This window comes from Haliotis asinina, chromosome 2, assembly GCF_037392515.1.
Source record: "Haliotis asinina isolate JCU_RB_2024 chromosome 2, JCU_Hal_asi_v2, whole genome shotgun sequence".
Classification (NCBI taxonomy): Eukaryota; Metazoa; Mollusca; class Gastropoda; order Lepetellida; family Haliotidae; genus Haliotis; species Haliotis asinina.
The window spans coordinates 62,374,287-62,435,234 of record NC_090281.1 but is presented as its reverse complement, the minus strand read 5'-3'; the positions used below and the strand labels follow the sequence as shown (position 1 = coordinate 62,435,234).

Genomic DNA, 60,948 nt, shown 5'->3' with positions numbered 1-60,948 from the left:
AACAGTGATGACCGTCATTGCGATGCGTAAGTTTCTGTTCAAGATGTTTCGCCATACCGTTTTGTCGAAATAGAGAATGACTGAAAAGCAAGTAGTTTTTCTGACAATTCTCGACACCTGGATGTTTACAGTCAACAGTAATGACCGTCACTGGGACCGACATTTGAAGTGCTGAAATATAATTTAAATTTTAACTGCTGTTCTCCACATTATGTAACATGGTATGAAAAACTAAAACAAAGATAAACATATATTTACCAAATTACAAATAATGACAAATAAAATAAACAAAGTAACAACATCGATATACAATGAACAATAAGGCTACAGGTACTAGGTCCTCTAACCGCGCACCTGTGGACCTCACCTCTGGGTCCGCCAATGATTTCATAATAATGTTTATCGCTAACGATACTTTGTCCGTAGTGTGAAATTACGGCTGGATATATTGCATATACGTTTTGTTGCTTGAGTATTAATAGGTGGTTTTACAAACACATCTCTAAAAGGCAGTGAAAAGTTGTACATTCTTAGTGCAAGGGACGACACGCAACCACAAACTAGTGTTAGAATCTGTACTAGTGAAAGGGTAAGCACAAATATAACCCATGACACTTATCCCAGTATTATTTCTCATACACTTTGAAGTAGGTTTCCTACAGTATAAACATACTGTGTTCTAAATGTGTGCAAATGTAGACGATTAGAATGATACAAAGCTTCCTGCTTTTATTGGTTATATGTTAGTGCGTCTGGTGGCTCAGGTATTAAGGAGACCCGTGAAGGTCCCCGGGTAGAATATGCCTTCATCAACCCACACTTACTATAAAAGGCGACTATGGTTGTCGTAAGGGGCGACTAACGAGATCGTGTGATCAGACTCACTGACCTGGTTGACAAATGTCATCGGTTCCCCCTTGTACAGATAGATGCTTATCACTGGATTGTCTGGTCCAGACTCGATTATTTGCACACCGCCGCCATATAGCTGGAACGTTGCTGAGTGAGGCGTAAAACTAAACTCACTCACTCACTCACTCACTCAACTATTAAGGCTGGAGTGGGGAAGCAGTTAAGTTCTTCAGAAGTTCAGGAAGTACGAGACGCATGTACACTTGTCATGGGCGATTTACATCCACTGTGATCAAGACGGATGTAAATGTGATATGAATTGGTCACATTTCTCCACTTTCTTTTCTAATATGTATAAAGGGTGTCATATAATGTGTCATTCCTTGTAGAAACTGTCAGAGGTTGACGTAAACGTTGCTTGACTCCAGCTGCCGCTTGACGGACTCTAGACAGAATGAAACATCAGCCTGAAATCATAGAAGGTTACATCTATGGAAGGTAATAAGGAGGCTAGTGACACTCTCTTCGTCACCATTTTCCTATCTGATTCATAGTGAATGTATCAGTAAGAATCAGTTCGTAACTGGACAGGACGTGTGAAAGGAAGTATTCCAGAACGTTTACCAAGTCATTACTCCGGATAGTCCTGGGGATCTATAAGGCTAAACAGCCCGAGTCGGATTTTTTTAAATGGCACTGGTTCAACTGCCTCCGCTCCCTTTCTGCCCCTATCAGTGAATGTATTTAATTGCCTGTTCCACATATCTTTGATTGACAACTACTGCTCAGTAAGATGTCTTCCTTTTGAAGTCGTTAACCGTTTTCACCTCGATGTTGTACTCGAAGTCTATGTTGTACAACATGCTGTCACAATGACCAACTTACTAGTAACAATACCATCAGTGATAATGTGACTTGGGTTATAGACATTCTCCTCCGATTTAATACAGTACGATTTAATACGTTAAATACATATAATGGCGTAATGACAATTTACGTAATCAACATGCATAAACTATGCTAATGTTAGATTTTTACGTTAACGTTTAACTCGTTGAATCAGACATAACACATCTTTTGAATATATTGAAAATATCACTGCATCAAGGACAAGTAAGATAGTGAAGGACAATTACTTTTAACGAAAACCGCACACATTCTGTATCTACATATCTTAACGAGTGAACGTTCTAGACAGCCATGCACTGTTTGTACCGGGGCATTAGCTACCTCAGTAAAAGGCGGACCTCCAAAACGTGTGTATAGCTGTCGCATGTTGTTAATGACGTCCACTCTACCATCGTCCTGCAGTCTGCTAGAAATATTCACCAGGAGCACCAGAAGACGACAGTCTGTCAAAGAACTGGGACAAGAAAAAAATGGGTGAATCAGTATGCTTTTAGTGCTGCTTATTTCAACTAAACAGCTGTGAGAATTTTGACGACCAATCATGATGACATTACGTCATCCAAGTGTAAGAACAGCGTCTTAACGTTCACGTGTATATTTAAACCAATGATTTTACACACAATTGTGCAATAATGGCATACACGCATAGATAAGGTGGGGAAATTCAACCGTATAAATCTTTATTGATAGGTGTAATTATAAAAGAGATAATATTTTGTTTTATTTAATGGGAGATTGCAGCAGATGTACTTACTCAGAGATAATAGTGCAGGAACTTCGTTGTGGATCACTTGTCCATGTAAGGAAACTATCAATCATCAGGCTGATGTTCGGGACCCGTACACTTCCTGCGATGTGATAGTGCTGTACGCAGATGCTACTGTCACAGTCCTGGAATAATGAACATCAGGACTTGTTCAGTGTAAAACCTGAGCATTCACTTATGAAAGTTCCTTAGCTAAACGTACTAACTAATAATCCATTATTAAATCAAGTAACTCACACAAAAACAGAATATCTTTTGACTGACTTACCAGTAAATTGATGTCAATTGTATTCATCAGAATGTCACTGGACAAGGTTGTTGACCTGCCCATGCTCACTGCAAATCTCTTCGTGGTAATGGGATCATCAGCTGACGGTAGATATCTCTAAGAAGGGATAAACATGGCGAGCTATTGAAACTTTCGGCCATGCATTTGATTTGGTACCTGGTGTATTTTCGGACTGTGTTTAGTTTTAAATTATCCCAAGGACGGTTATACAAGACAACGTGAAACGCTTTTCCGTTGCCATGTGACACGGTTTTCAAGTCCTCGACATACCCGTGCAGTGTGTTTCGTCAAAATGTTTAACTGCTGCTCAAAACCGCGATATAAAAGTGACATTATTCAGTGACGTTAATTCAACCCTATCACTCGGTTGCTCACTGATAGTATTTTAAATGTTTCAGAGAGTAAAACCAACCAGATCACCGACAGCAAAGGTTATCAGACTGTACGAATCACTGTTGTAAACCTGATTCCACAGTTCCTCTCTGTCCGGATGTGACGTCATTATGAAGAATCCATTGCTCTTTGTGTAAGACTGTAGGTATAGAACACGAAAACTATTAATATGGTTAAATGAGTATTATTTTCAATACATTTCTTTGTGTATGTGTACAGAATTCAACAGTAGGGGTATGTAAACTGACACACGAAAATATAAACAAAAACGCATGATACAGATGTACATTTAAAGAGAATCTTCCCACTCACGTGAACGCTTCTGGGTCCGAAGCTCTCTGAGTTTTCTGAAACTGAACAAACAAATTTTAAATAACTCCACTTCAAAGAACTGACGATTAACATGAAGTAAAATATCCCAGTTTGTGGCTCATTGGATCATTATGCATTTACCTACGTGCCACAGATCAGAGTAAATATATACGGGCCGATACAAAGTGACATCGAGGTATAACACTACGGAAAACAGGGTAAGGTTTACATGAGTCCATATGGTTCTGCCGATTTAAACCCTTTTAAGAAAATACATAATCCATTTGGTTTCTGCAGAGATTGTTATGACTAATGGCTGATTAATGAGCCAATAAGGAAGCCAATATGCATCTTAAGGGATCATTGTTCTGACGTGTACTCACCTGGCTGTACATTCCTCAACGCCTGGGAAAATATACAATCAACATTTCAACATCACTCAGTAAGGAAACAGGTAATGAGCGGAACATGGCTTTTCTTTACCAACTGATACATATTTACTTACGGTTACTCGTGAAAGCACCCATTTAGTTGGGTGACTTGATGAGATGAATTTATACTTTGAAAACAACTTCTTCAAAATCCAAAATGTTTGAACGGTTAAGACCAACAGCTCGTCACGCCGAAAATACAGGTTACATTCCACACAAGGGCTCGGTGACTGTGGAAAATGTTGCACGCCGTGATATTCTGAAATATTGCTAAAAGCGATGTGAAGTCTCACATTCTCCAAATATGTAGAGTAATGGCGATAGTACTTGAGGTTTCCTGCTCACAACATGCATCGGTCTCCCTTTGTCATTGGCTAAAATGTTGCCGAGGTGACATTCAATTTTAGCTCACTCACTCCCTTTCCATATCTGTTAACATCTATATACACACCGCCAGATGTTCTCGCACAGTCCTGTTCCCAAAGGTTATATCAGACACGTAGTCCAGGTCCACCTGCCTTATGACGTCAACGTTCACTGACGTGTCACCGTCTGTCACCGCCTTCGCCACCGCCTGGTACACGAACATATACTGCTCCTACACACACACATAAAGACAAACAGGCATGAAACTACAATATTTATCAACAGTTTTAGTACTGTCGAATGTATTTGCACAATGATCTGTACCTTTGTCTGTATCATGTTCTTCCTCTGTCCTCTCATGTTGGAGACGAAGCTGACGACGTCCACAACGCCCTCTGCTTTTGCCTGCTCCACGAGGCTGTCGATGGTGATGTACGTCCCTGTCCTTCCAATACCAGCACTGAAGGGAGACGTAAGTATAGCCTTTCATGAAATATTTAAGTTTATTACCCACGAGGGAGGACATATCGGGTTCACATTATCCACATGATGCCCTCGGGCAAAATATCACTTTGTCATGGTAGAATGAGGTCATGAACAATGCCATGACCTCGCGTTTCTTCTGTGAAGTTTGCGTTCTACATGCGGCGACGATGGGTAGCCAGCCCATGGTTGAAAGTAGATTTTGGTTTATTTTCCTGAATTTAGCGACTTCGGTAATACACAGAATATCATATTCGTGCATATAACATACCATGTTTACGACACTCGTGCCTAAATATCGAGTGCTAAATACAACATTTAAGCCCTCGTGTTGGAAACATAGTATGATATGGGTTCTCCTATAACATCCTTTGTTTAATATCTGTTTCATTTTGACAATATGAAAGCAATGTAATTGAAGTTTTGTATCACACTTTAACTGAGACAACATGATGAGAGACTGAAATATAATGACTATGATATAGCTGAAAAGTTGGTCTTGTACAACTTTTAACGATGCACTGAGCCATCCATAAGGTGGCTGTCTAAAGATAACTGTCCATATCGTCGCCTTTCATTCAGGTAAAGGTTTCTGATATTCCAAAAGATGGAAAAGTGATAATATGCCTGCAGTGGACTATGATCGGCTGAGTCTGTTGTCCAGATATGCCCTTGACCCTCCACATGAAGTCCAGCAGGGCAGCAGTGTCCGGTACACCATGGTCTGGCCAGCTGGTGAAGTGGAGGTGGTTGACATCCCGCATGTTCCTTTCCTGGTCATAACAAATATATTCATGACACACGATTGAACGAGTGTTCATTACCACAGCATAACTGAACAAAACCCACTGGTAGGTAGGTAGGTATGCAGGTAAGTAGGTAGGTAGGTAGCTATAGGTAGGTAGGTTTGCAGGTAGGTATGCAGGTAGGTAGGTAGGTAGGTGGATACTTACATACGTATGTGTGAGATAACACGGTATAATACCTTTGCATTCTCCACACACAGGTTTGTTAATGTGAAGTTCGATAGCCGTGTTGCCGATACCATTGTAACCATAACATCGCCATACTTCTTTGTGCCTTTCTCAGGCCAGTATCGAAGACACTTCATCTGAAATAGAGATGAAAAATATGCAACAGTTCCATCCATCGTTGGTTTAGCAATTATGCTACGAATACCAGTGCATACAGACCCCATCTTTTCAATTACACTTTTTCACCATTGCAGTGTCCAAATATAGTTACCTTGCCCGCTTCAACGAGACCGGTTACCATGACAACAGTATTGCATTCCCTCTCCCAGATCATTCTCCAGAAGTCTACCACCACTTGATTGTTGTACGGGCCTGGAGAATACATTAGAGTTCAGAAGATAATCATCACATTGAAGGTATTTATTGAAATAGTTAGCAACTGAAAAATCGGTACCTAATATACGTTTGAAAAAACAGATTTGATATAAATCGCCACTTGTCCTTTATAACAACGCGTTTTTTTCTATTTGTTTGTTTGGGGTTTTTTTGTTTGTTTGTTTGCTTGTTTGTTTAACATCGCACTCGACATTAGTTCAGGTCATTCAACTGTTCATCAACAGTTCAGTTCATTTCAGTGTTAGTGTATTACATTGACATGACATTACATTGACAGTGCGCTGCACTGAAAGTGATGTATATTGACAGTGCTGTATACCGTGCACTGACATCACTGTGCATCGACAGAAATGCATTGATAGTGGTAATACGCTGACAAAGCAGTTCATTGACACCGTCGTCTTTGACAATTCCATAGACTGACAGTGCCCTATATTGACCGCGCACTAAATTTACAGTGCGGTACACTAATAGCGTAGTTTAGAGTGCTCTATTTTGCAAGTGCTCATCTTTGCAGGTTTGCGTCTCTTAACAAGTTACCTTGTGCTGCTATATAGCGCTTGTCCTTCTTGTAACCCTGAATGAAAAAATATGGCCATTATTGGTTAAGCACATCACTATTTCTGAAAGTTTCGCTGCAACACTTCAACTGAATTTGGTTCCAAAAGTGTACTAATACCGTGCCAAATGAGAGACCCGTGAAGGTCCGGGGTAGAATAGGCCTTCAGCAAACAAATGCCTGCCATAAACGGCGACTATGCCTGTTGCAAGGGGCGACTAAGGGAATCGGGTGGTCAGACTTGCTGACACGTGTCATCGGTTCCCACTTGTACAGATAGATGCTGATTGTCTAGTCCAGACTTGAATTATTTACATACCGCCACCACATACCTGGTATATTGCTCAGTGCGGCGTACAACCAAACGCAATTGCCAAAATGAAATATGTAATACACTTGGAACGCTTTTGCAACCGGTTCATAAACAAAACTCAAGAGGTACGTTATCTTCAGTTCCAGACTACTTCAAAATCAATACTAAACAGGTTTAAACCAGTGATAGTGATTCTCTCGCTCTAGGACTACACGTTGACTGATATTCTTCAAAGGCATTTAGAAGATGGTGAGGTAATACAAGACACGTCAGGTGGATAATGACGAAGGGGCAAGAATTAGCCTTGAAACGTCGTGTTAAAAGAATTAAAGAAGTTGTCATCCATAATAGTGTCTTGTATTACACGTTGACTTATCAAAATTCTCGGACACCCATGTCAGGTATGGAACATGGTCCAGAAAATTAAAGTTAAAGGTACTAAATCTAGTGCCCATCATCTTAAACATGGAGATCAATTACTTTCAAATAAATCAGATATTGCAATTAACTGGGTGAAAGCCTCGCTAAACTCTCTTCCTCTTCTAATTATGTACCCAAATTCCAACAGTATCAAAAGCAACAAGAAAAGAAAACTATCAATTTCAATTCAGATAACGGGGAAGGTTATAATGAAACATTTTCTATTCATGAACTCCATACTGCTCTTGATCAAGTTCATGACACTGCTACAGGAGCTGATAACATACATTATCAACTCCTGAAGCACTTACCAGAATCCTGTTTAGCGGCGTTCTTATATATTTTTCATGATATTTGGACTTCCGGGAAATTCCCTTCTTCATGGCGTAATGCTATAGTAGTACCAATACCTAAACCTGGACGTGATCATACGGACCATCCAATTATCGTCCTATTTCATTAGCTAGCTGTGTTTGCAAGACCATGGAACGCATGATAAATAATCGACTTCTTTGGTACTTGGAAACAAATAACCCCATAACACATATACAGTGTGGTTTCCGTAAATACAGAAGTACTGTCGATCACCTAGTGCGACTGGAATCATTTGTTAAAAACGCACTGATTAATAAACAACATGCTGTGTCTATCATTTTGATCTCGAAAAAACATATGACACAGCCTGGAAATATGGCATTTTAAGAGATTTACATGACTTGGGCTTGCGAGGTCGTTTGCCTGAATTCATAGCCAACTTTATAAATAACGGACAATTTCAATTCCGCGTGGGTTCTACCCACGCCTGATCATTACAATCAGGATCAGGGTCTTCCACAAGGCAGTATTTTGTCTGTCACACTTTTAGTATAAAGATAAACAGTTTATCAAATGTTTTAAACGATTCAATTGATGGATCGTTATTTGTGGATGGTTTTAGTATTTCTTCTCATGTTAAAAATATTGCAGTTGTGTTTAAACAAGAATGAGAATAACAATAAATGGTGTCTTCAAAACGGCTTTAAATTCTCTAAATCGAAAACTAACTGCATACATTTTTGTCGTAAATACAAACCACATAAAGGCCCTGAACTATCTCTAGATGGCACGCCAATTAAAGTTGTGAAGGAAGCTGAGTTCTTGGGTCTAATCTTTGATTCACACGTTTTTATTGCATATTAAATCCCTTAAAACTAAATGCCTGAAAGCACTTGACTTGTTGAAAGTGGTTTCAAATTCTAAATGGGGAGTCATCAAGCTACCCTTCTCCATCTATATCGATCACTCGTGAGTTCTAAACTTGATTAGCTTTACAGTATGTAACAAAACTATAGTCCAACCCTGCATATAAATGTGTTTTCAATGCTCTGTATGAGGCACAATAAGAAATCTTCTCTTGTTCCGCCGCTTGGTTTAAGAATTAAACCTCTTATTTATGCTGCCAGCATTGAGTTAGATAATATTGACCCTTCTGGTCTTCTTTCTTCTCCTCATTGGCAATTGGTTATGACCACAGTGGACCCAACATTGACCGCATTTGAAAAATCAGAAACTAATGAATTACGATATAAACAAGAATATAATCAGTTAAACATACCTATAGCAATTATAAATCCTTATTTACAGATCGGTCCAAGGACGGTTTCGCAGTGGCTTGTGCCACTGTCATTGGATCCAGAACAATATCTTCTAGATTACCGGATAACAGCTCTATTTTCCCTGCTGACGCTAACGCCATATTAACGGCTCTTAAATATATTCACACCCTAAACATAAACAGTATATAATCTCGATTTCTTGCCTTCAGGCCATTAAAAATATTTCTTGTAAACATCCACTTTTAATTGAAATTATTGAATTGTATGATAGTCTTGGTACTGGCCAATACGACATCGTCTACTGTTGGTTACCCAGTCACGTAGGCATTTCAGGTGACACAATGCCCGATCTTGCTGCTAAGGCAGTTCTTAACAAATCTGTGACACCGCTTCTTATTCCTTATTCTGACTACAAATCTAACATTAGAGCTTCCACTCGCGATCTGATGCATAAGAAGTGGGACACCCAAGTAGGTATAAATTAACTCCATGAAATAATACCCTACACTGGTTATACGTACTTGAGCTGTCAGTCCAGATTTGAAGAGGTTATTTTACGACGATGTCGTATTGGCCATACACGATATACTCATGCATACGTATTGAAAGGTGATGATCCTCCGTTTTGTATCCCTTGTGATGAAATAATCACAGTCAAGCATATCCTGTTTGACAGTGTGGAGTATTCCACAAGGAAAATTCACAAGGCATCAGTATTTTAATTCACGAACTATGAAGGATCTTTTTAATAACGTAAGTTCTCATTTAATCATTGCATTTTTAAAAGAATTAGATTTATTACCTGAATTGCAAATAGATAAATATTTTATTATTGGAAGTTTAAATTCTTAACTGTGCTTGTTAGTGGCTGTATCCTCAAGGGCTGTTGAAGTACTGTAAAACTATTGTCCTCCTGAGAGGGTATGTAAGTCCACAAACATTCAAAGTAAATTCTAAATTTCCAGGTTTTATAACAAGTGTCTTTTTATTGTATGGCTAGATTTCCCAAATTGCTGACGGCTGAGGGGATGAAGTAAATCCAGCTGGGGTCCATACAGGTAGCAAAAGTACTGTAAGTCCCCATGGCCCATAGTATGGTGATCTACCTTCAGTTGTTAGAAATCTATAGCACATTTTTATATTGTATTGTCCTCTATAGATAAATTGTTTTAGGTATGGTTACTAGTTTTACATTCTTTTCTGTGATATTCTAGTTGTTTTACTGTCCTTTGTTGACAGGTTTTTATAATACACATATATTCCATTTCAGTGTTATGTTCCCGTCACGATATGGCTGAAATATTGCCGATGTGACGTTAAATATTAACTCACTCACACGTTGACTGTTTCACTCCTTTTCAGTGATGAATGACATATACGGTACGTTTCCCAACTGAATATCAGTGATGTTTCGTTTCATTCAACTCACATCGATGTAGCTGGCGTTGATATAATCTCCCCCGCCATCGCCATCCTGGAGCAGAACGCGGTTGTAGTCATCTGTGGAAGCAGAGTATAGACCATAAGCATATATTTCATATCAAATCACAGTCTAGGTAAGAGTAGTTAAAAAGCAGCTACAAACTCGTTTCGTGATTCAGCTTACATGGGTAATATCCTTTAAATCGGTTCTTCCCATTGTTCTTTGGCATTTGTGATTCCTCATAAGGATGAATGAAGCCATCCGGTAGACCCTGTAAAAGAAGAATTAACTGAAATTCTCCATTTTGATGTTTCATTTTATGGTGAATTTGCATTTGACGTTAATAATCAAAAATAACCTTAAATTCATATTCAGCCAGTTCAGGTGTTTCTTCAAATTCTCGAGTTCTTGCTTGTAATGAAGACACCGGGAATACACGACCGACGTCAGTCTCATCTAGGTTGTAGTAGTTTCTGTCAGTGATTTCCGCTGCTTCCTCTCGTTGCGTTGTTGCCTCATAGTTCTCCTCTTCTTCCTCGTTTTCCATCTCCTCTTTCTTCTCCTCCTCTTCCGGCTCCATATTCTTCCTCTCCTCCTCGTGTGGGACATCAGGTTGAGCCTGTGTTAGTCTCTTTTTTGAAGCTGTTGCAGATTGCTTCTCTTTATCATGTCCAAAATTCATGTAGACATTCCCTGCATTGTTTTCAAAAAGAGATGTTACATAGTAATTAGGTCCATAAGTTTGGTTTATGAACTTAGGAGCACAGTCTGAACCTGTTTTTGATAGTTAAGGAGAAGTTTTTCATTTTTGGAACCCGAACTGCCCAAACCACGGCTATAGTCATCTGACATACCTTCATCTTGAGAGCTTTGTTCAATCTTCGAGACCAGTTCATCATTGCCATGCTTACTTTTCGAGAGTTTCCTTCGTCTGTGCAATGGAAATGGTTTTCTAGTATTCTCCATAGATTTTCATACATAATGAGCAAAGTCTTTATTCGGCTTAATTAAATGACGGTGTATCATCCATGTGTTATAACTGATACTAACCTGATGAAGACGACGATGAGAACCAGCGCGAGGCCAACAAGCACAACGCCCACCACTCCAGCATATGTTGGTAGAGAGGCAAGGGGATCAGATGACACGGCCTCTTGAAACACTTCTGATTTCATTTCACAAATGAAAGAATTTTCAGCAAATACGTATCGATTCCATAAAAAACACTTTACAATGCATGTTAAAACACCGACAAAAGGACACATACAGGAAATAGGGTAGATGCAGAAAGCAAGCTTGGAAATTCTACTTTTACTGCTATTGAGGACCGTTCGATACGCTGAATGAAGTGACATTTTGTAACCGCTTAATTATGAAATATATAAAAAGTTACATCAATAACTGAAAATGCATGACTATGATGTTATATACATGTATTCCCCAGCAGTAAGACCACTTAGCCCTCTAAAGTACTTAAGTCGGTTAGGCTATTATGTTATTCATTTATAAATCGTGAATAAATATTATGTATTGTCAATGGGCAATACAAAGAACACAGCTGACAGAGTCGTGTTGCCTAAATTCACAGATAAAGAAATTTAATATACACACGTGCGTTCGTTCACATAACGGATGGTATGTTTCCAACCAATGGCCTTAGTTCAGTTCCCTGTCCGAAAGACCCTCACAGAATGAAAGCGTATACCTATACAGTCTGATTATCAACTGTGACGTTTCTCTGACGACCTTGCAGGTTTGCATTGGAGATTTAAGTGCTCTTTCATAATTTTAGGTGAGTGCGTGAGTTATTAGATTTTACGGCGCTTTAGCAATATTCCAGGAATATCACGTCAGCAGACACCAGAGTCGGGCTTCACACATTGTATCCATGTGGCCTATCGAACCCGGACCTTCGGTGTGACGAGCAAACACTTTAACCACTGGGCTATCCCCGTTGCACATAGCAATGAGTTTCGAAACTAGTACGCTATTTATATAAAACTAATATATCAATTTAAATCTTCAACACTGTGCTTACATTTCACTCCTCCGTTTAAATTTTAGTCTGGGTTTCTGACCATAACCTGAAGATGGTTCAACACCCAACCGACCACACACGTATTCTTTCACATGTGGCTACAAGCGGTTATTATTGTGTGTGTGTGTGTGTGTGTGTGTGTGTGTGTGTGTGTGTGTGTGTGTGTGTGTGTGTGTGTTACGATGGTAATATGTATTGTAAACCTGGTCACTATGTAAAGTGTTATGTCACCAGTCACCAGTAAACCAACCACCACAAACACTGCAATTTTACCAGCACCGTTACCTGTGCAGTCAATCCCTGTCCAGCGTGTCACACCCAATGTCACAACCCCCTGTTGAGTTACAGGATGAGTTCCCCATACAGTGTCTGGAGGCGCAAGTCTCTCTACAGTTTGGACCATATCGATCATGTTCGCAACATGCAACACATGTCATAGCATCATTATGTAGAATTGGTACCAATGATGCATTTCAAAGCAATGAAAACTAATTAAGGACTCACCCTCCATACAATCTATACCCTTCCACCCTGCTTTACATCCGGGCACACAGGATCCCGTCACATGATCACATGATGAGTTTCCAGCACAGTTCCTGTCAGTACATTGTTTGCTACAGTTTTGTCCATAGGTCCGTCTGGAACACACTGAAAAGTTACAGCCAATACTAGGCACATGTAAAACCTTCCCTGATATCAGCAATAGGCTTGTTACTGCGCCTGTTACGTGTCTATATGGCCGAACTAGTTAGTATGTACAAGTCATGTACTGCTTTCATAATACCTACGAACAGATTCTGTTGCCAGTGAAATGCATAAGAATGTAATTTAGGAAAAAACACAATCCTGGTAGTAATAAAACGTGCCTTTGAACTTTCGGTTGGGTTCAATGACGAGTCAATGTTACATCTCCTCGAGATTGAATTGAGAGTGCCATAAATTGCATGAAATTTTCAAATGTCAACATGGAGATATGTTACACATTAACCCTCACTATAATGCATCTATGTGACGTAGCAACGCAATGGTATAGTTCGGTATAATCGACTTGCTATTGCGTACCTCCTTTACAGTCCACTTCTGTCCATCCAGGGAGACACCCTGTATCACATGAGCCAGAATGCCGGTCACATGACGATGTATTCGCTGCACAGTTCCTGTTGCTACACGTCTCGTTACAGTTGGCACCGTAATGGTCTTGATCACACTCTGTAAATGAAGGCCATCGTTTTGGTTTACGATTTCAGTATGGGTTCAAAGGATTTGCAGCTTGAATCAGCTTGAATATGGGGCAATGGAATAATCTTAATAATTAAAGTAGATTTGTGACATCGTTGCATTCTCTGCTCGCTCCATTACTTTTCAGGAATGGAGCAGTGTGTACCAGGTTCAAATTAAAGACTCCATTTTGTCATTTAATTTTAATAACAGAAATATTCCCAATACGTGGAATGTAATTTAAGTCGGGTAATATCCTCGTAACTCTCCATTTCTTAAAAATAATGTGCCTTGTTCGCACAGAGGTCTCGGCTCCATTATATTTAAAGAATGGAACGTTACTCGAACATTATCCTCTACTTCATGACACAGAAATACAACAAAATACTATACAATAAAAATGTATATAAAATGGCTAAGTTCGAAGTCCTCCTTTGCAGCGACTACTCACTGTTAGCAGTGTACATGGGTTCTCAGTAACCTGTGTATTTAGCAATGGAGACTTTCATGATGTACTTTCAGAGTATCACCTATATGTGTGTGCCTACCCTTCACACAGTCTGTGCCCATCCATCCTGCTCTACATCCGGAGACGCAAGATCCTGTCACATGATTACATGACGAGTTCCCTGAACAGTTCCTGTCAGTACATCGCTTGCTGCAGTTTTGTCCATAGGTTCCATGAGGACATTCTGTTAAAACATACCCGATACTGGGTCAATATAAAGACTGAGTACAATATAAACCTGTGTTACCGTATCGTGAAAGCGGCATTAACATATTGGCCGGTGGTGAAATACCCTTGTTAGCGATCACACACAGAAGGTCCATAGTAAAAGTAATCACACAGACAGAATGTATATATATATGTAAAGTAGTCCTTATGATGATATAGCACGTCACAGAAGGGACACAGTCAGACAATATTTCACAATGGCATAGTTACCATAGTTACCATGTACAACAAAAAGGATTTTAGCCGGTCCAGCGTTTGATATACCAGTATCTATATGACGAAGCATATCTTGATTCAGCGACTTATGAATACGGTATACCCTGTGTACAGTCTACTGCAGTCCATCCAGCAAGACATCCGGTGTCACATGACCCAGTATGCCGGTTACATGACGATATATTAGCAGCACACTTCCTGTGGCCACACTTTTCGCCACAGTTAACTCCATAATGGTCTGTGTCACACTCTGGAAACGAAAGATTCTATTCATACACGTATATATGCAGAACCATTCCTAGCATATCATCATGGATATATGAAACAGATATAACTATTTCAGAAGTTTGTCACCAAAAGTTTCTTTTGCATGTTAACGCTGTTTATGCTGGATCCTCACCTATTGAACAGTTTTGTCCCCGCCATCCTGGCCTACAATCGCCAGCACAAATACCACTGACTCCATCACAGGGTGCATCAGAACAATGGCAGAAATGGTTGCAGTCCGTGCCAAAGGATCCTTGACTGCAAACTTAAAGTAAAATTATTATTCCGCTTCTTCGTGGACCATGTCCATGAAAAATTCACGTTACTTTCAATATCGTCAGTTAAATATTGTTTTTGCTCGAGCTGACCATTATCGTGTTTGTGTATGATGTCTAACTATTATTAACTATTTGGCAGTCCTTCCAGATAAAATGTAATGTACATTGCGGCTGCAAGATCTGGATAGAAAATTAGTTTGTGGGAAATATTTGCACAATAAACCTCATTGTTTTCTCTGTGAAAACACCTTTTCACCTCTGTGTGGCGTACGTGTTGCAGGCCTGTGAAATGTAGAAAGCGGTCGATTCCCGTTATAAGACTTCATAGAACTATATGTCTTGCCAGCAGCTGGTTATGTACTTACTGTACCATGGATATAGTTATTGGATCATATACTATACTGAGTCCAAAAAGAAATTTCACATTCTTTCTTCGGGGCACTATCAAAGAACAAGAGATGGTAAGAAGGTAAGATTGTTCATTCCTGAGATCTGTGCGATGTACTCGATACACTAACAGTGCCACAATCAGTTCCATTAGGCTACACTGTCGTTCAAACACATGGGTATACAGAATGTCAAGTCACAATATCGACGTCGAGAATTGAGATTGTCAGCCCACACCGATTTCGAATGGTCTGTGAGGACAGTGGACCTCTAAACATCTCAGCCCTGGTTCGTGTAGCCGGCAGAAATCTGTCACGTAGGTGACGCAGGACGATTTGACGGTCTACTGCTCGTGACATCAAACGTGGACGACCGAATCTTGGGCGATCAGAAGTGGTGCCAGTCTGTTGTAGACGACACCGCAAGCCATACACAGTACGACGGCTGCATCCCATGGCTCTTGCGACGTCAATAACTGATCTTCTCGCTTGCAACATGCCAACGGTACGTTCACGTTGCACATTTGACAATCGTGTCATTTAAAGTACCGTTAGAACTGTGGTTTAAAATTGTTTTCTCAATTCTTGAGGCCAATCACGTGATCGACTGCACGTGCAAAACTTGATTTGGCACTAACGTCATTTGCACGACGAATGGATGGGTTTGAGTGGGTTTTGCTAATGTTTTTCTAGCATCGAACGATAGGATCCCATTTCGGATGCATAGATTTATCAACAGAGAAAATTATTCATTATTTTTAAAATTGCATTTTGTGAAGTTTCTTTTTTGACTCAGTATATTTACAGAGCCTTGAAAGGCTACATCTTAGTGTCATAACAATAAATTCGACAGGTTATTGTAGCTGAAAGATTTTACAATGTATCCGCCTAGCGGGGAAACTGAGGTCAACCCAAAACTGGGAGCTGCGGTTTAATAGGCTCCACTGCGGTGAAATGAAATGACCATAGTCGACAATTGCGTACAAATGTTGCAAGCATAATTTCCCAGAGTAAGCAACATGCAATTACAATATATACTTAAACCTGTTACATTATAAGTTTTAAATGTCCTTGTTAGGAACAGACGTGGATTAGACTAAAACGGTGTCAAATTTTGTTGGTACGGGAGTGGGTTTGTTGTGTGGGGAGGGGGTTTGTTGTGTGGGTTGTTACAAAGAGATTTCTTTTGGACTAGGGATTTCGGTCGTTCTCTTCTCTTCCGGTTTCGTATTCTTGGAGAAGCGTTAGTCGTGTCATGAACCTATTAATATTTGTATTAAGCATGTAATGTCTACTGTCAAAAGGAAGGTCCGAGAATACTTTATATTTCTGGGTAACGTGAGGAATATTTCTGAATGGTAAATACTGTGGAATTAGTCCAAAACCTTTCATGTCGAACCGACGACATCGATGAAAGGATAACAAGCATGAGTGTTGCAACTGTGTACATGTATAGTCATAATTATGTAAAAAGAGCAAAGAAAAGCACTGCACGAGGATCAACAACAAAACCTTTGTTATGTCTACAACAGTTGTTTCTGGATATTGCTATCAAACGTAAATGGCAAACAATTGCCATCTGGGGATAATTAACGAATCATAGATGTGTCATAGATGTGGTGAAAGCATTTGTAAAGGTGAATAAAGACAAATCAGCCCATACCATATACCTCCACCTCGCAGAGATTTAGAAGCTTCTGGCTGTTTGTGATGGTGAAGTATTGTCCCTTTCCATCACAGATCACATCGTACACGTCGTTCCCTTCTGTAATATTTGTGGGGAATGTGTAGCAAGGTGTCGAGCTGATGGAGTTACTCAGAGAGATAACAGCGGATTCGATTAAGCGAGCATCTGAAATAGTTATCGATGTACGTTTGTAGAAACTGGAGCGGAATCACCTGGCAGATCATCATTCGTTTAGACACATTTAGGATACCTTTTCACTAGGGCTGACTATTGAGTGACTATTGACACATCAGGTGTTCCTAACGAAGCTGCCTTAATGGCAATCTGCTTCGCCGCCTACATTGGACATGACAACGAAAGAGATGCAACACGACGTGTCATTAGTCTCCAGCAGACTGGGATGCCCAGATCCTGGTGGGCTCAACACCTTCGCCTGCATTTAATCTGTGCAAATTTCTGTAAACAGTGATCTGATGAAGCCCTGTTAAGCTACTGAGTTGCTTAACAGATGTGACACTATATTCATATAAAACGCGAAGTCTACTTTTGAGTTCAGCTTGTGACATCGCGTCTGATTGTTGTCGTCTGCTAGATAACAGGTCACATGACCAACCAGTGAAGGAAAATAACTCCATCCGCTTACAGATGCAGACGTAAAATACCACCATATGTGAGTGTGGGTCCAGGCACCACAAACCACGTTGGAGAATAGTACAGCTGGCTGAATAACATTGCTGGCCAGCCTCATCCTAATCTGTACAATCTTTTGTCTATTTTGCAGAATGGACAGGCCTATGTAGAGGCAAGAATTATTCAGCTGAATGTAAATGGTGTTATGAGACCAAGGAAGAAGAAGTACAGGCAACTTGATGACAGACTTGAGATGTTCGAGACAGAATTTCTTAAGCGGCAGATGGTGTTTGATGTCGTATGTTGAATGACGTTGAAAGGAGTCCGAACTGACAAAAATACATAGATATATGACATTCTTATGAATGCCTTCTTTGTTTGTGGTGATTTTGAAATAATACATTATGCACATTGTGACTTTTTGTCTTTATTAACCTTATATTCTTCTGCGAGGGTTAACGGCGACCCGAAGTCTGATACAAACTGTAGCTTAGTTGGCTATAGAAATGTCAGTTAACTGCATCGTTACACTCGACCAGAGATCCAGTGAACCATTTTTAGCCACCTGGGAACAAACCTATAAACAATTATCACCAAAGAAAGTTGGTATGCGAGAGAAAACTGCCCCATTACTACCAACTACTATCGCCTCGTAAACGGCCTCGCTATGCCCGAGAGTTACGACGTGAGATTTAGACATGGCTTTAAGGCCCTTATAGCCGTCATGGTAAAGAAAAACTGTGTTTCTAAACAATGAGGAAAACCCGAACTGTTACGGAAGATGATAATACCCGTAAAATCGTTGAGCATCCCGTAAAGAATTAAAAACAAAGTTACAAAACATTTTAAACATAGGAGTTAGGTGATATATATATATATATATATATATATATATATATATATATATATATATATATATATATATATATATATATATATATATATATATATATTGGTGGTGTATATATATATATATATATATATATATATATATATATATATATATATATATATATATATATATATATATATATATATATATATATATATATATATATATATACCACCAATACACCAATAAAACATACAAGTGCATACAAGTGGACTTTAATACACCATAGACGAAACTGATACTATCCGGGGGCTTATACCATGGAGATGAAACTCCCCGAAAAGCCCCTGAACGTAAGCCTCGGGTCGTTAGGTAACCAGTCTTGCCAAAATGGGGGCAGCGTAGTATTTACGTTTGAGTAGAATTTTTAAAAAGGACAGCAGATGTTAACACACATGTTCTCGCGATACGTTTGCGTTCTTTAACATGTTTTGGGAGGGAAGGCCGCGGTATATGGCCGCCACTGTGCAAATATTTACTGCCTCACGTTTAAATGCTCATACTGTGGGTGGTGCGTTTGCCTAGGTGGAAAGAGCATGGTAGCAACACATAGTGAAATAAAAATAGGTATATCCCAATTATTTTCAAGATTCAACCCAATATTCTATAGCTTCCGTAAGCTTGACGTCGTAAATGACCAAATTCATCCACAGCGATGGCAGAATCTGTTCTCTTTTCTGACTACTGCCCCTGATCACAATGAAAACAAATGAAAATAACAACCAGAATATTGTTAGCATGTGTATGCATACTACTTACATTTCACTGTCATGCATAACGTTGCCAGAAAAAACGAAAGGTTCCTTCCAAACGTACCTTCCTGCGTACTCGTGTCGTTCAGCACGCCATTTTGAGAAAATCACTTCTCAATGATTTCATGTGCACGTCAACATGGTTATACATATTTAACATTTGAAGTTATGAATGAAGTTATGAATGAAAATACACACGATTACTTCAGTCTTGTATCATGCATTTTGAATTGTAATGCTTCTTTCGTATTTTTACATCCGTGTTTTCGCGTGATTAATGTCAGTATATGTGCATCTTTTGGTCTTGGATCAACACTTGAGACGATTCTAAATCAACTGGCACCAATTACGTCAGAATCAAACGGCGTTAACTCTGGCAAGTTTAGACCAGGCATCATGATGGCATAATATTGTGAGGGTCATATTTTCATTGTAAGAAAAGAAATGAGCATGTATTTTCAAACATAAATATTAAGAAATTAAGAAAAACATTTTGGTTCCCATAAAGAAAAAACGTGATTTTTTGGTGTGCACATCCCCTTCAAATGATAGAGTTAGTTGGTAGTAATATCAGTCAATGTGTTGATGACAGAATGGAGTAGCTACTTAGTTATTAAATCATATTTTGTATACTTCACTTAATTAACAATTTGCTAATGTGAATATGATATGTTGATAAGGATACGTACACCTATTACGGTTGTATATCCTGACGTCGTGTATCCTGTATTGCTGTCCCAGGTCCACTGTCCACGTACTTGGAACACTTCCTGAGTGGTAACAGGAGTTGTGAAGCATTTCCTGGTCCCGGTTCCCATCTACAGCTTTGTCTGCTGACCAGGCAGTACTATAGATACCAGAAGATGTGGTGGCACGTTCCTTGTAGGCAATGTTTTCTGTTTGAAAAGAAAAAATTCTAATTTTCACAAAAAGTACCTAACTATCAATAATGATAAATGTAATCTCACACCAATATATATATAGTCATTTCAATTATATCCGTAATGTCTTTAAATGTAATTGCAATATTCATTTTCTCACAACTTAGTGCACCTGACATATTTTCAATATGAGCAAAACTATTAACAACATGGTGATTGTTTGGATCTTATCTGTGGAGGCCAATACGGCTTTCCACATGTCGTCCATAACAACCTCACACTTCCAAATATGTTGCTGTCTTAATATATGCCCATTATAACCGTTGAATCACTGCATCACCAGGAACACAGTGATGTGACGACTGCGTTCTGTTGGCATCCGGGCGTATAGGCAATTTGGTGGAATGTGAAGAAACTGTAAATATCAACTGTGTACTTGTAAGGTACAAACAACACAGTTTTTCACAACACAGTTTTCAATTTATTTGGATATCCGTTTAGATAAATGTCCAAATTTCGAAACATAATACCTTTTTGACACGTTCTCCCATGTCCTCCGACCCAGCCTTCATCACAGCCACCGCCACAAACTCCAGTTGTCTGGTTACAGGAGTGTCCACAGTGGCAGCTGTAGCTACACGAATCTCCAAACTTCCCTTCTGGACAGGAGCCTGACAGTTTATATTAAAATCACAATCAATTTGACGAATTATTTTCCAGCTGCTCTTTTTCGTAGGTAGGTTTGTCCACCAAGGACTAATTACCTAATACAACAAAACAGCAACACACAGTGTCTCGAAATCGTTTTCGTACAGCTAAGACGCCAAGGACATTTGTGTTTCTGAACTGCTTTCAAAGATGACAGTACCAAAAAGTAACTTTAATGGCATGCCAAGAGGTAGTCTTTTTCTCAAAATACACGATGGAAGATTAAAAGTATGTATGGCGGAGGTGTGTCCTGTCCTAACGTCGGTGTTAACATGAACATCAACCACTAGTGAGTCCTAATACGTTTACCAAGATCCAGTCCTCTGATCCATAGCGAGGAATTGCGCCAGCAACGGAGAGCACCATTGTAGGATTAGACGTCCTTTTCACATCCAGGCGACAGGCAGGAACGTTTTGGGTGGTGCCGATTCCGACAAAACTGTAACTTGAGCGCATGGTGTGCAGTTCATTTGTCTAAGTATAAGTCGGTATCTTCCACACGTTACCAACGACGTCGTAAGGAGAATAAAAAGCGTAGTGCCACAATTTGATTGCAATTCTCTTCTCAGTCGTCCAATACTCATGGGTGACAACGCTAGAACTCACTGCCCTCGAGCCATCATGGCATAAATCAAGCATAAAGCAGAACAACGCCGTCGAAATGTTGCATGGCCTGCAAGAAGCCAGATATGAGCCTGTGGTCCTATTTTGTTTGGTTCTTGTGGTTTTGTTATGTTTCTCATGTTTTTTTCTTTTGTTTTTTCGGTGTTTCTGTACTTACATTATAAAGTGGATCATCCTTGATTTGTACTCATTTATGTATCAAACTTAAACAGTACTTTGCAGCCTGCTCGATGTTGTCTCTGGTAGATATTTTGTGCAATTTGGATGTAGCCACACTGAGCTTTCATCTGAAAATTGATCATTATTCATTGGGTTTCTGTGCACCTAAAGCAGTTTGAAGGTCTTATTTATTGGTGAAACTATTTCTTCCTGCTCAATGCTCAATTCCATCTCCAATCTCAATATATCGCCGTAATTTTCTCTGTGATCATCTAGTTCCTTGATTGCATAATTCAGACATGATCTTTCCAACAATCTCTCGGTGGTCACGTTTGCCATTTGGGAGATTATTTACGAAGAGAGACAACTCTGGCACACTTCACAACTATGATTTGCGTAGTTGTCCTCCTCGAATTAAGGGTGGTATAACACGTTACAATTGGATTCTGCAAACTCATTTGTGCAGAAAGCTCCGCTGTGTTCAGTGTCTAACAAATGATTTTTAAAACCGTTGTTTTCATGGGTATTTTCTGAGGATGAGTTTATGAAATGGCCTTTTATTTGGAACAATAAAAATTCATATGGCCCATAGGTATGCCTGGAACGAGAATACCTTTCCTTGCCTAAACCTCCAGCTTTTCGGAGCTGCAACTATATAGAGCTGTGGCTATATGTAATATCACACATAATTCAACATCTTAGAGAGATTGATATATTTCGGCCAGGGGCAAAGACAGCTGACCAACGTGTTTAATGGGCATATTGTAGAAGTTGGTGAGTCACAGATGAAACATACAGTTTTATGGAATACAACTTCTTCTTTATTACGTTGAGGGACGTTTCAATGGAATTGGACGGAATTGTGTAAATAAAACAGTTTTAGACTTCGTGCTAGCTTCAGACACCAACTCTGATGCTGTAGGTATTTTACAGGCCTTCGATGACGTATTACGTAACAGCTTGTTTATACACAATACACAACTATTTACTGTGTATGCAAATCTTTTCTCGTCACTATATTGATGAACTATTGCCCAGGTTAAGTAGAATTTTAACTCACTCACTCACTCAAATCCATGAAGCGATTTTTCATTTAACAGACATTTAAACAAATACGTTCAATCGAGTCAGGATTTCTGTATTTAGACCTTATTGTTACGAACAGCCACAAAATGTGTTTAGTGTTTTCTTGAGCAGCAAAGCTGAAATGTTTTCGAATATTTTTCATCCTTATTCGTAGAAGTACCATTTTTTCAAGAAAAATATCGAACTGAAAGAGACCACTAATTCTTTATCGTTACAACCGTACATTCTTAAACGCAAAAAACACTTTCTGCACATATGTCAGTTCGCTTTGAATAACTATGAACGTTGTTTATCGTACAAATCATCCTTTGAAAATAAATTAGGTTTTGGAATGTGTCACACATACGATGACATTCAACCAAACTTGTTACCAACAACCTTATTATCATATTTAATAACGGTTTGCCGGAACCTACACGTTCAAAACATGTACTAACATGTTATATTTTCATTTCATGACCAGATTCTGCCAAGGTATCTCCTCGATATCTATGCCATAAGAATTAGGTACTGGCCATCATGTACGACAAAACCCTTTCCACATTCATGATAATCATCCGCCAAAGCAGAGTGGATTGAACAACCGTGGCTATATAACAAGTATTACTTCTTTCAGCAGTATAACAGCTGCACGATGTTGTTTGTAAACAAATCGTGGTCCACGCGATTCGATGCCAGAGCATGTTTTTTTTCATGAATCGCTATGAAATAGGGAAGATACCTGGTGTTCGCTAAAGCGTGACCGTATCCTGCCTCACCGATGGCAACCGTCATAAGCATATGCTACGTTTAGGCAATTGTTCACCTGAAATATTTCGTATTTCGGAACGTATGGTACAAGTCAGATAACAGACCTTTTTATCGCCGAAACGCCTTGAATTGGGCGTAGAAAGGAATGTGAACGCAAAAATATGTCAATGGATCACTGAAAATTAATGTTTACAAATTCTTTATCCACACTATAGGCATTCTGCAAACCAGGATATTTTAATTCCTGATACCCGTTTACACGTAAACACGGCGTTCACAGCACAGTCACCACAGGGGCTTTTATTTAAAAAGAAGAACCATTTTTTGCAAAAAAAAAAAGAAGAAACGTACGAAAAGGCATATCAAACGCTCATTAAAGGAATATTGATTTTTTCATTTTGATTAATGTCGTTTTATCAGCGATGGTTGGGGAAGGATAGTAATGGCACTGTTACGGCATAAATTGTAATAGATACAAATTGTAATAACCCTTGACGTAAATTGTAATATAATATTAACTAAATTGTAATACGCAAATTGTAATACAAATTGACGTAAATTGTTATAATTTTAGTTACCGTAAAATGTAATAAATATTTACGTAAATTGTAATAAATTGTGATACAATTTACTTTTTTATTACAATTTACGCCTCAACAAGGCTCTTCTGAAGATAAGATGGCGAATGAAACTGGTTCATCATGTTTAGAAATCGTCTTCATGCTTGAATATAGAGTGAATATGACTTCGATATTAATAGTCTTTAATAATAATAGACTTTAATATAGTCTTTTTACCACCTTAATAATGGCGTCCTTTAAGATTGATGGTGATCTTGGATGGCATATGTTGTCATTTGTACTACTAGGACAATAGGATCCGTTGACGTTTTTGTCAATTCGTTCATTACTATTATGCAATTATTATCGATTTTTTATCACAATTTTTCAAAGTTTGAATTTGTTTCCGAGTAAATACTACATTTACTTGAATTTTGATCATGACAGGTACTGAAGATTCAAGATCCAAGATTCAAGAATGAAGATCCTTTATTCGGTATCAAAGGCCTGCAACCCAGAGACCGTGTATACATACATATAAAGCGTATGTCTAGTCACGTCACAATGTATATCATTAACATTTGTAATGGTTCGGTTTCCCATCACCAGAAATAAATGAAACATTGGTAAAATTGTCAGTTGACTCCCTTAGCTGTCCACGTACAGCTGTCTGTTTTAGAATAATAGTGTTACTGACAGGTATTATATAGGTATGTAACAGTTAATTTTGTAAGGCAAGGTGAAGTTTGACATCCGTAACCAATTTTGAACAATTTAGTTCAACACAGCGTCGTTCATATTATTCGTATTACGTCACATAGCGTTGATGTAACTGTTATTACGTCATTGATGTATTTTATAAAGCGCAAACCTCCAGGCTCTCTGTAATGCATATAAAGCTTGCAATACACACTGACTTTCTATCGTCTGTCCTTACCACGCTTTCAATTCTGTTGAAGTCTGTTGTAACCCATAACAGTACCCCTCATTATTTCCACATATCAAAACTGCAATCGAGAGTGCTTGGGTAATTTTCATTAAATAGTTCCTAACCCAGTTGACCTAAACTGGTTGTGAATATCAATGGAGGAAGAAAATAGGAACAATCCTTAAATGTGTTCACTTAAATAGTGACAGTGAAGTTGTATGAAAATATGCACAACCCAAGACAAACAGAAAGATTACATCAGTACATAGGCAGTGGAGTAAACTCACCCTGTGTATACAGCATCCAACACTCTGTCACCACCGTCCACAGAAGCAGTGTCCTCACACCCGCCATGTTGGACAACAAGGAAGTCATACACACCAGGACTACGTCGCATAAAGCTTCCATCTAAATGGGTGCGATCATGGCGTGTATTATGTTTTGTCACCCTCACACCCTCAAGTCAGTTCATCGCCATGCATAAATTGTTACGTCTACCAAGGGACGTATTTTGCGAGTTATCAAAGGAGCTCCAGGGACGCCATTTGATCTAACTAAAAATGTATATCTTTTTCTTTATGTACACGGTGATGGTATTTCTCTTAGACCCCGCCTTAAAGCAATAGGGAATGTTATGTCCATTGTTCTTGGAAGAGTTTCATTAGCATAACTGATTAACTGACCAAGGGAAATATTTTTTTTAAAAAAGACATAAAATTGTCCTTATTTTGATAAGCTTCATCATGCCTAATACATTACACGCATATTCAATAAGTGTGCCCTCATGGTGTAAACCGTTTTATCACAGACCATATAATAATATATGGTCTCTTGTATAATCATGCACTCTAATACTAAGTGTACTTTAACCGCTGTTAGGAAAAGAACTGCTGCTTTCAGTACGTGCATAATAAAATCCATCACAATATTGACGTCTGACGTTTCTATACTGATTTATAAGTTTAAGTCATTTCTGTTTGCATTTTGCATTCATACATTTCTTTATTTTCAGGTCAGTCTCACGAGTAAGCGGAGAGCTAGCGTTATGAACGTACGCTGTTTGAATAGAACATACAACATGAGTTGTAAGCCGGATCTTCACGGGTATAGTGTATCTGTCCTACTCCAATATGTGTTTTGTCCTATATCACGTTCGACGTCTCCAAAACACTTGAATAAAGGAATCCTTTCTGCATACTCTTTTCATACAATATTATGTGAACCTGAAATGGACAAGCCTATTTTCAACCTGTTAATTCTACATTCAGCAGCATTAAAAATAAACCCTTAAAGTTCATACTTACGTCAATGTATTGACATTAGTTGAGTTAATAAACTAGTATCATGTAGCTGTGTATCACACACCGTCGTCCAGGAAGTTGTAGGAATATCCCTTCTACCTTAGTGGTCATACTGGCTTGACATCAGCTTAGGGAGAATTCAATATCCCCACATCTGTTTACACCTGTCTCACAACACGAAGTGTATGATAAATAACTTCCGGAAAGAAAAAATTGCGGCCAATATTTCACACAGTGATACAGAAAAGTTATTAATAAAGCTTCGGCTCAAGGATCTGCTTAGAAGAGCTTAACGACGTACGTTTTTAATTGGAAGAACCTCATTTGTTAGCTATATATGACGTCCCTATTCGATGGAGGATGTATATCGCCATCATTAACACATAAGGTCTGAATTTCGGATTAACACACAAAGTCTGGATTTAGGGCTTATTACCGTAACTACATCTTTGACTGCATTTACTCGATCGACGCAAGTCATCAACTACAACTGAAACACCCTTCTGGTCAACTTCCCTAAAAAGATGTTAACATGTCTGCAAAGAGTGCAGAACTCTGCTTCTTCTGCGAGATTGATTACATGCAACCCACTTTAGCTCTGGGATGTCTCAATTAGCTGTCAGTTCAATAGCGAATCTCCTATAAAATTCTGTTACTGACTCATCGAACCCTCTACAGGGAAAACAGCCCTCTCTACCGTAAAGAACACATGTGTCTATAAGCCATCAAGATAATGAGTATACGACTAGAATTCACACACCTAAATGCCTACCGAACCCAACTAATCTACGCACATGCATAACTTCAGGCTCACTTACCAACCTACCTACCACCGAACCAAACACACACACACACACACACACACACATGCACGCACGCACGCACGCACGCACCCTAACCTACCTACCTTCCTACCTACCTACCTACCTACCTACCTACCTACCCACTTGCCTTCCTACCCAGTATGACGGATTTATTAAGACTTTTTGTTAAACTAAAAATTTATGACTGGTATCATTTTTACATTAACTGAAACCTACATGTACTAAGTGCTAAAGTATTTATGGTATCTGGACCTCTTCCATATACTTGAGCATGCTTTTAGGGAAATGCAAGGATTGATTAAACAAAAGGGAACAGACCTGGAATATTCAGACTCTCCTTGGTGAGTCGAAACTCAACAACCCTGCGCCCAAACCCATCGTTTTGTGTGGTGTGACCAACAAAGGTTTTACAATCTAAGTGCCGCATGTCAATACAAAAGCCACCGATGCGGAACAAAGAAACGTGTAGTTGAAAAGAAGAAGCGGTTTACAAACCTCAAAATACATGTTTGATAGTTATTGTTGTAATATTTGTCGTAATATTTGGTGTTTAACCTTAACATATGTCCCAGCTTCTGGTCACTGCACGTGTGGCCAGTAAGTGAATGGTTCTATTTGTGACGTCTTTCAAAGGCGTGTGCCCGATCAACGATTTATAACTAATGTATTGTGTGTCGGTGAAAACATACTGATGAATTGCATTTACCTCTGTGTTATTTATATCGCAATCTGTAAATGTCCTTCCCTTTTGAGAAAAAATGCATTGTTTATCGTCAGGCTGAAATCCTGAAAGGGATCGATTGTGCACCGTGTTATAACGTCTATGAAAGCTGTCGTAAAATCTCTTAACAAACCCAGTTTTCACAAATAACGCAAAACCTGTAGATATACCAAGGCCTTGACAGTGAAAGCACCTTCTGGTATGATTGGTTGCTCGTATTTTTCATTTCACTGAAACATTAACAGGACCCCTGTCCCGAGTGTAAACAAGATTTAAATCATGAGGTAATTAGTATAGTTTTGTTTATGAATGAGCCCAAGTCGGTCAGTTGTGGTTGCATGCAAAAGGAAACAGCCCTTGTTTTACCATATGACACCCTTGTTGTACACTGTGCTACCATGTTTCACCCCCTGCCACAACCCTTACTTCACCCTATGCCACCCTTGCCTAACTCTGTGCCACCATTGTTTCACCCGATGACTCCATGCTTTATCCAATTGCACCCTTGTTCGCCATATGACCCCTTGTTTCACTCCATGGCACCTTTGTGTCACCATATGTCAGCATTGTTTCACCCTTTTACCCCATCTTTTAACCTATGGCACCCTTGTTTCGCCTTATAAAATCTTGTTTCACCCTATGTCTCCTTTGTTTCACCCTATGTCACCTTTCTTTCACCTTATGTCACCCATGTTTGAAGCTACTTCACCTTCGTATCAATCTATGACACCCTTGTTTCACTTTATGTCCCCCCTCTTTCTCCCTTTACTGAAGTTTGATGTGAGTTCACATATTCTTACGGTGCTGGTTTCACACAAAGGACGACGTCAGAATCATAACAGTTTACCGAGAAGCATACACATAACCGACCATAACATTGAAAGTCCACATCTTTTCGAAACTGGTCATTATTTTTATGAATGAAATTATACCGTCGGGCCAAAGAAGATACACAGGTGATATGAATGTTTACAGACACATTATAAACATTACCTAAACATTACAGGCTTGAAAATACTATTTGTGTGTTACAAATTGATATGATCCATATAACAGTGTCTAGTATATCTATATAAAACATCACCATGAAATAAACATTTCTTATTTGTATAAAAACCAGTGAACTTTAGTCAATAAACGTAACTGTATACTTTCTTTTGCCAGGAGCATAGCTCCAGTGGATACTTTCAAAAGTGGCGTTAGCGAGGTCACTTCATCCAGGCAAAGGGAACAGAACGGGAGAAACCTTATAAGTCAGAACACGTTTGACGTTGGGATATAAAATACCATAAAACGTCTCTTCGCCACTATCTATATATCTATATTATAGATCTTATCAAATGGAGTACATGATCTTGCCAAGTCAAGATTTACGTGATAGTGGGCAATCAGTACGTGAGTCACGTTATATAACGAATGCCGGCTTAGTAATGATGGGAACAGAAAACCCGTGGTCGATATACTGAACACCGATTTCACCATCTGAGTGAACAGTTGCACTAGCTCATCCAGGTGTTAACATCTGTTCTTATTAATACAATGCGTTATTACTAAGACTGTTACTGAGGAATGTGCCACCGCAGCTGCATACAGTGGAAGCTGTCAAAACCGGCATCTATTCAGCCCGGTAAGTTGTCAACACCGGCATAGTCAGTCCCATTCGTGGGGTGTACATTTATCATCAGCTCTAAAATCCGGCACGTTGTCTGTATTACAAACACTACCAGGACACGGTCTACTCATGCGCTACTGGGTTACACACCGGGACATCTTGTTTACTAAACTCTTATCGTTACGTCATAACCTCCACAAAGCCCAAACTCTCATAAATTTAACCCCACAGTGACTAAAGCATTTCATATGAAAACCCATTCCGTGATTTGACAGATTAAATGGAAAGGTTTATTTACATTCTCAGTCAAATCTTCAAATGCCTCTTTCTGTGGCAGCTAAACGAATTGCCTGTATCAACAACCGCACGCATTAAAAGTCCCCACTGTATTTTAGACAAGATATACCGATATATATCAAATAACACTCTCCTGCTTATCAAAAGTCAAACACTCATAAGCAGAGCAAGCCTCCTTGACTAACCCCTCTTTCTACAGAGTACAGAACGGTAAACATTCGCAAGTACTGCAAGGAGTCTAATAACAAATATTGCTAGTGTGTCTGAGTGATGTGAGTTGATATTCGTACATGCATATCTAAAATAGTTCGTTTGTAGATGATTTATAAAAGCAATTATTCTTTGTGTTGCAACATTATGATCAGACATTTTTGTTTCAGTGTTCATTGCTTGTGATCTATCCTGTTGGGGTCTTACTGTAGTACAGAGAGGGGCATTCAATCATTACGTGAATGTACATAAACATAAGCTCAATTATCGATCAGGCCCGGGAAAATTATTCCTAAAATTCTGAAATTCGGATTTTATCTCCTCCGTGGCTTCTTCTTGTTGTCGAGGTACTGCCACACTATACACTAGGAATGAAGGGAGGACACAACGAAGTGAAAATTACTTTCATGAAACTTCACCGAGACAGGTATGTGAAGATTTCATGTTTAAAAGCACAAGTGTATGTATGTTTGTCATGTCCTTTACCTGTTTTTGTGTTTCTATCTGTTTGTTATGTACTTTGACTGATTGCTTTGGGGTTGTTTTTTGTTTTGTTTTGTTTTTGTTTTGTTTTATTTTTTGTTTTGTATTTTTGTTGTAGTTTTGTTTTTGGGTTTGTTTGTTTTTGTTGGTTTGGTTTTTTTCTCTTTTTTGTTGTTTTTTTCTTTTTTTTTTTTTTGTCTGTTTGTTATGTACTTTACCTAAGTTGTGTTTGTTTGTTATGTAGATCTTATTTGCATTCAAATTCATCTTGCCATAAGATCAGCTAGCAAAACTCGGATTATGTATGAGAGCTATTCGCCAGCGACCACTAACAAGGTGACTTCGGTAGCTGTACGGATCTTATAACCATGCAGCTTTCTCAAATACTGTCAGGGTTTTAATACCTGCATTATGTTCACTATCAACGAAAACTTGTAACGAGGGTGTATTTCATCTCTCTGTCAGAACAGATGATGTTCCTGTCACCTGAAGGAAATGTACAGTGATAAATGTGTATTTCTACACTATGAGTTTGAGTCACTGAACATGCACAAATGGCATGTAAAACCTGTTGCACATAAGCTAAAATGATATATGTTTCGGGTGCGAATGTCAAATAGAAAACATCAAATATAAATACGTGTTGGTTCCTACGTTGGAAGATAAAGGTTACCCGGGAAACAGTAAATGTATTACGTGGTAAAGCCGACAAAAATATATTGGAGCAAGTTTCAAAAGCATAAATCGAGTTGTGTGGCATTTTCATACACTGACAGTCTTTGTATCGCGTGAATATTTAGATGGACGAAGGGTTTGTTTTAGATTATTGTTATTCTGCCTAATGCTTCACATCAGTTTACATCATATGAAATTAGTTTCTCATATATCCGTAACCATCTGGACAACATTTTCAACCCCACATGGATATCTTGTTGTTGAAGATACACGTTTGTATTGGATTGTAATGATCTTTTTCTTGTGTGCACCTTCTGAACAAAAGTAGATACTACACACACCCCTTACAATTTTGCATGTGAGACATTTACTTCATCGTGTCTAAAATAAAACGGATCGAATCAACAGTCTTCCGAATACTGTTTATTCTTCCACTGTTGAGATCCAAATATGAAAGCAGTTGTCCGGATGTATGTCCATGTTTCAAGTTTAACTGAATTTACATCCATCGATTTTTCTCCTTTGGAATGTAAGATTGTCCCAGCACTACAGTTGTAGGTGTTATTTTTGGTTCCATTCCTGTTCCATTGATTGGCTAATAAAACATTTGGTTGAAATATAGCATATTCCTTTCAAGTATGCATTTGAATGATTCGATGATGAATGTAGTTGTAAAATTACCGTCACTATCATCTGGATGCTTTTTAGCCTATAATGGACCGCTTTAAGTCCAAGACGATGAGGTATATTCGTGTATGCATTTTTCACGGCAAATATCACTAGCTATCCGTTGGTATGACTTCCGGCGGGTGATTTAAAAATGATATGCCATGCCGCAGAAAACGTTTCTGAAAGAGGTTTCAATACATACCTATGAAGATTATGTTGAGAGAGAATGTTCGGGACTCTCTCAGACCTGACTTGCCTACCTACCTACCTACTTTTGATGTCGTGGAAAAGCAAGTGGATTCTGGTTGGTTTGAAGGAATCCAGAGGTTCCAGAGGAATATTATTGTAACTCTGAGAATATGTTCGTGTTCCAGCACTCATTCAAAAACGTCTGCCCGCACACACAGACATGAAAGACATCGCCGATTGTCAGCCACCAGTACGCATGGTCAGGATGAAGTCATTGCATCATCACAACCGGAGCCACATGGAGAAACTGAGCCAAAAATACAGGTATGTTTCGGAAATCTCTTATGTTAGAATATTTGACAAAAGCATTCGTTTAATGGAGCCAGCCCATTGGAGGGCAAATTTAAGGGGCGAATAACAACATCGGATCTTAAGGAGCTGGAAAGCGACATTTGATGCACTAATGTCGTAAACATGTTTTAGTTTTGTCAGCAAAGTGCTCAAAGTAGCAAACTGAGGCTTGTATTGCTTTGTTCTTTCCTTCCACTCGTTCATTTCCTCACTAACCTTATCCGTCACTTCATCTTATGCCAATGGTTTAAATGCTTGCTGAGTCCAAGACTCTCAGGGTAAAAGTAGGAGATTATTGAGTGTCCTACACAGATATTTAATGATCTGGACGACCACTTTAACTGGATATTAACGACATTCAGTCCGGAGATACTAAGGTATGCTGACTTCCGACTAGCGTTCCTCAACGAATGTTAAAGGGGATATGAGTGTCTGGGATACTGGAGAAGGTCAGGGGTCAGGTTCAGTCTTTGTAGGAGAATATCAGCAGTTTAGCCGTACCAGTGTGTAGTGCATTGCTATTTATATAAGTATCACAGTGTTAAACTACTTAAAATAATACAGTTAGAGAGAAAGGCGATACTGATGGCGAGAGTACTAAATAAAGACAGCGAAGCAGAGCGAGAGTGATAGAGAAAGACAGGAAGAAATGTATAGTCCGTTTGGTTCAAAAGCGAACCGATGAATTGCAGTAACTCGAAAACTAATAAGTATATTAACATACTCAGTGAAACGCTGATCATAATCAGAACATCATACCAACTCTCTGGGGTTCTTTGCAGAATTTTTGTCCTAATAATAAAAAAAATTGTTTACCAAACTATTATTAAAATATTGACACAGTTCACTGTTTATTACGAGGGAGGAGTGGAGAGAAAGGCACAGCCAGGTGCACGCGTGTAAGTGCCAAGAAAGCTATTTATTTATCAACCTTTACTGCTCTGTCGCCATGCATTCTCGCACACCTGGCTGTCCCTCTCTCTGCACTCCTCCCTCGTAACAAATAGTGAAATGTGTCAATATTTCATTGATAGTTTGTTAAACAACTTTTTTTATTCTAAGGAAAAATATTCTGCACAAGCCTCACAGATAATTTTCTGAATATGATCGGCGTTTCATTAAGTATGTCATGTTTATTAGGTTTCGAGCTAGACCGCAATTCATCGGTCCGCTTTTGAGTCAAACGGACTATGGAGATATAGGGAGATAGATATAGACAGCTTGGGGAGGTTTTCATTTTCACAAAGTTATTGAATGTAAACTGTATTTTTTATGTAAATACTATCCATATTCAATGATGTAGTCGAATATAATAATATACATTAATGTTCACCTTTCAGAACTTACTTAGTTACAGTACACTTGTAACACTGATAAATATGTAAGACCTTCAATTAACGAATTAAATTGAGTGATGCATACCTATTTTATTGTTTATCTCAAATACATTAGACCTGATCGGCTCTAACCTCAAGATATAATATGGTGCTTGATGTTACCTTTCCTGACGTAAGAAATTAATGGGATTAAAGCACGGGTCGCAGTGCCTTTAGATAAGAAAGGAACATGCCAGGTTGAATGAAGAGAATCGGGTGGTCAGGTACGGAGGGTTGTACCTCGATGACGTGGTTCGTTGATCATTAATTCAGTTGCTGTTTGCTCTGGTCCAGACTCAACTACTTGCAACCAGATGATCACTGACGGAAGCATTAAAGAACATTCACCCACCCCCTTATCTAATTGCTCTATATTTTAGAGTGACGACAGCCGAAACACCAAGCAGACCACAGATGGAGAGCACCATGCGTGACCGGGATCACTTTTGTCGCTCACGCTCTCAATCACCGGTTATATCTATAAGTGGTACACACAGCATATAGAATCAATGATGACAAGGTTGACTTTCAATGTAAAATAATGAACGGCTGAGTTTATTCTTCTCATCAGTAAGTCACGACTTACATTCAAACCGGCGTTTTAATGTGTGGGGCGATGTTGTTTATGTTAAAATGCATACGACATGTAAACAGAGCTTTTTAAAATTCAGATATTCCGCAACTGAAAGCAATCTTTAAAACACAGTTTGTGACAAAAATATTTGTGAAAAAAACAACAAGAATTAGCTGTTTCCTGAAAGCAATGCTTCACGCAAGGTTTATAAAAAAATCATCTTTCCCTGAAGCTATTTACCGCACCTGCCTTTCTTCCTTACACCTTGATTGTAATCATATCTTATCAATGTTAATCGGGTTGTAATATTGTCATCTCCTCGTAACTTCGATGTAATCACATAGACTTACACTCTGTTATGCCTTGGAACTGATTCGATCTTTGACCCTCTTTACCTTGTACAAAGAATGCAACGTTACACATTCCACAGAAGTACAAAGTAATAACATTAGGCTAATTATGTGTAATCTGAAACGACATTGAAAATGTCTTGACAGCCAACGACCGGTTCAGCTCAATAACATACGAAATACATGGATTTACATATGTATTCATATGTTAGCAGCATGAAGATAGACGATAGAATTCTCACATGTGTTGATGTGCTATCCGTGTTTCTTCGCCCCAAGCCTGTAAACATAAATGCCATTGAGCAAACCCTTTGAGCCTATTAGAGTCACACACAGATAACAGGGTAAATCCCCACCTCACAATGAGACAGGCCAAGATAATCTTCATGGACTAATGACCAGTTTACAACCTCGTTGCTACAAATAGTCCGCTTTTCTTTGGTCACCATGAAAGTCACCAAGGCAAAGCAGCTATTTGTATGAAGGAGTGAGCACTTGAAAGGAGCAGGTTGCACCAGATATGTCAGTCTTTTGTCCATATGTGAGGCCTCCATTGAATTTACAGTTTCGTGCAGCCAGAGGTCGGGTTAAATGACAAACTAGCGAGGCGTCGCGCGGTGAACGTATTTATTACATCTCATTTTATGTCGGGCGTGAAGTTAGTTATATATGTATGGGAAAGTTAATTAGTGGCATGCAAGGAGCGAGAAGTGTGCCCGGGTTGGTAACATACTGGAACACATACAGCCATACCGTGATTCACTGGAGACTTCATATGTGAATTGTGACGTGTGAGGATATGACCCAGGAATACATGTTTGGAAGAGATTGATAATCTGTAGGAAAATATTTAGAACAGTTGTCATAAATCTCGAAATGACAATGACTTGTTTATGTCTTGTGTCGCCCCGGTGTGGCTCTGACTTGTTCCAGATGAATATTCTTTCGCATAGATCGAACTGATTGTCTCAGGGTAACATTTCAGGATGGATGGTAACAGTTTGGATGTGAACGCAGCATTCAGTCAATAGTTTCACTCTAATAAACGGAAACAGCGTGGACCATCGGTTAGAATATCATCAAACTGCCACGATGGTGAAGCTGCCTCCAGTGGAGCATCCCCTCGTGCTTCTGAACAAGACGTCTAGACATCCTTTCCACATCACTGATGCAGAAAGACCCCGGAGACAAAAGTTCAAGTCAGTTATACACTATGGTCCCTCGCGGCAGGAAGTATTCGAACATTATCTAGTTGATCCGGAAGTAAAGGTGGAATGCAACCTTGAAGTTCAGGTTCCTCTTCAGCAAAAATATGTAAAAGACAGAAGGCCCGTGTTTAGGCGAAGGCTTTCGTCTCTTAAGCAAGACATTAAAGATACATATTTACAGACGGCAGTGAACATTGATATAGAAGCAGAGGTCAAGCTTGAGAGACAAAACAGTCTTGAAGATCTTCAAAGGAGTTTGGGAAAATCCACCTTTTGTGCTTTAAGCCGATTGAGTGAAGACGATGTGGAGGTATTCTGCAGTGAACATCGTTGTTATAGTACATGTTTGAGGCTTGTTTTCTTATATATCACATTGATCAAGTAGCAATTATGATTTGGATGTGAATCGGTTGTAAGTGATAGTTAGAAGCATCATATAAGATTGTCGTGGTTATGAACTAATTTATCGCATAATGCCACGTTTCAGTACAGGTACTGCGCGTTTAACAAACCAAAACGACTTGCACGGTACATACAAGAAGACAGCCGGAGTACTTTTGTGACAAGGACAATGCCACGTGCATATGGAACTAGTTCCTCATAGGTTAGCTCAGTTTCATATTTTTAGGATATTGACACTAAGCTGATGTAGTTTCGTCACATATTTTGCTAAGGCCAAGTATTCCTTCATTTCAGCCGATTGAAAAGTTCAAAAGATGTGTGGAGAAGGTTGTCTGGATTCAAAGATTTGTTGGAACAGGAAGGTAAGATTTCAGGCCCCCCTAAGTAATTGAAGGAATTACAGCAAATTTGAAGGAATTGCATCTCAAATGGAAACAAACGCAGCCCATTCGCGAAACAATTGCAGCGATATCGGTAGTTTAGCGGTAATAATGGAAACACATCGGCCTTATCGGAAGCAATGTCGGTAATACTGGAAACACGCTCGGCCATCTTCGGAGATTTTTCGGTCGCGAGCGGAAACTCACGCAGCAAAACATGGCGTCGTTGGAAGAAACACCCGTCTCGGTGAGTTGTGTTTTTCGTTCCCACTATTACATTTTTATACCTATCCATCTTTGACAACCCGTGTTGAATGCGTTTAGGTATGAGGTGTTGTCGGGGCAATAGCTTATGTTTTTAGGAAAAGATAGTCACTCTAGAAGAGTGTCACAAGTCATGCCCCTGGAGGTTGTTTACATCTGAACATCGAAGTCGTGCCGATGATTACGAACGTGCGCTAGATATAACATCATTTTTTTTGTAAAATGTGTTTAAATTTGTCAATTGCACTTCACAGAAAGAAAAATTATGGCTCATAAACTTCTTCATGGCGCACGTTCATAATGTTCGTAATCATCGGCACGACTTCGATGTTCAGGTGTAAACAATCTCCAGGGGCATGACTTGTGACACTGTTCTGCAGTGGCAATCTTTTCCTAAAAACTCTTTTCCGCTCGCGACCGAAAAATCTCCGAAGATGGCCGAGCGTGTTTCCAGTATTACCGACATTGCTTCCGATAGGGCCGATGTGTTTCTGTTATTACCGCTAAACTACCGATATCGCTGCAATTGTTTCGCGAATGGGCTGCGTTAGTATCCATTTGAGATGCAATTCCTTCAAATTTGCTGTAATTCCTTCAATTACTTAGGGGGGCCTGGATTTAACAATTTCAAGAAGTGTACTGTTTTATGTTTTGAGCATTAAATGAGATTATTTAAAACTGTAAAATATGTTTTGACTAGGAACAGCAAACTAGATCGAGTTACATAGCTCACAAATGGCGCTTGTAAGTATCCAGTTATTATGTGTGACAAAAATAAAAGGTCATGTCTATGGATGGCATGTTCAAATGTGTTTAGTGTTAAGGTGGTTGACTGGATTGATGTACGCAAATCAGTAATTTCGTGCAATGATTTCAGAGAAAATGGTAAACGCGATATCAAGGACTGGAAGCTCATGTCATGGACTTTGGTTTACGATGACCTTGGTCTCACCAAGAGGTCATATGCTGACCTTGGTTTGTCCTTTGACCCTACAGAGTTTAAGATGAAAAGGGAAGTACGTATACAATAGGAAAGTACAGCTGATCACGTGTGAATATGATATTTGTGAGAATTCTTTGATATATTGTGTAAAATAACTTCGTAATACATTAAATCTCTTTGATCTGCTGAAAATACCGTCAGTATGATATACATGGAATGATCACGAAACACTGAGCGGCATAGGAACACACATACACCAAACGATCTTACTCTACGATTACATGAGTCGCCCTGCTTTAAACATGGCTTGATATAATGAGGCCTTATGCTATTCATGCAACGATTAACACGTCAGCCTATGTCAGAAGTAAATGAGAAGAATTAATATTTATGTTACATTCATGTAATAGAACAACGAGAATGAAAACTCAGCACAGCTTTCCTGAGGAGAACTATTTAATATAGTATACGTCCGTCTTTAGTAAATGTCGGTGGTTATGGCGTTATCTAATAATTTGCATGTTCTCGCAATTATATAAAGAGGTGTTTTCTTAAAACTCCCCACACTGCAGCACCACATCAGTACCGAGGCGAAGGAGATCCTGTGCATGAACCCAGCAGATCGGACTGAGGAACAGCTCCATATAGCGCAGTTGTCTCTGGACCAGGCTGTGGATGCTTTCAATGAGTTCCCCATCAAGATGCAGAAGTCCCTCGTCAAGGCAGGGTGGTATGAGCAGTGAGTATAATTTGTAATGTATACACTTACACTCTATTATCGTCACGTGAAAACACCCGTGAAGCAAAAACACCAATATTAGTTGTCTACACATGCAAATTACGTAAAATATACACTATCGTTCTTGGAAATTTGATTTATTGCATTTGAATGTCATGCCTAATCGTTAACAAAATAAAGTGTTCTGGAACATTTTGAAAGTAGTATGACCCCATTTGCTATTACATCCAGATGAATTAACACTTACTTCCTCAAGCGTAATCTTACGACACCTATAAGGTCATTTGCATAACACTGACACAGGAAGTGACGTATTACGCAGCCTCACCATACACACAGCAGCAAATTGCATGGTATATTATAAAGAGTCTTAATGCGTAAAGCCTCATTTACTTGTGTGGTGAAATGAGAGCAGCGGGGTAGCCTAGCATTCCCTCTTCATCCCGAAGACCCGGGCTCGATTCCCCACATGCGTACAATGTGTGAAGCCCATTTCTGGTGCCCTGGGAATAATATTCTGAAATATTGCTAAAAGCAGCATAAAACTAAACTCACTCACTCTGTTGTGAAGTCACTGACTACAATAATATATACTGACAATAGAATAATATATCAATATGTTAAAGCTTTAAAATATCCTTCAGATAAAGTTGCCAAACGTTTCGGAATAATTTTTGTACTGCCCATCCCCATTTCCAAAATGATAGAGTTTTTCAAAGTTAAACATATGTTTTCAATGTAAGGTTTGCCCAACTGTAAGTGTAACCGCACTGAACTGAATTTGATACCGAAGGCTTTGTGCGAAGTTTGAAATGTTAATCTACAGGGTGCCAAGCGGTACATTACACAAGAAACACTGCTTATTTCCATTCTACCATGACAATACTATACACGAAGCTTTTAGTATTGGTTTTACATGTTTGTTTCTAATATATTGTATGGGATTTTAGAAGGATTCATTGATTAATGCCGAAACAGCAATATTTTTAAGGGAGAAACTTATATAGCCTAGTATTATGCATACCCTTATTTATAAATGTTTTCTGACATTGACTGAGCTCAATGTTATGTTAGTTGGTTGGTTTGTTGTTTAACGCCGCGCTCAACAATGCTCCAGCCATATAGCGGCGGTCTGTAAATGATCGAGTCTGGACCGCTGGATTGTCGGCTGCAGTGCTCGATTATTTACAGACCACTGCCACACAGCTGGACTGTTGCTGAGTGCGACGCTAAACAATAAATAAACCAAACCCAACCACCCATGTTTCAGATTTGAAGCCGGGAGGGTCATCATTCGACAAGGACACACTGCAGATAACTTTTACATGATTCTCTCAGGAACAGGTAATTTCTACCCTATTCCATGTGTTCATAAACACTTAATAATAAGCAAGTTAACGCCAAATACCCGGGTTCGATTTCCCACATGGGCACAATGTGAGAAGTCCATTTCTGGTGTCCCGCGCCGTGATATTGCTGGAATATTGCTAAAAACAGTGTAAAACTATACATACGCACTCACTCATAAACAGTAATTTCCAGGTGTACAGTAAGTGTTTTTGGCAAGGTGTAACATTTGAACTTATCAACACCTGACAATTTATTGTAACATTATTACATTTACAATACGGCTTTAAACATTCCCCAGTAATGTGTTGTCCTACTGAGTAAACAATAAACCACTTGCCATGATCGCCCCGGGTCCTTCAAGTCGTTATGAGGAGGACTTGAGTAAACATATAAATTACATATTTTCGTAGTTCAAACTGGAGCATTCCCTGGCCACGGGTGAAAAAACCTAGTATGTGAATAGAACACCACAATTCCCAGGCAGCATGTGAAGTTTACTGTGACATATATAACTATTTATATTAAATTTTCATTAAGAAAGGTATGAAAGGGGTGTTACAAGCTGCTAAACATCCATCATTCGTGCCAGAACGTGGTTCGAATCTGGTTCGTCGGTTTCGTCAGTTCAGTTCCCCTGGATGTAACCATACCCTGATATATCTGTAATAATTAAGTGTAAACTAAACTCACTCACTCACTCACTCACTCCACTTCAATCGACCCATATACCAGTGCATTCCAAGGTCTTCTTTCAAGTGGTATGTTTTATTGCATACGTGAACTTGAGGATTTGCCTAATTCGAATTGTGTCATTAAAGAAGGCAGCCTATTAAAATGTACTGGTTGTAGCAAGAAAACATAAGCTGCTGCTCTATATAACAGTTATTTGTTGTCGATCAAATAGCGTGGAAACGGTTCGCAGAAACTCGGCATTAATTTTGACAGCACAAATAAAAATACCGCACCTTGCTCACCTCTGTTGTGACGTATATGTTTTTACTCAGCTTTACATCAATACATCTGACACTTTTGTGTTTGGTTGTGTGGACTGGGAATATTACAAAATGCAGCGTAAAACAATTTTACTCGCAATAGCCGATGTCATAATTCGGATCTATGCTTTCGCAAATAGTTGTCTCCAGATTGACTATAATGGTGTTCTTCAACATAATGTTATGTTATAGTTTCGGAGAGTTTTTTATGTTTTATTGAAAAATACAAGTGGAATTTCACGTAAAGTATTTCTAATGGTAAAAAGCGGTAGCCTGTTGCAAGTTAACTGTTGTTAGCAAGTGTTATCATAGAGAATAGTTCCCTAACTGGTGTATTCTTATATTGAATGACACTAGTTCTGCCTTGTGGCAGGACGTATTGGTGAGGCTGTGAACAGATATGTGTCAAAGTGAGCGGAATGAATACTGCAATACAGCGGGTATAACATACCATGTTAAGCAAATACAACTGCAGTGTGAATTGCGAGAGTAATCGAATCTGCGGAAGTACTGTTTATAATCTAGACAGTGTCCTGAAGTGTGAGCGAGTTACTAGGTAAGCCCATGAATGAATGAGGTTTGATGCCGCTTTGAACAGCATACCAGTCATGTTCTGTCACGTCAGGTCAAGTTGACATGAAACCACGAAAAAAGGTATGTCTTAGAAACATAATCAAACCAGCATTCGGGTTCACCGTTACATGTTCCTGGCGTTCCAAAGGGACGTAACTTTGCAAATAGAATCGATACTCTTTCGACGACTAGGTCACAGTGTTTTCATGTACTCAGTCGGTAAGCACTGTACGTGTCCAAGGAGCTGTGATGCAGTGCCTTCAAGGGTATTTTCTTGTTACAGCTGTGGTGACGATATTAGCTACAAAGGATTCTGGAGAAGTATATACCTTCACGGCCAATATACTCGAGAAAGGATATTGCTTTGGGGTATGTACCTTAATGACATTTTTCTTCGATGTCTTCAACGAATGCTCTGATTCATGTAAAGAATTGCATTAAGCAATATTCCAGCTTTTTTGGGCGAATGGTATCTGGTCCAAAGTAACACGTGGATGATAGTATGAACACGCCATTGGGAAATGGCAACGCACAATCGGTAGGCCACATTGTAATAGGACTAAACACTCCAATTTCTGTCTGAGTCGGTTCTTATGTCAAGCTTGATATACTAGGAAAAGACCCATTGAGATATGGATTCTAACTGGTCTTCAGTGACCCATGCTTGTCGTAAGAGGCGACTTGGTCACTGACAGTCGGGTTAATCGGGTGATCACTAGCAGACTCACAAACTCGGTTGATCTCATGTCATCGTATGCCATTTGATCGATGTTCATTACAGGATTGTCTGGTCCATATTCGATTGTTTATAGACCGTCACAATATAGCGGACTATTGCCAAGCCCGGCCTTAAACAACCAGTCAACTAGCCAAACTGAATGAACGCGCTGTTTATAATGTGCGCTTGAAAGCATAAAGCAACAATTATGCATTGTATTGTTTTGGACCCCTGTACTATTATTTTAAAGTTTCCTTTTCCAGCGCACCTTTGTGCATAAATGACTTTACAACATTTTCCTCAAGGCATGCCAGAAATCCATGTGTTCGAATCCCAAATCCGTCCATTCATTATTCCTAGTTTAATTTGGTTTCTCCAATGTGTTAAAAATCCGCTTGTCTTTCATGTCATTTTAAACCTCTCTCATTCACGTATTAAACCACCCACCCTCACTCACTCACTAACTCTGTGCCTCTGTTTCAGGAACTGGCTCTGATCAACCAAGCCAAGCGGAGCGCCACTGTCACATGTCGAGATGACGTCGAGCTCCTTGCACTGGGCAGGGAAGACTATCTCGACCTATTTACAAAGGCAGAGCGTGGTAAAGACCCCGAGCACATCCGATTCCTCAAAACATTACACATTCTGCGTGACTGGCCAGTTGATAAAATACCCCATGGCAATCCCGAAGTCTGTATATTTATATACGTCAGGTAAGAAGTACCACTAAAATGCCACATGTGTCATATTTGGGATTTCCCTTTCATAGTTCTAGTACTTTTTGGGTTGAGTCAAAAACGGGATTCGAAATGGCATTGTGTAATCATACTAAAATGCCATCAGAGTACAGTATGACTTATATTTAGATGGTTATATGATACCTATATCAGTGAGTGAGTGAGTTGAGTTTTACGCCGCACGACTAGACATTCCAGTGATCAACAACATGAGCATCGATCGGGGAATTGGGATGCAATAGGGAACAGATGACGTGTGTCAACCAAGTGAGTGAGTATGACCACCCGATCCCATTAGTCGCCTCTTACTACAAGCATAGTCGCCTTTTATGGCAAGCATGGATTGCTGAAGGCCTATTCTATCCTGTATTTTCACGCGTCGTACCTACATCATAACTGTTATCATATTTTAGTACATAGGTTGACATAGAATAGTCCTTACGTTTAGAATATTTATACTTGAGGCTTCTGTCTTTCCCGATTTATTACACGTGCACCCCTTTACAATACTGGGTTTGGGAAGGACTCTACAGCAACCCATGCTTGACGTGAGGCGGGGTCGGGTGTTCATGCTCGCTGACATGGTTGACACATGACAACGATTCCCACTTGCGTTGATTGATGCTCATGCTATTGATCATGAGCAGCCTGGTCTAGAGTCGATAATTACAGACTGACAAAATACAACTGCAAACTTGCTGAGTGTGGTGTTAAATTAAGCAAACGAACAGCATGTAAACTTGAGAATATACTGGTGAAGCGTCTGATAATCACCCCAGAACCCCACGGTTACTGCTCGTGAACCCAGTGACGATCTGCGCGTAAAACGTCTGATAAACTTCACGCGTACCGTTCTACAATATTCACATGCTAATTTGGAACCTCCAGCATTCACGTATATCAATGAAATGCCCGAAGCCTACATATGACCTCTATAACATGCCATAAAGGCACCCGAAAATGTCTCTGTCGGACTACCATTAACCGTGCTGTGTTTCAGGAGAGACACTGTTCTGTGCAAGGAGAGTAACTCTGGAGAGTGGGTGTACGTCATCATGACGGGGACGTGCCGGGTGTTGAAGAACCTGCACGACACGAAGCCAACGTTGACCAGGGTCGGAAACCAGTCCCTCACATCGCCCCGGACTAAAACCCCAACACGTAAGCATGTCAACCCCAACACGTATGCATCTCAAAGGAACAAATACTGTTTGCAATCACAGAAGTTTAAACTATTACGCTGATAAATGTTTGATAACTTCATTGAATCACCTGTATTATCTCATGTTTGTAGCTCGAAATACTCCAACGCCGCGAGTGAAGTCCCCAGCTGTAATGCCTGACCCGACGCCAACGACGGAAGATCAGCCCGCACCACGTCAACGGAGACGTGGAGTAGTGACCTTGAAAGCAGCCCACTTTGAAAGGTCAAGGGCAACTGACGACCAAGATGTAGAAGGAGGTATGCTTCGCAAGTCTTAAAATTGCTTGAAGTAGTGACTATGTATTAAATACATACAGAAACTTCAATTGGAGCAGAAATTGTTGTAGCTGCATTTGTCGGAGGTTAGATGCAGAATTAGAGTTCCAAGCGGCGATTCTGAAGCAGAATATGTCATCAGTTCCCCATGGTTGCAAAACTATGTAACATATGACATTGCTCACCCGTGAGACAGGAGGTGGCGTTTATGCCAGGATGCACAATATTCCACTCACGTCAGTTCATACATTGTATCCACGGTGAATGCTTCAGCCACAAGACTACCCCTACTACACCTACTCTACAATCATACCGCCACCCTCTGATTTGGCTGCTTCAGAGCAAATGTCGATATACCGAAACATGCATCTACCAAAAGAAGTTACATTGTCATTACAGTGAGATTTACATTACAAAGCTACGACTTCCTAAAGGGTTAATAAGACTCAAGTTTGAAATGCGAAATCATCACAACGTCAACATTTTACGAGTGATCACGTCCATGAACATGTTATTACAATGGTTTGCATGATCACCATACCTTGCACCAGGTACGGAGTAGTTCCCTCGATACTTCACATATCCGAAAGGGGGCTTAGCGGTGTTAAAATATGCTGTCTACTCTTCGTCGAGGAGCTTTGTGGAACGGGAGCTAAATATTGATACTGGGAGACAACATATAATTGCAACAGTAACTTAAAGAAGAATGAAGATCTGTGCTAGTTCACCTTTAATTGTCCATCATTAAAGAATGTTCGAAATACCAAATAAACTAAGCGGCAAAAGAAAGTATGAGTCCATTTTGATGATCCGTAAAATACTCAAATCAAGAAATTGGATTCAAGCAGTACCACGTTCAAAATGTCACTGAATGGTCATCTGTAACAATCCTCCATCTTACGTTATGCTTGAACCCATCATCTTGTTTTGTGTCCTTTCACGGATCATCAAACTTTCTTTTGCCGCCTAGTATACCTTAAAAGTCATTCAGTACACTTATTCGCCTTGTTGCAACCATAAATGATCAAGATTTGTTAATCTGTTATGTGGTATTTCAAATAAGCCTTCGAGAACAGGAACGTATTGAAATTTTGTAGTTTTTTTTAAAATGATCGTGTACTGTGTCGTAGGCATTTCATGTATATCAGACAATGCCTTTCATAAAACAAACGTAAGAATTTGACTGTGGCACATAGTACTGTAACGATGCATCAAACTATGGATTGCATTTGCTGAGTGCCCCAATAGCACTGAGTTGATGGTAGAAACGAAAAACTATCGATCGAGTGCGGAACTATTGATAGTTTAGTAACTGACTCCCCTTGATAAATGGGCAGAAAGTACCAGATTCGTTCTCTTTGATTCAGAGCCATCCGCCCATGTTAACTCTTAAGCAAACAGGACTGTTTATCTGATATGAGTTTCAAGTTTCTTGCAAGTTATCAAAAGAGACTAAACGACTTCAACATTTTCATTTCATTTAAACTATGCATTCATTTGGGACAATGCCTTCAATGAGACCAAAACTTCAAAGAGAAAAAAACTGTAGCAATAGTGTTGCAATAGTTGGTAGCAATAGCATGTTTGTATCCTACTCAACAGAGCCCGTGGTGATCCAGCAGAAGTCAGAGCATCAGCGGAAGCTGGACAGGGAGTACAGGCGGCAACACGGCAGACTGACCAAGAAACAGCACCGGAAGATCCTGGAGGCTGTGTTTGACGAGAGGACCATACTCCCGCCTATTGGCAGCGAGGTATGTGTTGATGTCTGGATGGCAGTAAGTCTCGTCGTGGATAAGATACTCCCATCCAGCACTAGCAAGGTGTGTGATGATGTCCATAGATCATAGATATCGATAATCGTTAGCTAAATCGATTATAGATGAATATCGAAAAACTAACTTTGGGAGGAAGAAATGCCATATAACGTATGAAAGACATGAATATATTTCACATCGTGCATGATATTATAGATATCACAACTTTCATATAGCAAATCTTTAATGATCTTCACTACTTGATGCAAATATATATACCCAACAATCAGCTGATAGATATGCGATGATGACAGGGTGGATGATGATGACATATGGATATTCCTGCCTACCAGCATGACTGTTCATTTACTAGGGTGGATTATAGATCATCTTCAGAATGCCACAGTGACTGAATATTATGTGTCAAACTTATTGGGATAACGGCCGTGTGTGCTTTTAATTCAACATGTGACCGACCAACAGATCTGTCTTCTTTAACAGTCTATAGGTTCCTCTCAACCCATGTGCTGTGCGAGGTTAAGGTAATGAGGGTGGTGTTGGTGGTTGACATACTCGATTTGACGGAGAGCAGGATAAGACCTTCTGTATAAAGTATGTGTGAATCTAAGTCAGGTCTATAAGTGATGTTTTTGTGTCTAGACACCCCGCACGTCTTCACGCACCAGCTCGAGACGACAATTCGACATTCAAAACAAACCTCAAGTCTTCATCGAGATTGCCAAACTTGGACCTGGTGATATATTTGTAAGTTGACACACGTTCATCAATAGTTTGGGCAGCTAACTTTCGTTTTTGAATAAACTGATGTTTCCTTTAAATGGGATCTGTGTCGGGAAGGTTTTCTCAGTACCTCCAAATAGTCTGGATACAGATTTGTTTTCTAAACGTCCTTCACATTCAGCGAAACCTATTAGCATAGGACAATGATTATGAACTTAGTCCTTTCTGTCTCTGACATATATGTCCAGTGAATGTTCTTTACACGGCTTGCATGGCGAACATGATGTACTTGGGAGTTTTCACACAATTGTGAGATGAAGTGATATCATGTATGCAGTTAGTCACACTTGTGTCTACTTCCAGGGCTTGGAGCAGGTGATAATGGCGGGGATTAAAGAAACGACCAACTGTAGCCTTGTTTCTGATGGAGCTGAATGTATTCTAATTAACAGAAAGTTCTTTAGGAAACACCTGTCGGAGGACCTTGCAAAGCGAATGAGAACAGAGGTATGATGCGCTACTTAGAGGTGGTGGGGAGGGGGTGACTTCTTATCTACGGATAATTCCGAGTTGAATAATCACAGTTGTTTCAAGCTCTGCTTATCCTGGGTTCAAATGACAAATTCATCATCGCATGCTTCCGGAGAAGCAAATGTCCACATCTCCTCCCAAGTGAACTGCAGGCAGTTGCATAAATAGATAGATTAAACCGTGGTGTATTTCAATACAGACACTCAGTAAATGATTGATCCTTGGGGTTAGTTTTACGCCGCTTTTAGCAATATCCCAGCAACAGAAATCATCCATGTAAAGGACTGATTATGCAAAAGTGATGTCAGGTTAGTCCATGTATTTTTAAAGTTAAAAGACAGCGTATTATACATACATGAAGGTGTCAACAACTGTATTACTTTAAATCTGTATTATCAATACTCTTTAACGCAATATGTTATTATTATATGTTAAGGCACAGTATTCATCGAAATGTTTACTCACTGATGTATTGGTGTACTGAAATATTTTTATCGAATCTCATCCCGGTCATTATCTTCAAGATACTTTCACTATATTTTGAAATTATTCACAAACTCACCCTCAGCCATGGTGCCATGTGTTTCAGATTCAGCCGTTCCCGTCAGAGGACACTCTACAGCGTAAGCTCCAGACACAGACAAACTGGGACGCCTTCAGACAGATGACCGTAGACGACCAGGTCTCTTATAACAGACATTTACACAACGCCTTACCTAAATACTGACTGCCGACTATACGTTAGAAACTTCTGTAGGGTATCTTACGTGTGATGCGGGTATAGGAACAGGTAGATATCACTTCACTCAAACAATGACCAATTATCCAGCAATTATCCAAGATAAACATCCTGGAACCGTTCTCCTCGTGAAATTTAGTTTGTGTGACCAACATCGTCCCATCAAAGGTTACAGTTTTGCTTGCAAGAACTCGATATAATAAAATGACAATTACTCATGTAGAAATCTCTGATAGAATAGACATTCTCCTTCCATATCATGAAATTTAAACAAACATTTCAGCAGTTCACTCTAATTTTTAATGAAATATTTTGATATTGGTATTTTCATGAAGAACAAACATTATATTTGGTTGTCGAGCTCAAGCTTGTAAGTCAACAATAGTCCATTGACTAACGCGAGGGATGGCACCTGTAGCGTATCTTTCGCCGTGAAGACTTTTGGACGTATAGTGTGTCCCATACCGGAATAGAAACATAATTAAGGATTGAAGCTGACCAAATGTATGCGATGCCCCGCAAAGAGCAGAGTTGCATCCATGTTCGGAATTTATAATCATGAGTACAAATCCTACATTTGTTGCGTTTCAAGGATTCAAGATTCAGAACACTCGACTCGTACTCGGCCTCGTCTGTCCTGATGGAGCACATTCCTGGTTGTGAATTCATCTTTTAGTCTTACATTCACGGTGCAGTTGACTGACCAGTGCATTGTGGCATTCGCCGTCAATTAAGATATACCAGTAACACGGTGACTACATCCCACAACACGGTGGCCATTGCTCTAGTGGTGTTGTATCGAATGCGTCACTAGTTTGACTGATTCTTTACGTGGTGGATAAGGAGGTTTCGTCAGGTAACCAATTTGTAAGGACCTCGTAAGCTTCCAACAGGAAATTACGCCTGGTAAGTTTGGGTACAACTTGCTCAGTAACTTTGGTACACAATGGTCTTATACTTTCATCTTTGCCACAGTTCTTGTGTTAATGAACGGTGCTCCCTTCTGAGAAATGCCAACTGAACTAGCTCGTGGCTGTGAACATGTATTTAATGGCTGTTGGAGTTGTTTTTGTCAGCAAGTATTTGATCAAGTGTTTTCAAGAGGTCCAGACACCTACCTTTTCACTGACACACCTCTATGATACCATGTAATGTCCAGAACAGAAAGTTTCACTACTACACTACTGTCCGATTGTCCAGTATGACGCTAAGAATGTATTAATCAATTAGAGGAACAGTTCCAATATAAGTTTTCAGTTTTTGATGGTTACGTTTTTCAAAACGGCTTTGCTGGGCATGCGTGGAAGATGTCAACAGCAGTTGGTGTCTCTGGTTGTGAATGTAGACTAGAACCTCTAGGCAGCTTCACTGATACATGCTTCCTGGGGCTGTATTAAAAATAACTTTGCTCATGGAATAAACGTTTCACATGACTATGGTTCACAGAAGTGTACACTGAAGTCTCTTTTCAGATCACACGTAGGTATTATGATGAAATAGTGCATGGTATTGCTGGCCTCATTATTGACTCAGGAATGTATTCATATATTCGTAAACTAAGGATTGAAAGTTATTGTGTGTATATAACGTGCAAGAGGACGCGTTCATCAACTTATTTATGTGATTCAGTTTATACGTTCATTGACGATGTATTTACAAATACCAAATCTCCAAAGAAAACAAAAGTTCTTCAGAGTTTCTGAATTTAGGGGCAAATAGGACCCTACTACCGTACACCGCTTTGTGTACAATGACGGTTACACTGATAGTCGATATATCCATGCCTCGTAGGGGTTCTGTGATTAACTTGATCTCATTTGGGTGCAATAAAATGATTGCAAGTGTTTCTTTATTTTATGTCACGTTATTTGTTCTCACAACAAAAACGAATGTCTTCGCTTTATAGTCATTTCAGGTCCCGCTAATATTAATGTTCGTTCAATCAAGTCTGCGCCAGACACGGTTTCTGGTACAAATACCAACATTCCACGGATGGGCAAGGACATGCAGTAAACCATGACATGCAGTAGACCATGACGTGCTGTAAACCATGACATGCAGTAAACCATGACGTGCAGTAAACCATGACATGCAGTAAACCATGACATGCAGTAAACCATGACGTGCAGTAAATCATGACATGCAGTCCTCGTAAATCTGACCACCTAATCCTGTAACGTTCTTCTTTAGCAATTGCAAGATAACCAGGCTACGGTCACATTAACCCCTTGATACGGATCGAACTGATTTACAAGTTACTAATCCCATTAATCGGCATAGCTGATCAAAGATTGCTTAATACACCGACAAATCCATATCACTAATATGGAGACAAACCGACTGTAAACTTCATACGAAAGTGGGCATATTATACCAACGAAGTCAAGGTCAATCTTAAGGGCATGAAAGCATAAATTTAAGGCAAGTCTCGCTGAGACTTCACTGTTATGTTATCATAGTGAATCGACTGTGATGCTAGTTTCAAATCATGTTTACTTGAAATCTGCATCTATTGCATATTCTTACAATATCCACTGCATGTAAAACATACAGCAAACACCAAAGGGCAAAAACACAACAACAGAGCACGTCTGACGTGAAATCTAACACATATCTTGTGGGCATTCAGATGCAACCTGAACTGCTGTTTTTCTGTGTGTATAAACGTTAGCGAGCAGACAGTCTATAGTATTTCTCCGCCTGCGCTTGTAGTGTGCCTCATCTTCGATTGGTGTGTGTCTGTGTGGTGTGACAGAGAGAGGGAGAATGTGTGTGAGTATGTGTGTGACTGACTTTGGTAGTCGGTGGACACGCTATCATCATCTGAGTTAAAGTGCCTGCATCAACAGTTCTCATTAAAGTATCTCAAACAGGTTGTGGAGTTCATCGAATCCGGGTTTTTTGGTGTAACGAGCAAAGAAAACCTATAACATATCTACAGCCAAATAAAGAACATTCACCCCGGATCTACCATATATTCACAACAGTGCTTCATTGTATGGACAGATTCCTACCAACGTCTTGAAGTCCGCAATATCAGTTGCCAGAAGTGATGAATTTAACCAACGACATCCATGTCATTCTTCAGCTGCACATCTTTGGACATATGTATGCGTGTGTTTTCGTGATGTGGTCACACCTTCACATTTCTTAACATCACGTGACTATTGGCAATGAACGCGTGCTTCTGCTGACGGCAACAGCGTCCGCCATGACGTGTTGTCTGTACAAATCCCAGTCTGCTTGAATTTGGAGTTTGTCCTGTAAAGCTGCCTCCCTTGGATAGCGTCGCGCCATTTCCTGCACAGATCTGCGCACATTGTCCGTGGCGTACTTTAGGAAGATCCTCTTCGACAATAGCACCACCTCGGCGCCCCGACTCACCTGCGGGAAGACAGGACCATGTTACAGCAACTAGGCGTTTTTAGGCAGTAGATCTAGTTAGCGTATTTCTGATTACTCGTTAGACAGGCAATGGTCAAGTTTTTTTCTGAGAACATTTGTGTGCGTGAGTTCAGTTTTACGTTGCTCTAAGAAATATCCCAGTTATATGACCTGTAATAATCGTGCCTGGACCAGACAGTCCAGAAGTCAACACAATGATTATCCATCGAGGCAATTGTCAACCAAGTCAGCGAGACTGAACACCCGATTCCGTCTGTAGTCTCTTAAGACAAGCATGGGCTAGTGAAAATCAGTTCTAACCATATCTTCACGGGTAGAACAATATTCACACACGATCAGTGTGCTACAACTTAAGCTTGTATCTTGCTTTTGTCAAGTTCATACTCTGTTGTGATCACGAGTTCGATTACCTCCCATGGAAACCAAATACAGCTGGCAGCCTTTGCCAATGTCTACTCATGTCGGGCGTTTCTTATATGGCCATTAAGAACGTAAAGTGAAATTTATGTAGGTCGGTCGGTTGAAACCTCGACGCCAAAGTCGACCAGATAGAATGTATACCCACCAATGACATTTCGGGAATATCCTCTTTGCTGTTTTTTCGATCAGTATCCAGGGTCTCCATTCCCTGCAGTACAAGCACATTTAAACATCTACGATCAAACCTGGACAGTAGGAGAACCTAGTTGTTAAAGGGTCGCTGTTCTTTACATTGTTCGATGTGTGAAGCTTATACTGGTGTGTTTCCTTATAGCTGTATTACTGTTAAAAGCGATGTAAAATAATATTCAGTCACCCCCATCCTCAAAGCACCACTTCATTAATATCAATCAATTTCCATCAAATAATTTAATCTTACAAGTAACGTAAATATTAGTACATATTGTGAGCTCGAGTTTTGCCATTGTTTTTCTAGGCTCTCATAGCGCTCAGATAGTCGTAAGTTAATGATAGTGTATGACACCTACGACTATCTTAACGTTAAGAGAGCTTTGAAAATCTTGTCCCAGATGAACAAACATGCAAGGTCTGTTTGCATGAACGATATTACTTCACGCCTCATTAAGATTTTACAGCTACGTGATGTCGGTGAACAGTTGATCAGGAAAATGTGCTGCTGATTGCCAGGAAAATTGTCGTGCTCACTGAAGTAAAATGGAAACCAGGTCACACATTGTGACGCTCCGATCTTCTACACAGTGGATCGAATCTAACTCTGAATTCCAAGGAGAGTCAGTACGGTGGACGGTATCCAAAACACACCTTGGATGATTGGACTGATGTGGACATGTTGTGAAATGGAGTCTTGTTTTACATGCTACCTTCCGTTTACATGTATCAACTGTAATTGTCAACTTCTATGATCGAATAATACTGCAAACTGCCGGTACCTAGTGTGTGTTATTGAAACCATCAAGATATCATTGAATAGGTGAATAAATTTCAACGATAAGATCTACCCAACCCACTCCGACCCACCTTCTACCCAAACCTGTCCTAAAGATATCAAGCATTCTAAAAGAAAACCTATTGGCATATTTCCTCTTACAGCCAGAATAACGGACTAGAGAGGCCAGTTCACGTGGTCTGCCTTTAAGGTTATTGACTAAAGAAAGCGTGTTGACGCTGGGTCTTTGAGGACGTGTTTTGTCTGACTTACAAAGATGTCCTTGGACTGTAGAACATCGACCTTGACAAACACTTGGTTCTGCTGGCGTCCACTCTTGTAATGTTCCGATGTCTGACTTGACTCTCGCCCCGGGGTCAGCAGCTGTAGGACACTCGTAGATGTCGGCAGCATCTGCATCAGTGAGATACGTATTGCACATTTGTCAGACACCTGTTAAGCAGCACCAAGATAAAACCACAAATGGACATGACGATTTTGATATTTATTGAACCGTGATTATATATACGACATGCAATTTTAAATCCCTTATGTTAAGGTAAATATTGGCCATATCAAAGTTACAAGACTACTTAAACATGCCATAATTTACTGATTTCAAAATCGTGGACACTACCGCGTAGTATGTTATATCTTATTGTTGTTTAACAAGGCAACCACATTTCCATTTGTATAATGGTTATCTGTGAAAACAGTCCAGTAACTGATAATATGTCCTTCACGTTGACATGCATATATCCAGTGACGCAGTTGGGATACGATGACATGCGTCAACCAGCCAGTCAACAGAAGGTACACCCAATCCCGATAGTCGGGACAAGCATGCATATCTGAAAACCAATCTTAACCCGTACCTTCAGAGGGATAATATTATTAATTCATGAAAGAGATTTCTTCTTAATTACAACTGTGATATGTACATTGTGTCCTATCTATTTCGCCAACACTCTTTCCAAGCATACTAATCTGAAACCATGCTCATTACATGTAAACCGCGGGGAATAAGACCACATACGTCCATGTTTGAAGGTGGATAAAAATATTAATTGTTTGAAGGTAACATGGTTGCATATGGCGACTGTTTCCGGGCGGCAACGTTAATAATACTGAACCTTCTTTCACCCTGCAGTTTAGTTAAGATCCAATACCTCTGTATCTTAAGATTTCCCATCTCATTAAGAAATAATACAAAAAATGACCTCTGACTCAGCCAAGCGAATGATACACAACTCCACACGTTCTACCAACACACGCAAGCAGCAGAATAGAAGGAAGATGAGACCTGTTCAGCGGTGACACCTACACCAGAATGTTTGGTGAGATAGACTTCCGATATCCTTGGTTTGGACACGCCTGGCTGACCGCGTTGTTTGGTGGTAGGCACTGGCTGGATCCGAGACGGAAGGTCCTCCTGCGTGACAAAGACATACCTGCCTGGATCCTTGTGAGGACCTGCCGGTCCGTGGGGTAGGACAGTGGGAGGGGTGAGATGGGTGGGGGAATTCGAATCTGGCTCACAAATTGTCTGAGGGAAAATTATGACAATTATTTTCAATGTTTAGAAACAGTTTAAATGGAGACATCTGAGTGTGGATATGTAAGTTTCGATGTCTCAACATTAACTGCGTAAGAAAACAATGACAAAGACATATATTCAACCAACAGTTACGTACTGAAATCTTTTAATATTATACAAGAACGATATATCGTTAGAAAATAAACATTTTGATAACGAAAGAAAATATCATTAAATCATGTAATTACAATTTCGACCTTTACCGAAATTCTGATGTTTCGAGAAATTATATGTGTGATATTGTTGGCTGTAATTCTGAGGAGTTCACTCGTAAACGCGGACTCATGTGTACGATTATCAAACTAAATATTTTGCTTAATATCTTGGTCAAATCCATTCAGTGTGGAATATAATGAATGAAAAGATAGAAGAAGCATTTGCCTAGTCATAAATCCCGACCCAAATACCTACAGCAAGGACACCGGATTTGGGACATCAAATATCTAAGTAGTCCTTATCACAAACTGTAGTTACATACGAGATAGGCACGTCTAGCCAGGCACTATGCTGCTCTATATATGCAGAGAGTTTACCGTTTCCCAACTGCCGTTCATAAACTGTCATAAGCTGCTCTGTTAGTCAAAGGCGGAGACTATTGGTCGACCGTTAGAAACGTCAGTGCGTGAGAGCTATTGTGTTTCAGGTCTTTGAATGGCACTTAGAAGTGATACACATAACTAGTTTTTATGGATGGCAGCTTCGTTATTGTGATGAACGTTTCGAAGCATGTCTTTACTCCTTTTTGTCTTCTTTTTTACGAGGGACACAACGTTTCAGAGTAACTCTAGCTGTTTTGTTGTGTTTTTCATCGCAATGCTGCATCTGCGACTGACCGATAATCGTAAGCTTTCGTTATTATTCGGAGGTTCTTCCTCGATGACATACACATATAAACATCCGATCATTACTTCAAATGACGATCCTGTTTTCTTTAAAGTTTAGAGTCTTGACAGGTATAACAGCTGATGACAACGACGAGCTGTGGGATACGGTACCTGCAGCCATCAATGCCCAGAGTCTATAAGGACCAGCCAGGCAGCAACACTACTACAGCTTTACTCACCCTCCTGATGCCGTCGTAGTAGGTCTTCATTGACTCCAGCACTTCCCGGCTCACCACGTGTCTGTGACGTCGCCTCTTGTCCACCCCTGAGTCCACCCGAGACGAGGCTACGACACACGACAGTGAAACCTTCTTTATATTCACATCCTTCATAATCATAAAGAATCCCTGAAGTTTTGGTATCCACCAGGGATTCATTAAGGAAATGGAATCTTATTTCCCGTATGGCTAAACTGGCACAGAATTTCAAGAACTGCATTATCTCGACATCCAAACCAAATAATTCTTCTGCACGAAAGTTTGGAAAAGACCTACGTTCAAAGTATATATTTCAAATGAAAGATTTAACTACGAGTCAGAATGCAGAATGCAAAATAACCAGGTACACTTCACTGACCATTTGACTCAGTGTATACTCGGCGAGCTATACCGGAGACGGAAATGTGATGAAATCCGGAACGAAGCTTCTGCCTAGGGGTATAAAGGATTTATATTTACGTATAAGGAGATGTAATACCCATGATAACCCGTGAAGATCTGGGTTAGAGTTGGTCTTCAGCAATCCACATGCTTTTAATAAAATGGAACTAACGGGGTTATGTGGTCAGGCTGGCTCATTTGGTTGACACATGTCATCCTTTCCCAACTGCGTGGATAGATGCTTATCATGCTGATCATTGCATTGCCTGGTCCAGACATTATTTCCTTCGCGTCGTCATATAGCTGGGGTATTGCTGAGTGGTGCGTTACAACACACACACGACCAAACAGATACACTCCATAATCCAGGATGGTTCTGAACGCCTACATATACAAGTGATAATAGGAGCATTTGTACAGCGTTGACTTCCACCGCACAAGGACAAAGCTCAAAGCGCTGACAACTACAATCGGGTTTTATTACCCCGGATAACCCCAGCTGCATATGAGGCTCTAATCGGTTAATAGTCATATGACTCATTTTCTGCTGGATGAACCTGGGGCAGTTGTGAATAAAAACTCACTTGTCTGAGGCAAAAACCACATGTATCACATGTGCTTCGTGGGGCAGGACTGAGGTCCTAGAAACTGTCAGAAATCAAGCTGCCAAATACTGTCACCTGTCCAAGGACACTCCGTGCCCAGCGTTAAGGTCAACTGATTTGTGACCTGAGGTTTACACCTATAACCACACACAAATGTGACATAGTCGTATTACTCTACATCAGGGATCTGACGCCGCGCTCTACGGGAGTTTACAATCTGGATTTGATCCAGCTCTATCGTTTAGCTGGAATTATGTTAAAGGTGGGCTTCCAAAGTTTTACCTCACGTAGTAGTACTAATATTTCCTACCCATACCTGTTTCGCCTGAGCTGAGTGTAGGAAGGATGACGTCATACAGAGGATTGAGATGCTTCCGCTGATCCCTCGGACCACGCCCCTTCACCGCGTGCAAGCGTTTGATGGCTTCACAGGAGCCCTGTGGATAGGAAGATGATTATTATTATATTCATATATATTTCAACATAATAAAAACAACTTCACTCCTTTGTCCATGAAATGTCGCCATTCAGGCAAAATCACGTGCATAACCTATAACCTGACAAATATACACCTGTAAAAATGTCTCTTATAACTAGTCTTTCTTTCTTCACTTGGTTTAATCTTTTCTTTCAGAAACAATACTGTCGATGATGAAAAGGATATTAAAAATTTAATTATTAAACAATTCCAGCACGGTATACGTAGATATGGTCTGGTGAAATCGAAATGAAAATATTACTTGATCTATCACATTTATCACTTTGTCATTGGTGAACCATACCATCCATCAGATTACTAGGTTTTGACAGTTTACATGAATATGTTCACGTTTATTAGTGAACTAAATACGATATTATAAGGAATGCAATCAAAAAGGACATTCGATGCAATTCCTGAGAAAAAGTTGTGTTTATACATCTTAGCACTATTACGTATTACTAATCATATTACTCACAGATTTGACAAAGTAGAGCCATTCACTGGAACTGCCATTGTCTGTGATAAGAGTACCTCGCCTACCCAACAAACAGCATCGTCACATCATTCTATCATATATAATCGTGCATGGAAACAAATATAGACTGGCTGCTATAGACTAAATTTAAAAGCACCCTTTCACTTCATTACGATACACCACACCAGATCAGAGAGGCTCCCACTTTCTGTGATGTCTGAGAGAACTGATTATACACATTCATTGACCAATGCCCAGTAAATATGGTATGTTGGCACTAACGTATCCTTTTTGAAGATATAAGTCTACATGTCTTTTTGTATTTCTTCTGTTTTTTCCCATCTCCAGAACGCCCTTGATTTTCATTTCGACGTGGAATAATAAAATGTTGTCTCGTTTCGTTTTCCCTTTGACATAAACGCCCTGATGGCATAAAATTACCTCTACCACTGCACAGTCAAAACAACCAGTGATCTGTGTCTACATAAACAAAACTATTGTTTTCGAAGCAAAGCGAGTTGATCTACGGCGTGAATTAATATGAAACAATTACCACGCGATCTTTCATGAGACAAGTGACACATTAGATGTATTTGAAATTTGTATAAAGTTTCGCCCGCCGGTCTATTGCTGGCTGAAACTGGAAATGAGAGACGAACGAAGCTATGGATGATCTTATGTATAGAACACTATATACTATACAGCAATACAACAATCGGTAGTTTGACTAAGGTATCCATCCATTCAGTGTGCAGGCTTAAGATATGAGAAGGATCGGAATATGTTTTCTCAAGCAACCATTAACATGATGTGGTTGGCAACTAATTAATTAAAATTTCACCAGACCTTAAAGGACAATTTAACTTGACATCGGATTCAATATGGCTGGTATTTGGGGCAATATATAATACATGCAGCTAGCTAAAGATATATTTGTTCCTTATCCGTAAAGCACTAGCGATCCCCTACACAACCGCCCGGCATGACAGACATTACTTGAAGTAGTGCAGGAGGCAAGTCCCGGGCTCTGTCTTCAGCATCCCTATAGGCCAGTGCTTCATGACTGGGATCTGTCTGAAACATACGTCAGACATCGTATTAGAAATATACGATATAGAAAAGCAGGTTTTCCCAATACTTGGATATTTTTCATATTCCCGATATTGTTAGTCCCGCTAAAAGCAATGTAATGTGTTAACACATTCGGATAAAAGGAAGATTATTTGTTAACAAGAAGCAGCTGCTTTAAAAAGTAATTGAACAATACACTCAAAACACGTATACGCTCTAATTGTTCTCCCTTAACAAACCGCTGCTATATAGCTGGAATATTGCTGGATGCGCCGTTAAACAGCACAACAAACAAACCCAACCTTTCAGAATGGAAATATTCAGATATATATAAAAGGACATTATACATGTGTTATATAATTCATATACTTATTTGCATCTTTAAGAATTTCAGTTCTAAAATGTACAATTTGACTAAAAAATTACTTTTAAGCTGTTTCACGACTTTCAACGTGTTACATTGTTCAGACTTGAGTGACAAGATCTTCTTACCTGAGAAACTTAATGTGATCCGCTTCTTCATTGGGGTCGTCGGCGTTCATGAAGATGGTTAGGAAGTCGGTCTTGCTGATAACCAGCAGCTCCATAGAAGTGGCGCTCTCAACTGTGGCTGTTCGTGGAGAGTCGAAAATGAGGCTCACTTCCTGCAAAGACATGACGTAGGAGATTAAGTTTTGTTCAGCAGACATTTCAGCCCAGCCGTCTGTCCAGACTCATAGCAGCGTACAAGTTGCGGATTACTTTAACAGGCGGACTGGCACCGGTATTGTAAGAACAGGATCATACGTTTATCGCATTACGTAGTCTTATAGTAACTCATGTCACGCGTTATTATTGGAGTATTTAACCAATTAAACGAACTACAATGACAAGAATCTGATGTACTTTCAATATTTCGGTTATAAACATGTAAGTCATTAGTATGGTCTACTGATTACAATAAGAAGCAGAAGGGTTTCGGCGATCCTAGCACAATCAGGATGATAATGTTCACCATCAGCTCCAGGTCTACAGGCATCCCCGACAGCAACTGACTTTCATCTGAAGCTGCTTGAGGACTAGCTCTTGCTCTTTCTTAAACTGGACTAGGGTCCATCCAGGTAGCAAAAGTAATGTGAGTCCCTTTGGTCCCTAGTATGGTGATCTACCTTCAGTTGTTGGTGATCTATAGCCTATTTCCATATTATGTATTGTCAAAATTGTGCTGTTAGTTTTATCTTCATACACTAGTTTTAAATTCGAATTGTGATGCTAGTTGTTTTACCGTACCTTGACGACGGGTTTTATAATTTATACATATTCTTTGTAATCATGTTTGTTTTCGTCACGATATGGCTGAAATATTGTCGATGTGAAGTTAAATTATAACTCACTCACTCACTCACTCACTCACTCACTCACTCACTCATTCTTACACTGGATATTCAACCTTTTATGGAATCTGTTTATGCATTATACAGCATGAAAACGTGCAGTCAATTTATGTTGTACAACAACTGCAATATGTTTGTGGTGATTGTATTATTATTTAGCCTTAGTTGATTTTAGAATAAATTGTAAAAAAATAAAACCACATCCCATCTGTTTGTTGTTTCTTGGTGTCACATCGAGTTCTTTTTCTGACTGATTTCCGGTTAACCACTGTACAACTTTGGAACAACATTGTGAGAAAAGTTAATTACTTGAATGTCTGGCCAAGTCTTGCATTGCGTAAATTGTGCATAAATTGTGCATAATTACGAAAATGCAACCCGATGAAAGTCATCGAGACTAAACCAGACAACACGGTGGTTGATACCATGAGCACATGAACCGCGCCACAAAGATACAAAGACACTTTTAGTAATTGTAGTCAGCATCCATTTCAGTAGGACATGTCTGTAATGGAATGAGAAATGTCTCACCCCAAAGCTCTGACCCCGTGTCAATCTTGCTACAGTTGATATCGCTTGTTCCCCGCTTTCAGACACTTTAACCATTT

General features: G+C 39.6%; 2 protein-coding genes and 1 pseudogene across 3 annotated transcripts in view; 1 reads left to right on the top strand and 2 right to left on the bottom strand.

Moving 5' to 3' along the window:
* Positions 1-1,247: 1,247 nt before the first annotated feature.
* LOC137274088 (uncharacterized) lies at positions 1,248-25,631 on the bottom strand (annotated as a pseudogene).
* Positions 25,632-36,001: 10,370 nt separating this feature from the next.
* Positions 36,002-48,451, top strand: LOC137272772 (cyclic nucleotide-binding domain-containing protein 2-like). Its single transcript, XM_067805163.1, has 13 exons — positions 36,002-36,427; positions 36,814-36,881; positions 38,041-38,179; positions 38,679-38,845; positions 40,116-40,189; positions 42,044-42,129; positions 42,962-43,191; positions 44,216-44,376; positions 44,510-44,677; positions 46,298-46,449; positions 47,113-47,217; positions 47,557-47,700; positions 48,314-48,451. Exons 1-13 carry the CDS (start codon positions 36,002-36,004, stop codon positions 48,449-48,451), a joined length of 2,058 nt encoding a protein of 685 aa, XP_067661264.1.
* Positions 48,452-51,424: 2,973 nt separating this feature from the next.
* LOC137272771 (cyclic nucleotide-binding domain-containing protein 2-like) overlaps positions 51,425-60,948 on the bottom strand; it is a 19,023-nt gene continuing 9,499 nt past the window's right edge. Inside the window, exons 7-16 of one of the 2 annotated variants that reach the window (XM_067805162.1) lie at positions 60,872-60,948; positions 59,460-59,611; positions 58,893-58,970; positions 57,897-57,957; positions 57,257-57,377; positions 55,916-56,022; positions 54,580-54,687; positions 53,529-53,669; positions 52,434-52,496; positions 51,425-51,847 (exon numbers count right to left, since the gene is read on the bottom strand). The exon at positions 60,872-60,948 is cut by the window's right edge and continues 12 nt beyond it. In XM_067805162.1, the coding sequence (XP_067661263.1) occupies positions 51,620-51,847; positions 52,434-52,496; positions 53,529-53,669; positions 54,580-54,687; positions 55,916-56,022; positions 57,257-57,377; positions 57,897-57,957; positions 58,893-58,970; positions 59,460-59,611; positions 60,872-60,948 (1,136 nt within the window). In that variant the 3' untranslated portion in view covers positions 51,425-51,619. Of the gene's footprint in view, positions 51,848-52,433; positions 52,497-53,528; positions 53,670-54,579; positions 54,802-55,915; positions 56,023-57,256; positions 57,378-57,896; positions 57,958-58,892; positions 58,971-59,459; positions 59,612-60,871 lie in introns of both variants that reach the window. The other variant, XM_067805161.1, reaches the window with a different exon arrangement.

What these genes read in the sequence shown, in the direction of transcription:
- LOC137272772 (XM_067805163.1), top strand. Translation starts at nt 36,002, where the DNA reads ATGGTGAAGCTGCCTCCAGTGGAGCATCCCCTCGTGCTTCTGAACAAG. An exon ending in AGATTTGTTGGAACAGGAAG is followed by an intron (nt 36,882 to 38,040) that starts GTAAGATTTCAG and finishes CAATGATTTCAG; the next exon opens with AGAAAATGGTAAACGCGATA. An exon ending in CCGGACTAAAACCCCAACAC is followed by an intron (nt 44,377 to 44,509) that starts GTAAGCATGTCA and finishes TCATGTTTGTAG; the next exon opens with CTCGAAATACTCCAACGCCG.